The sequence below is a fragment of the Protopterus annectens genome, chromosome 12.part0 (assembly GCF_019279795.1).
Source record: "Protopterus annectens isolate FY-2018-M chromosome 12.part0, PAN1.0, whole genome shotgun sequence".
Classification (NCBI taxonomy): Eukaryota; Metazoa; Chordata; order Ceratodontiformes; family Protopteridae; genus Protopterus; species Protopterus annectens.
In genome coordinates, this window is record NC_056746.1 from 996518376 (window position 1) to 996590464 (window position 72089).

The window sequence follows — 72089 nt, forward strand, 5'->3', positions numbered from 1 at the left end:
TTGAGTAGATTTTGTTGAAGACGAGTGAAATGGGTTAAATAGTTAAGCGATCTCATGGCAAATGTCACAGAACTAAAGATGCGTTTCCCGTATCTGTCCATTGTCCTGGAGTCTCTATTAGGAGGATGGACAGTGGAAGAGATTTCTGACATATTCTTCTTGCTGGCCGCCACCAACACCATGGCATCAACGGGGACTCCCTTAGTGAAAAACATCTTGTCTTGGGGGAGGTGATAAATTTATTAGGCCTCCAAGGGACAAGTTCCATAGAATCAGGAGACTCCCACACCCTTCGACTGACCAAATCCATCAGCTCGTCAAAGGGCGGAGTAACCCAGGAGGTGGAAGGTTGAAACCCAAAGGCCTTCAGGAGCACCGACTCATCCTCAGTAGGGCTAATGGACTGCCAGTCACCCCTCTGCTTTAGGACTTCCAGGATATCCAGGATATCCGCAAAGGAAATATTCTCAGAGGGGGACTGTGGGGACCCTTCTGATTCCTCTAAGTCGGTGTCTGATGTCAACGATTCCTGAGGGGAATCTATATGCCTCCTCTTGCATAATCTCTTTCTGAGAACCTCATCAGTGGGGGCTTCTGATGAAGTCTCAGTAGAGAAGGGGTCACCCAATGGGGGTACCTGAGGCTCTGGGTCTCAATGCTTGACAGGAGCCTGCGATGTAGGGACAGAAATTGGCACTTTAGGGGAGGAAGAGGAGGGACCTGACGATTTGTGTGTCTTAGACAACATAACCATCCTCATGGCATCGAAGGCACTGCTGCTTCGACCCGAGGAAGCCGCCAGTTCTGAGGAAGATGGCAAACTCCCTGGCGCCGAGACAGCGGGCTCCAAACCAGAGGATGGAGCCAAGCTCATCTGCGCCGAAGCCCCAAGAGGAAGGGTTGGAACCGACACATCGGTTCAACTCTCCTCCCCCCAGAGCCGACAAGAGAGAGTGTCAGCTCCGATACTCTTCCAATGGAACTGAAGAAGTCAGGGTTGACAAAGCTGAAGGCTCCACAATCATCAGATCCTCCTCTGGCTCCGAAGGCCCTGCTTGGCTCGGAGGAGAAGTAGTCACAGCCAGTGGGACAGTCTCAGGCTTCGAAACCAGTTGGGACGAAGCTGATAGTAATTTAGCCAATGCTGGGTTCTCTAAAAGCCTCGGCACCACCCAGTCCACATCGACATCGGAAAGGGTCCTCGATGAACAGGTCGAATGAACCGAAGATGCCACAGATCGAAGGGTTGGAGACTTCACAGTTTCGGAGACCGGTATCAAGACCGGGGACCGGCTCCGAGACATCTGTTCAGTGCACAGCTCCGAGGACTACAGAAACAATTAGCAACAATTACTATCCTCGTGGTGGCCTGCAGAGTGTTCCAAGCAGCAGAGAGCTAAAGGAGCGACTTTCTACCTGATTATAAGTATTTTTGTGGCTTTACCTCTGTGAATAAGCGAGCGACAGCATTTCGCCTGTTTTTGGGAAGTTCTGCATTGCTACATTGTTTACTGCACTTAGAGATAGTAATTGTTGCTAATTGTTTCTGTAGGCTACACACTAAAGTGCGCTAGCCGAGTTTTAGCATTTAAAGCATTTACTGACTGTATTTTTCCCTGTCTGTGTTAAAGAAAAAAAAAACAAACAAAAAAAAAAAATATATATATCTCTCTTGTTTTTCCCGCCTTGCTTGTAGAGTAGTCCAGTTTCAGATTTGCTGATCCCTGGACTGTGTATTTTAGTTCCTGTTACTGATTCATTGCCTTGCTTGGGAGGAGGGAAGTTTCTTTGCTTACCAGTGGGAGTGGGAAGCACTGAGCAACCTTTCTGTCTGTTTTGGTAAGGTTTCAGCCAGAAACTAGTAGCCCATTGGTCGTTTTGGGCCAATTCCTAGCTCTTTTCAGCCCCCTGCTATAAAACGTATACGCTGCGTTAGCCGATTTAGCTGAATTGCCGTCGCACACTAGGGCAGCCGGTTAAGCAGGTTTAAACTATTCGGGCTACCTAAAGTCCACTCTTCTAATTTTCCCTTAAAACTACCTTCCTCAAACTATACTACTGATCTAATCAGCGTATCCTTTAACTAAAAAGATCATCTCTACTTGACTCCAAGTAGACTATTCTCTATCTGTTTAACCTAGCATTTGGTCCTACAGCACTTATTTCCTTGATACGGCACTCTTATAGATAGCACCCCAAAAAGCCAAACCCCCATTTCTCGGTCACCCACGTCCCCCGGAATCTCTTTCACAGTATTTTTGTCTAGTCCTTCTAGCATGTCGAGGGATCAGTTGCTAGTGTCCTCTCCTGCTCAACTGGTGAACCTGGGAATATTGAGGCAATGTTACAATTGCCTCATGTACACAGACAACCCTCTCCTCCTCTCACAAAACACAAATACATGTGAGAGATGCAACTATACGGCCAAACTGGAGGCTGAGCTCTCTCAACATAGGACTGGCAAGACCAGTCAGGAGGAGAAGGTTACCACACACACTATAGACCCAGTCTCACATAGTACCATCACAACCTCAAATCATACACATAAACACACAAAGACATAGTCGGAGGCTCTGATCAAAAATCTACCAAAACAGCAGAGGCCACCAAAGCAGACACCCAAACAACCCCCACCTCAGAACACAACACCTGCAACACATAGACCTCACAGTCAGAGTGTCAAACAGTCACAGCCCTTAAGGCCAAACACAATGCCAGACACACTAGTCATTGGTGACTCCATAGTCAGACACACTGACGTCCCGCTCACCAGACTGAGTAAGGAGAAGGTCACAGTAAGCTGCCTGTCGGGCGCTAGAATCCGCCACATAACGCAAGCACTCAGGTCTCTCAACAGCAGGTACAAATATGACTCAGTCATTGTCCACGCTGGTGTAAACGACCTGAGACGCACCTCCTTGGACTACATGAAAAGAGACATTGAGGAGCTCTCTGATTATGTAGCCCAGGCAGGTATGACCCTGACCTTGAGCAGTATCCTACCTTCACCAAGAATGATGCCACAATACAGAGATAAGATGATCAGCTTTAACAATTGGCTTAACTTCTGGTGTCATTCAAAGGGGATCCAGTGTCTGTCTGCCTGGGATGACATGCTGGACAAGCCACGCTGCTTCAAGGGACGGCTTGCACCTGTCACCCTGGGATTCCGGATATTGGCAAAGGCTCTTGCCACCCCATAGTGCCTTTTTAGGCAAGGCTCAAATTCTAAACCTACCACCCTAGAACACAAAAAAGGAAAAAAACTAAGGGTAATGCTGCTCAATGCCAGAAGTCTAAATCTCAAAATGCACGCACTCGAGGCCCTTCTCAGTATGGAGAACATCGATGTCTGTGCTGTGACAGAAACCTGGTTCAAGGCTCCTGAGAGCACCCCAGCACTATCAGGTTTTACCTCATACCATGCGTTCCGGCCCCAAAATCCGGACAATACCAAGAAAGGAGGGGGGGTATCCATATTCATCAAGGACACCCACACCTCAAGACTGGTGGCAACGCACGATGCATCGGAGACCATCCAGGTGCAATTAACCATAGGCAAGACTGCTCTGCAAATTGTAGCATGTTACAGGCCACCCTCACAAACGCAGGAACCCCACTTGGCCTTCCTGAAAACACTAGAGGGGATAAATGTATCACCAAACACCATCATACTAGGTGACTTCAATTACCCTAATATAGACTGGGAACACTACTCAAGCCCAAACACCCTAGCCCAAAAGTTCCTGGAATTCATAAACTCAAATGCCATGGAACAACTAGTCACCATCCCCACAAGAGGAGATAACATACTTGATCTCATCATCACGAACATGGGAGCACAATGTTCAACACCGGAAGTATACCCCTCACTGGTGAGATCAGATCACAAACTAATCTCGCTGGAGGTCCTCATCCCACCCCACCTGAAATAAAAAGACCACAGTAAAGAACTTCTCAAAGCCGACTTCACACTTCTAAAGACTAGTGTGATCTCCTTTAAGGCCCCGAGCTGGCGGAAAACACTACTCAAGCCGCTGAATCACTTACAAATGCCTTCTACCAGCACCTGCAGGATTGCATGGATAAGGCAATCCCAAGCAAAACAAAGACTCTTTGTACCAAAGGCAAGCGTCCAGTCTGGTGGACCCCAGCCATAAACAAACTCTACAACAAAAGGAGGAAGCTACTACAAGATAGAGCAAAATCCTTAAAAGGTAAGACACCCTTGATCACTATAAGTAAAAAACTAAGAGCTCTCATAAAATCATCCAAAGCAAATTTTGAGAGAAAAATAGCTAAAGACTCAAAAGACAATCATAAGGCCTTCTTTAGCTATGTTAGAAACCTGGGGGGAAACTCCCAGATATGCTCAGAACTAGTTCAAAATGATGTGAAGATTACTGATCCTACAGACATTGCCAACATACTGGCTGACAGGTTCAGTGCAAACTTCTCCACCCCTGCCTCCCCAAAATGAAAGATATCTATACCAAATGATTGCAGCCCCCCCAAAATTTCCAACGCCCAAGTGAGAACTGCTCTCTCCAAAGCAAAAAACACAGCATCCATGGGACCAGATGGTGTCCCCGGCTGTGTGCTCCATGAAGTCAATGAGGAATTAAACCCACAGCTAGGACAGCTGTTTAATCAAAGTCTTACCTCTGGATACGTAGCCAGGGAGTGGCGCACTGCAACTGTGGTCCCACTTCACAAAGGCGGTGCCTCCACCGACCCTGGAAATTACCGGCCCATTAGCTTGACAAGCCTTATATGCAAAGCCATGGAGAGGATCATAATGGACCTCATAAATAAAGACATAGGGAATTTGCAGACTTTGGATCCAACCCAGTTTGGCTTTGTCAAAGGCAGATCATGCCTTTTAAACTTGGTTGACTTTTGAAACAGTCACCAAAGCCATTGACGAGGGAAAGGCAGTCCATACAGAATACCTCGATCTGGCGAAGGCCTTCGATACAATACCCCACTCGGGTATCATTGAAAAACTCATCAGCTTAAATGTTAACCCATACATCACAAGATGGGTTGCAAACTGGCTGAGTGACAGAACCCACAGGGTCAGAGTTGCTGGCGCCATGTCAGACTCAAAGCCTGTCACAAGTGGTGTCCCACAGGGCTCAGTCCTGGGCCCACTCTTGTTTGGCATCTACGTACAAGCAAACGCAGGAGGGTTATGGCTGACAAAGTTTGCAGATGACTGCAAACTGGGCCATAGTAGAAAACACATCTGACACAGATATCCTTCAGAAGGGTCTTACAGAAACGGATAACTGGTGCCAGAGCCATGGCCTAAAGTTAAATGCCAAAAATGCATAGTCATACCCTTAGGGAAAAACAAGGTTACCCCTAGCTACCAAATAGGTGGCAATCCACTGAGCACAGAAGAAGTCATCAGAGACCTGGGGACCCAGGTTGATAGTAGTCTGTCATTCGACACCCATGTAGCTAAAGTAGTTAGGAAGACCTTCTACATTGCCCACCTTATCATGAAGGGATTCTCATCTAGATCAAGGGAGGTTATGGTCTCCCTTTACTCATCACTCATCAGACCAATGATTGAGTACAATGCCCCATTCGGAATGTATCTGACCCGACACTTGCAGCAGCTGGAGAGGCCACAAAAGTTCCTCACCAAAAGGATAAAGGGTCTCAAAAATCTGTCCTATGCCGCCCGACTGAAAGAACTCCAGCTCTATTCAGTCGCTTACCGCTTGCTCAGAGGTGACCTTTGCCTAACATACAAGGCCATGTCAAACCCAGATTTGATGAATATGCTTCACCTCAAAAATCTAGATCCATCAGAGTCACAAGGGCGGAGACTTAAACCTCGACACGGCTATTAATAGGACGTGCTGGAGGGATAGATTCATCACCCAAAGACTCCCTATGCTGTGGAACAAAATTCTGGTATATGTGAGGCAGAGCACCTCGCTGGCCTTGTTCAAGAGAAATCTTGACCAATGGATGGGAGATCGCAGATATACCCCAGGGATTACCTCAGTGTCACTGCTCGACAGAGGCACAGCAAAATAATGGGTATAGTTCCCCATACTAAAGGGGTGGCGTAAGCCACAAAACGATGGGCTAGGCTTGTAAATGCCCTCGGGCAGATAGCCTAGTATGAACCTATGAACCTATGAACCTATGACTGCGGAGCCAGCAACCGCGCCCTAACAGAAAGGCTTGGAGCCGATGACCTGGGCTCTGAGGACTTCGACCCCTTCGAGGACTTGGAGGTCTGGTCAGCCTTACCCAGGGAGTCTTGAAAGTCAGGCTTCAACAAGCCTCTATCTATCAACTTCCTTCACCATTCTAATAAGACCCTACTGCTGAAGGAGTGGCAGATAGAGCAATCTTCTTGGAGGTGTACAGGCCCCAAACAATAAACACAATTAACGTATCCATCAGTAATGGACATTTTCTGTCCAGAATTATACTTCTTGAAACCAAACCTTTACTTTTCCTTCTGATCCACTATGTTATACAAACAACAGAAGTTATCAGAGCCCTGATCAACTTCGATTACAAGTGCACAGAAACAACAGTAATCAGCACAAACCATACAAAGATATAAAATCCCTGCACAACCAGGGATAAAAAAAGTTAGTATTTCACACACTATATATATATAGATATATAGATGTAGATATATATAGAACACAAACACACTAACTACTAAAACTATGTTGGATTTAAGAGGGATAGGGTAGCAAAAACAATCGCGAATCGACAGATCCCTGTACAGCTAGGTATAATAATAATTTAAATGTAACACTCTGCATTTTACGAAGAAAGAACAGTAATTTTAAATGCAACCTGTTTTCACAAAGAAAAAAGCGGCCAGAGGCCTAGAGCAAACCACTCTGTAAATAACGTAGAGTTATAAAATAACGAAAATAACGGCCAACTGCCTGAAAACCCTATAAAAGAATATACACTATCTAAATTTCAAAATTTTTAAAGAGAAACACTTCCAAAAAGGTCAAAAGATAAAGAAATAAAGTTCTACTGGCCAGAGCTCTTCGTAGACCTTGTGATCAGTTGCAGCGGCAAACTATATCTGGGATAGGGCAGAGAACATCATGGGATAGGGGCCTGGCCTCGACCTATTCTGAGATCTTTAGTTAGTAAAGAGGTCGACCTACACGTAAGAATAAACAGCAAGATTGAACAACTTCACATTAACCATTTTGTATAATGCAGAGTACCCAGGCATTTGTGGTTATCCGTTGCTAAACAGGAAAACAAACATCCAGTCTGTGAGACAGAGGAATCTGGCTGCATTGGACAGCAAGAAGGATGTCCGACAGATGCAGATTTGTCAGGAAAAGTTTTTTGGCCCCTAGAACTCTGGCACAGCTTGTCTGGAACAATTTGCTTACGAACCTTCTTGCTCCTGCAGGCTGTCTAGGCTGCCTATGGACAAAAGAAGATTTAGATGGATAATTCTTCTGGAACTTAGAGACAGCAGAAAGAAAGATTTACTTCAGGTCCTGCATAACCTTACACTTATGCTGAAGAGTTGTATCTCCTCATGACAGATCCAGATGCAGCAGCAGCCCTAGAAGAAACATCAGCAGCATAACTGCACTTAACAGAATGGTGAGCCACCTGAGAGACAGAACTCAAAATAGAAAAGGAAGAAGTCTTACTGCCCAAATCAGGCACATCAGTCAAAATCTTTCCAAGATGGGAGAGAAGAGCCGGGCTATATCTAGTCATGTGGGTCTGACAATTAATGGCCCTGAAGGTCACAGTGGCAGAAGCATACAAATTTTCCCATACCTCTCCATAGCATGCCTGTTCCTGTCAGAAGGTAACAGCAGGATCAGATGGAGGACTATTGTACAAAAACTTATCTTCAGGGACTGTGTAAAATCTGTCTGGCTTCTTGGGGGCCAAAGGTAGAGAGTCAGGAGCCTGAGAAGCTGCATGAAATGTATCCAAAACAGTAGCTATAATAGGAGAGACTGCCAAAGGTCTGACAGACTCCATTTTCAAGAGTTCATAACATCTATTTTGAACAACAGAAACCTGGGAATAGTCCCATCATGCAGACCACTGTATCCGCAAAAGATAAATCTTCCAAAGGAGACTTGGGACAGTGAATCTTCATCAGATCAAAAGGCAAGAGGAGAGTGGATCTGAGAGGAATACACCAAAGACTCTTGAACAGGATCCAACTCTTCTTCAGAAGAATCAGAACCCCTAGGGGGTTCATAGGCGAGTACTAGGCTAATGGCCCTAGAGCCAACACAAGCCTAGCCCAAGAATATTCCCAGTCATCCTGTTGCCGGATGTTAGTTCCTTGTGCCCCTATCGAGCAAGGCTGTCAAAGTGATCCCTGGGGTGAATTTCCTGTTACCCATCCACTCATCAAGATTTTTCTTGAAGAGGGTAGTGAAGTGCTCTGCTTCACATGAATGGGGAGTTTAGTCCAGAATATGGGAAGTCTCTGGGTTAGGAACCTATCCCCCCAGCAGGTCCTGTTTATTGTGGTGATGAGGTTGAGGTCTTTGGAGCATGTGGTGCGAAGGAACTCTGACTTTTTCAAATGAAGCATGTCTAGCAACACTGGGTCAGACATGGCTTTGTATGCCAAGCAGAGATTGCCTCTAAATAGATGATATGAGATAAAGTAAAGCTGGAGTTTTCTTGAGTCTGTCTGTATAGGGCATGTGTTTGAGTCCTAGGATCCTTTTTGTGAGGAATTTTTGTGGCCTCTGCAGTTGTTGCAGGTGTCTTGTGAGGTACAAGTCAAATGGGGGCATTGTACTCTATAATGGGTCTAATGAGGGACGAGTAGAGGGGGATTATGACTTCTTTCTTCCTGGATGTGAAACCTTTTATAATGAGGTGTGCCACATAGGACTTTCTAACTACGGTGGCAACATGGTTGTCGAAGGAGAGGTTGCTATCTACCTGTGTCCCTAGATCTCTTATCACACCTTGAGAGTTGAGAGGGCTACTGTCGATGTGGTAGTTTGTGGGCACTGTGTTTTTCCCGAAGGGGATGATGATGCACTTTTTAGCATTGAGCTTAAGACCATGGTTCAGGCGCCAGTCGTCGGTGTCTGTGAGGCCTTTTTGTACGATATCTACATCAGCTTGCGAGCCAATAATAGCTCCCAGTTTGCAGTCATCTGAGAATTTGGTTAACCAGAGTCATTTGTTGTTGGCCTGGACTTCAGAGAAGTAGATACCAAACAGGAGAGGGCCAGAGAGCAGAAACAGGAACAGATAACTATTATGGGAGCTCCAGGGCCATAAGGGCATTGAACATCCCCTGAATAAACTCCTGCCATTCTCCATGAGGATCCTAAGCCACAGTTTTTTTTTTCTGTTTTAAAGAAGCATCTTTAACAAATCTAAGAGGTTCAGACCCCTGCCTTGATTCAATGAGGGTACCAGGCACCTCTTCTCTAGCTAATAGGCCCCTCAAATATAATCAGCCATGATTCCTCAGCTACGTTTGCACCAGATGTATGTACAGCCTTGGAGGATAGGCAGGTAAACAGCTACATGTCCAACTTTACACTGTGAATTGTCATGTATAGTACAGTTCTCGTGGCTATCTTGATGGGGAAATCTGCCTCACGCACTCATTTTTAGTTCCTGGATGACAAAAAAACAAACTACAAGGAGGTAAAAAGGAAAGGAAGGAATCTTAAAGGGCACTTATCTTTAGAAGGCTTTGTAGACGAACCAACTCCATGAACAGCATACAGACCAAATTCAGAGGTGGCGTTTGGACTGGCAGCAAAGTTCTGAGGGTTAGGCATCCATACATGACACACACACCTTATGCTGTTCAAGTAGGATATATGTCTGATGTATGAAGCCTGGATAGTGTAAAGGCTTTGGTATGTTGGCTGGATGTTCGGTTGTCCTTGGCAGGATATCCCAAGTGTAAAGAATATTGCAACAGTGATAACGAATGACATACAGACAAATGCAAGTTCTGTAAAACAGAACAGGACACGGTCACACATCTTGCTGATAGGTGGGTTACACTAATGGCAGAGGGTCTGTACAACAAAACACAATAATGTTGCAAGACAGCTGCATTTGGGATTGTGCAAACATTGCAATATAGATGAAGCTGAGAAGCACTGGACACATGAATCACAAAGCATTATAGAGAATTATGTCACGACATGAAAAGACAAAAATAGCACCGATTACTGAAATTGATACACCTAGCAATTACAATGTCTTACATATACAGAGGAAGAAAACACACACACATATACAGAGGAAAAAAAACACAAATTCATAAAATGCCAGGGTATGCAAGTAGAAATGACAGCAGAGTGAAAAAGATACACAGTTAATTCCAAATATAGCAGAAGGAACAGGTCTATAAAAAATAATTTACAGTCATACATAGATATGCTACCAATACAAGTAACCCTGTGTGAATTACAGGAGGTGGCAATTCTGAGCACATTGAGGGTGCTAATAAGAGTATTCTTGGCCAACATCAAAGACTAAAACAACACTAATTTCATGAACTCTAATCACACTTTGATGTAGGAATGGGTTCATTCCAGTCAAGATATTAAACCCAAAAACATTTGGAGAAATTAGAATGAGAAGGTGGATTTTTATCTGGAAACTCTTCCAATCAGTTTCAGTTTGGCAAGAAAAGCCTTAGGATTTTAGGGTTCATGTCTTCTATGATTCTCATGATTTCTCTCACCAGGTTATACATGAGAAAGAACCCAACATCTTCAACCAAAGAAATTTCAAATGCCAATTTTGAGCATCATCAAAAACTAAATGTACTCAAGAGATAGTAAATGTCTCAAAATTCAGTTTTCCCCTTGTTTCCTCAGATCCCAAGTCAATCTGTAACTATATACTCCTCAGATTTCACTTGGGGAACAGCTTCTATCGGGGGTAAAAGTGCAAAGCCTATGGAACTCCCCAGACAGGCAGACTAAAGCACATAAATGCCAAAGAGATGCTGGCTGTGATTCATACCATAAAATCTCTTCATCATCTATGGTCCTTAGGACCTCTTCAGGTGATTGAAGACAACACAATAGTGATGTGGTACATAAACAGTGGGACAACTAGGTTGCACCCTCTATGCTGTAATGGCTTGGATGGTAGCTCTACAGTACTCAACCTTCCAAGCATCTTACACTTCAGAGCAAAATCTAGTGATAGACAAACTGAACAAGACCAGGAAAGACCCTCACAAATGGAAACTAAATAAAGGTCTTCCAGGAACTGATCCAACTGTTGGGAACACTTGCAATACATCAGTTTTCCTCTTTTAAAACCAGAGGACTGAATAAATTCTGCTCCTTGCAATCAAGTTTGGAAAACAGATGCAATTTCAATCTTGTGGCTGGGAATGTTCTTTTATACACTTCCACCCTTTCCTCTGACACCCAGGGTAATTCTGAGGATTCAGAAACACTTTGCAAAAATGACTGTGGTAAATCTCTTCTGGCCCAGGAAGCACTAGTTCCTCTCTCTTTTTATGGAATTGACCAAGGACAATTACCACACGTTTTCTGACATACTAGACCTACTCAACAAAGACAAGAGGGGTTTGATACATCTTGGTGTCAAACTACTACAACTAACTGCCTGGATGATCAATTTTAATATCTTTTAGGTACCTCTTTCATGAAGATATGCAGCAGGTACTACATTAGGTAAGAAAACCTGCTACTAAGAAATCTTACACTGGCACGTGGAAAAGAGTTTTCTAGTGGGTGCCTAGCCAATAACCAGGACCCCATCGGGAATTATGTACCACTGGTTCTGAAATATTTGTGCAAGTTACTTTCCTCCATGCTTTCTTATTCCTCTGTGAAGGTACATATAGAAGCCATTTCAGAATGCCTGCTCGTGGATCCACCTCTTTCTTCTCTGTTTTTGTTAAAACAGTTTCTCTGGGTTTGGGGGGGGGGGGTTGCATCTTAGTCCTCCTAGAATACAGGTGGCCTTTTCCTGAGATCTAAACATTGTGCTGGGAAAGTTAACTTTGTCTTCCTTTGAACCAGCTCATCAGGTGTAATTAAGGATCATTAGATAGAAGACTGTGCTTCTTATTACAATACCTGCAAGAAAAGTATACAAGTTGCAAACTGTCATTGTGGCTGAACCATATTTGGTCTTCCACAGAAATAGGGTCAAACTAAGAACAAATCCCTCAGTTATGCCAAAGTTGTTTCAATGTTTACTTTGTATCAAGTCATCAATCTCTCACTGTTCTAGGCAGATCTTCAAAACCAGGGAGAAAGGATTCTGGACATACACAGAGGCAGCTCTGGCACTATCCTGGCAGAATTAATTTTTCAGAAAAGCAGATCACATGTTTATTTCTTATGATAGGATGAAGAAGTAACAACTTGTGTCAAAACAGACTATTTCAAGATGGCTGTCCTCAGCTACTGCCTTTTGTTATACCCACCATGGATAATTTATTCCAGGCAGAATCAAGACACATTTTACTAGAGCCTTGGCATCTTCAATGGCATACTGGAAAGGGGTGAACTCTAGAAGCATTCTAAAAGCAACAACTTGGTCCTCTGTAAATACTTTTACAAAGCTTTACAAACTGGATTCCTTTTCCTGGTACAGGTCCGGCTTTGCTAATGCTATTCTTCAGGGATTTATGTAACTTTTCCCATCTTCCCCTCAAATTGGGTAGGTTTGATAATCTGACCATATAACCAAAAGGTTACTGCAGCAGTGAGAATGCTGAACATAGTACAGCTGTGTAAACATACACTTACCATAACAGTAGATGTTTGACTTCTTCACAGCTGCTCACTCCTCCATCCCCATATTTCTGCACCCAGTTAGTTGCTGGGATATAGTTTAGTTTACTGTTATATCTTTAGAGGTTCAGGGTTGAGTAAGCTCTTTCTATCTTTATGGGCAAGATAGTCCTGAAGATTTTTACATGCTGATGCTAATTTCCCCCCAAGGAGCTAGCCAATCAGTAGCCAGAGTGCATGTGTGGGAGTCAGCCACAGCTTTGTGAAGCTGGTTGGTTGTTGTATCATAGACAGTATACAACCCATACTGCCAAGAGTCTACTGTAGCAGTGAGAAATATGAACATCTATTGTTAGGGTGCATGCAATTTACACAACTGTACTTGCTTTTACTTGATGTACTCAGTTCTGAAGAAATCAGTTGTCACTAAACAGAGCAATTTACAATAAAATCAGATTTTAGAGAAGCTTTTTTGCCACTAAACCTTTTCTATGCTAATGGAGCCACTCGCTCTTTACTGTCATCCTCTCTGCCCCAGGTTTCAACCTCCAGGTCTCAAAAGCTGGAATCCAAACAATATGAAAGAAACTCAGGGGAAAAAAAACAAGGCTTCTAAAGCAAGCCTCTGGTGGACTTCAAGACTTAGGAAAGAAAGGAGGTTCAATGGAGCTGCAACTATTTATGCAGCTCTATTGTTAGGCAATTATGTCATTTTTGTACCTGCTGCAGGCAGATGTTCATCGTGTTACACTGCTGCAGTCATTACACTTGGGTTATCCTGCCATCAGGCGGTCCCACAGTCGGCCAGAGTTCCAAAGTCTTGGTCTGGCGTCGGTTGCTGTCGCTTCCTCCCTGACGTTAGTGTGCCAGGGGTATATAAGATGCATCCAACGCCATTTTCTTCAGTCTTTCTTGCCGCACGGTGCACGAAGCAAAAGCAGTTCGCAAGTGCCGGTCGGCCGACTCCTGAGATTTTCGAAGTCGAATTTCAGATCCGAAGTCTTCATTAAAGCTAAGTACCCCATTGGGGAAACTTTTTTCTTGCCTGAGACCGATGTCAGAAAAAGTTAATAATTGTATTTCTTGCGGGAAGCAAATACCTCATAAGGGCTTCCACTCTTACTGTATTCCATGCCTAGGCCCTGATCACGACGTCACTAGTTGTCGGTTTTGTGCTAGATTTAACAAACGCACTATAAAACGACGTTTTGATTTTGCTTTGCACTACTTTAGCCGAAGGTTCAATTATAGAATGCTGTCGGAACAACTGACAACCGCAATTCATAAAAAACGCAAAGACAAAGATAAAGACAAGCATCCGAGGTCCAAAACGGACGACGAAGCCTCTTCTAGGCCAGTCGCCGTTTTGCCGGTTCTCAGCGAGGCACTTTCACAGCCCCTGACACCCGCTTCCTCAGAGCCACAGGCCGCCTCCGACTCCCACGTGGAGACAACTAGGCCTCTGGAAACTCAAGGTATTGGGCCTACGGAAACTAATCCCTCAGATGGGTCCGGAGCCGCTGAGCAGGCATCGGCTTCTGAGGGTGTTTTCAGACCTTCACAACTTACCATTAAAGCAGCAGCTCAGACAAAAACACCATTAAAGACAAAGAAGCAAGTACAGCATTCTCCAGGACAGTCCTCCATGCCTAAGAAACAGATGCTCAAAATGGCCGAAGACCTCATTACTCTAATCAGGGGTTCCCATCCCCCTCCTGAGAAAAGGCCTAGGCAGGATACAGACTACGATTCCTCTGATCAGGTTTCCATTTCTTCTGATTCCTCTTCAGACCAGGGATACTCTCTACCCCCCTCCGAGGACTCTGATGCTGAAGAATCTATCCCTTCAGCCTCTCCTCCTGAGGATTACTCTTTTGGGGAAACTTTACATACCATGAGGGAGCATTTCCACTGGGAAAGCCAGGATTATTCAGAATCCAAGAAAAGGCTCAGGGACTTTCTTTTATTGCCTCAGCACAGGCCCCTTGCTATTCCGCCTGTGTTAGATATTGTGGATGATGTGTTCTCTGAATCCAACTTATCTCCTGATTCTTTGCCCCCTGCTCCAGCCAAGCCAGAGAGGTATTATAGAGTTCCTGACTCTCACAAGCTTCTTTATAAAAACCTTTCTGCTGTCCCAGAAACCATTTCCCAGGGTCCCAAAGGGGTTAAGGCTTCCATTGCAAAAAATCCAGTCCCCTCTGACAGAGATTCCGGAGCAGTGGATAGATAGGGGAAGAAGTTTTACACTTCTGCAACTTTAGCAGTAAGGGCTTTAAATTGCCAGTTTCACATGCTTAAGTACCAACAATATTTAATGGCTCAGTTAAAACAGAAAATGCTTACAAGCTCAGAAGTTCCTGACTATAAAGAAATGCAGGATTTATTGCATGCAGTTGAACAGGTGGGAAAACATACTCTGCAATGTGGTTTTGATTCTTTAGAGGCCTCTTGTAGAGCCGCAGTTACAGGTTCTGTGATTCGAAGACAAGCTTGGTTAAAAGAACAGAGTTTACCTGACCATGTTAAGGCAAAATTATTGGATGCTCCTTTACAGCATAATACCTTGTTTGGTGTTAAGGCAGAAGAGGTGTTAAAGAAAATGGAGGATAAAGCTAAATCTATGCAAACAGTCAAAGATTTCTTACAGGTACAGCCACCTCGATTTAGCAGAAATTGGCCTACAAAGAATTGGTCCTTTCCAGTGTCAGACAGGCCACAGAGAGGCAGATACAGACGCCCTAGAGGCAGATCTCAACCCCAAGGCTCTTACAGACAACGACAGTGGGGTACCTCAACCCCAAAAGGAGGTGAGGACAAGTCTCAACCTTACAGGAAACAGTCCCAATGACTTCCCCCCTCGTATGCCAAGCACTTCCCTTTTGGCAGCCCCCTTAGGGGGGAAACTAGCATTTTTTTCTCAAAATTGGCAATCACCCAAGACAATTGGGTTCTGAATATTGTGTCTCAAGGATACAGGTTCCACTTTCAAACTTTACCAAGGCTAAAGGGAATGCCAAACCTGCCACAAAATCAATGGGCAGAGGCTCAAAAACAAATTTCAGCCCTCATGGACATGAGAGCCATTCAAAAAGTACCACAGCAGGAACAAGGACAAGGATTTTACTCAAGACTCTTCCTGGTCCCCAGAAAGGACAAAGCCTGGAGACCCATACTAGACCTTTCAACTCTAAATACTTACCTGGATGTTCCGAAATTCAAAATGTTGACACTACAGCAGCTTCTTCCCATGCTGTGCAAGAAGGCTTGGCTTGTTACTCTGGACCTCAAAGAGGCATACCTGCATGTCCCTATCAGACAAGATTGCAGAAGCAAAGCTGGTACAATGCACTACCAATTCTCTGCACTGCCCTTTGGCTTATCTACGGCGCCCAGGGTCTTTACAAAGTGCCTGGCACCAGTAATTGCATTTTGCAGACAAAAAGGAATTCAAATAAATCCATACCTGGACGACTGTCTCATTCAAGCAGAGAAAAAAGACATTCTTCTAAAGCACCTGGCATTTGTAAAAAGGCTGCTAATTTCTCTAGGGTACACAGTAAACGAAAATAAGTCAAAACTAGTGCCCTCACAACAGATAATATTCCTGGGTGCCAGCTTGGATACAACGGCCCAGATGGCTGATCTAACGCCAGACAAACAAGGACAACTGATTCAATATTTTCAATTACTGGCAAAAAAGTCCCATCTCCCTGCAAGAAAAATTCTGCAGGCCCTGGGATTCATGGCATCCTGCATACTACTAATTCCATATGCCAGACTGCATATGAGGAAATTACAATGGTACCTAAAAAGTGTTTGGACTCAACACTCTCACAGTTTAGAAACAGTAATACAGTACAGTTTTGTACCTACCATAAATGTAGATGTTCGAGTGTATATACTGCTGCAGTCATCACACTTGGGTTATCCTGCCGTCAGGCGGTCCCGCAGTCGGCCGAATCCCAAAGTCTTGGTCTGGCGTCGGTTGTCGTCGCTTCTTCCCTGACGTCAGTGCGACAGGGTATAAAAGAGGCAGCCGATGCCATTTTCTTCAGTTTTTCTTGCCCCAGATGTCAGGTGCCCCCAACTAGGAAGGCAATACAAATAACTATGCAAAAATACCTTAGTAGATAAACAATAGTACTAGCTGTTAGCAAATACACCATATAGACATGCATCCAACTGATTGATGTACATGGAGTTATAACTAACACCCTGGTATGTAGAGGGGAAGGTGGGAGGGTAACCTGGACTGCAGCAGTATATACACTCGAACATTTACATTTATGGTAGGTACAAAACTGTACTATGTTCATCGTGTTATACTGCTGCAGTCATCACACTTGGGTTGAATCCCAAAGCTATGGATGGGTGGCTGGTATTAAACTGGGTTAGGTGAAGCTAGGATGCCCTGCAGAACTGCAGTGGCAAAACCAGCTCTGGTTTTTGAGTATAACGGAAGGTGGTAGTGCTTGGTAAAGGTGTGCACTGAACTCCAAGTAGCTGCCTCCAGAATGTCCTTGGTTGGAACCCCCCTGAGAAAGGCTGCTGAGGTTGCTGTAGCCCTGGTAGAATGGGACCTAATATTAAACAGGCACTGCTTTCCCATTACATTAAGAAGGTTCGTGGTCTGCACTCTTGTGGGAGAAAAGGCTGGACTCTGCCCTTCTGAGCTGGGAATTTCTGGTTAAAGGTTTATAGTGCCTGAATATTTGAACTGTATCTTACTGAAATTGGTTCACCTTGTTTGCTCTAGCATAGACTAGATCCAGGCCTGTTGAATCTAGCTTTGTTTATATGCTTGTTGTTTGTTTGCTTGTTATTTCCCTGGAAGCTAATTCCACCTAATACGCAACTTCTCAGCGCTTCTGTGGATCACTAGTGATATCTGCATTGCTTACTGTACTTATTTCCTTGTTTCACTTGAAAGAAAGTTACTGTTTGTCGTTTTGCATTTAGTTACTTGTAACACATTGCACTCAAGTTACCTGGCACTTGCTCACTAAAGCAATTATATAAGTCAGCACTAAAAATTAAAAGCACTACACCCTCACTCCCCACTGGCCCTTGTTTTCAATTAAGGATTTCCCAATATTATTCTAGCATGTCCAAAGGTCAGTTGTCAATCTCCTCTCCGGTCCAGCTGGTGAATCTGGGAATCTTGAGGCAATGTTATAACTGCCTCATGTACACAGACAACCCTCTCCTCCTCCCACATAACACAAATACTTGCAGAGATGCAGCTATTTAGCCAAACTGGAGGCTGAGCTCTCTCAACTCAGGACTGGCAAGACCAGACAGGAGGAGAAGGCAGCTACACACACCACAAAACCAGCCTCACATAATGCTACCACTCCACTGAATCAAACACATAAACACACAAAGACATACTCGGAGGCTCTGAGTATAAATTTACCAGAACAGCAGAGGCCTCCAAAGCAGACACCCAAACAACTGCTACCTCAAGACACCCCACAAGCAACACATAAACCACAAAAGCAGTGTGCAAAGCAGTCACAGCCCTTAAGGCCAAATACAACATCAAACATACTTGTCATAGGTGACTACATAGTCAGACACACTGACGTCCCACTCACCAGGCTGAACAAGGAGAGGGTCACAGTAAGCTGCCTATCGGGCTAGAATCCGCCACATAACACAAGCACTCGGGTCACTCCACGGCAAGTACAAATATGACACAGTCATTGTCCATGCTGGTGTGAACGACCTGAGACGTACCTCCCTGGACTACATGAAAAGAGACATAGAGGAGCTCTCTGATTATGTAGCCCAGGCAGGTATGACCCTAACCCTGAGCAGTATCCTTCCTTCACCAAGAATGATGCCACAATATAGAGACAAGATGATCAGCTTTAACAATTGGCTTAATGTCTGGTGTCATTCAAAGGGGATCCAGTGTCTGTCTGCCTGGGATGACATGCTTGACAAGCCACGCTGCTTTGCAAGGGACGGCTTGCACCTGTCACCCTGGGATTCCGGATATTGGCTAAGGCTCTTGCCACCCCCATAGTGATTTTTTAGGCAAGGCTCAAATTCTAAACCTACCACCCTAGAAAACAAAAATGGGAAGAAACTGAGGGTAATGCTGCTCAATGCCAGAAGTCTAAATCTCAAAATGCACGCACTCGAGGCCCTTCTCAGTATGGAGAACATCGATGTCTGTGCTGTAACTGAAACCTGGTTCAAGGCTCCTGAGAGCACCCGGCACTATTAGGTTTTACCTCATATCATGCGTTCCGCCCCAAAACCCGGACCACACCACAAAAGGAGGGTGTATCCATATTCATAAAGGATACCCACACCTCCAGGTTGGTGGCAACGCATAAGCTTCGGAAACCATCCAGGTGCAACTAACCATAGGCAAAACTGCTCTACAAATTGTAGCATGCTACAGGCCACCCTCTCAAACTCAGGAACCCCACACAGCCTTCCTGAAGACACTGGAGGGTATAAATGTATCTCCAAACACCATCATATTGGGTGACTTCAACTACCGAATATAGACTGGGAACATTACTCAAGCCCTAACTTTCTAGCCCAACGGTTCCTGGAGTTCATAAATTCAAATGCCATGGAACAGCTAGTCACTGTTCCCACGAGAGGAGAAAATATACTAGATCTCATTGTCACAAACATGGGGACAAAATGTTCCACACCAGAAGTATATCCCTCATTGGTGAGATCTGATCATAAACTAATCTCACTGGAAATCCACATCCCGCCCCCACCCCAAACAAAAAAGACCATAGTGAAGAACTTCTCTAAAGCAAACTTCACACTACTCAAGACTGGTGTGGTATCCTTCAAGGCCCCTGAGCCAGAGGAAACCACAACCCAAGTTGCGGAAGCCCTTACAAATGCCTTCTATGAACACCTCCAGGACTGCATGGATCAGGCAATCCCAAATAAAACCAAGACTCTTTCCACAAAGGGCAAACGTCCAGTCTGGCGGACCCCAGCCATTAACAAACTTTACAATAAGAGGAGAAAGCTATTACATGATAGAACAAAATCCATAAAAGGGAAGTCACCCTGATCATTATTAGTAAAAATTACGAGCACTCATAAAATCAACTAAGGCCAATTTTGAGAGAAAAATTGCCATGGATTCAAGGACAATCATAAGGCCTTTTTCAGCTATGTTAGGAACCTGGGTGGAAACTCGCAGATATGCTCAGAATTAGTCCAAAATGATACAAAAATCACTGAACCCACAGACATTGCCAACATACTGGCAGACAGGTTCAGTGCAAACTTCACCCCCCTCTCCCCCCTAAAGGAGAGATAACTATCCCAGCCGAGTGTAGCCTCCCGGACATCTCAAATGTGCAGGTGAAAGCTGCTCTCTCTAAAGCTAAAAACACAGCATCAATGGGACCGGATGGTGTCCCCGGCTGTGTGCTACACGAGCTAAATGAGGAATTAACCCGCACATAAGGCAGCTGTTTAATCTCAGCCTTACCACAGGATACGTGCCCAAGGAGTGGCGTACGGCAACTGTGGTCCCACTCCACAAAGGCGGCGCCTCTACGGACCCTGGTAATTACCGCCCCATAAGCTTAACAAGTCTAGTCTGCAAAGCTATGGAGAGGATCATAATGGAGCTCATAAACAAAGATATAGGGGACTTGCAGACATTGGACCCGACCCAGTTTGGCTTTGTCAAGGGAAGACCATGCCTTTTGAACTTGGTCGACTTCTTGAAACAGTCACCAAGGCCATTGATGAGGAAAGGCAGTCCATACAGCCTACCTTGACCTTGCAAGGCTTTCGACACAATACCCCACTCGGGTATTGTAGAAAAACTTACCAGCTTAAATGTAAACCCATATGTCACAAGATGGGTTGCAAACTGGCTTAAGGACAGAACCCACAGGGTTAGAGTTGCTGGCGCTGTGTCAGACTCCAAGCCAGTCACAAGTGGTGTCCCACAGGGCTCGGTCCTTGGCCCCTATTGTTTGCCATCTACTTCTCAGAAGTACAGGCCAGCATGGGAGGACTTTGCCTGACAAAGTTTCCAGCCGACTGCAAACTGGGCGCCATAGTGGAAAGTGCATCGGACATGGATATCCTTCAGAAGGGACTCACGGAAACAGATAGCTGGTGCCAGAGCCATGGCCTGAAGTTAAACGCCAAAAATGTATAGTCATACCCTTCGGGAAAAACAAGGTAACCCCAAGCTACCATATAGGTGGCAATCCACTATGCACAGAAGAGGTTATCAGGGACCTGGGGACCCAGGTTGACAGTGGCCTTTCTTTTGACACTCACATTGCTAAAGTGGTTAGAAAGACCTTCTACATTGCCCACCTGATCATGAAGGGATTCACATCCAGATCTAGTGAGGTAATTGTTCCCCTGTACTCTTCACTTATCAGACCAATGATCGAGTACAATGCCCCATTCGGGATGTATCTCACCCGACATCTGCAGCAATTGGAGAGACCCCAAAAGTTCCTCACCAAAAGGATAAAGGGACTCCAAAATCTGTCATATGCTGCCAGATTGAAGAAACTCCAGCTCTACTCAGTCGCATACCGTCTGCTCAGAGGTGACATGTGCCTGACATACAAGGCCATGTCCAACCCGGAATTAATGGACATGCTCCACCTCAAAAAATCCAAATCCACCAAAACCACTAGAGCAAGCGACTTAAACCTTAGCACGGATATAAATAGGGCGTGCTGGAGGGATAGATTTATCACTCAGAGACTCCCTATGCTGTGGAATAAAATCCCGGTCCATGTGAGGCAGAGCACCTCGCTGACTCTGTTCAAGAGAAATCTAGACCTGTGGATGGGAGATCGTAGGTTTACCCCGGGAATCATCTCTGTGTCACTGCTGGACAGAGGCACAACAAACTAATGGGCACAGTATTTTTTCATATAAGGGGTGGCGTAAGCCACAAAAATTTGGGCTAGGCTTATAAATGCCTTAGGGCAGATAGCCTAGTATAAACCTATGAACCTATGAACCTATAAAAGCAGATTCAATGTGCTATCCATTTGGAGATGGTCTGTTTTGAAATAGCCTTTCCTTGTGAACCTGCAGCATAGGATACAAAGAGTTGGTCAATTTTTCTGAAGGTCTTTGTCTTATCCAAATAGTAACGTAGCTGTCTGTGAATGTCCAAAGAGTGAAGGAGTTTTTCTCCTTTATTCTGGGGGTTTGGGTAAAAGGTGGGTAAATGAATGGTCTGATTCAAAGCCACACTGGATAATACCTCTGGCATAAAGGTAGAGTTAGTTCGTAGAGAGACTCTGCCCTGATGGAAAATGATGAAAGGTTCCACTGCCATGACTGCCTGTAGTTCTGAGACCCTGCGTGCTGAGGTGATAGCCAGCAACAGAGCTGTTTTCCATGACAAGTATTGTAGTTCTGCTGAGAAGGCTGGTTCGAAAGGAGGCAGTGTTAATTTTTCTAAAACGAAGTTGAGGTCCCAAGCTGGCGTTGGGGGTTTTCTCAGCCCCTCTGAGAAACTGCCTTAGTAAAGGGTGTGAGAAGATGGGAGGATCCGTATTACATTGAGCTGAAATGGCTGAAGCATGGATCTTAATGGATGAGAAAGAAAGGCCTTTGTGTAGCATCTCAGTTAAGTATTGCAGTATTTGAGGAATGTTTGGCATCCCAGGCTTTTGGCCTTTAGCCTGATTCCATGCACAAAATCTTTTCCATTTGTCCGAGTAAGTTTTTCTGGTGCTGGGCCTCCTGGCCTCCAAAATGACATTCAGGATGTCCTTTGAGAGAAGTGTTGATTGATAATTCAAGGTATTCTCCATGCAGCTAAATTTAAAGTCCTGAGCTGACTGTGAAGGATCTGAGAGTTTTGCTGAGTCAACAGAAGTGGGAATTGAGGTAAGATCCATGGAGGGCTGTGAGTTAAGTTCCTTAGTAATGGGTACCAGTGCTGACGTGGCGAGTCCGGAGCAATGAGGATCATTTGTGGTCTCTCTGATCTGACTTTCAGTAATACCTTGGTCAACAGAGGTAGTGGTGGGAAGGCATAGACGGTCAATGCTGTCCAACTGAAAGATAGAGCATCCACTTTCCAGGCTAGGGAATGATAAGTCCTTGTGCAAAATTTCTGTAGTTGGCAATTGTTGGGGGAGGCAAATAGATCTATGTCTGGGCGTCCCCACCTTTGAGTTATCATTGAAAATACTTGTGGGTGTAGTCTCCACTCGTGAGGATCTGCCATATGTCTGCTTAATTCATCTGCCAGTATGTTTTCCTTTCCTGGCAGGAATTGTGCTTGCAGTTGTACTTGGTAAGTCAATGCTGTGTTCCACAAGGTCATTGCCTGTCTGCATAAAGGGTAGGAGTGTGTTCCTCCGTTTGTTTATGTACCACATAACTGTGGTATTGTCTGTCCTTATTAGTAGTTGTCCTGGATGCAAGAGGTCCTTGAAGGCGGTCAGTGCATTTTGCACAGCTAGCATCTCCTTTTGGTTGCTGTGTAGATGCATTTGTTTTGCAGACCATTTGCCCTGTATGCACTGTCCTGCCATGTGTGCTCCCCAGGTGTAGTCTGAAGAATCTGTTGTCATAGTTTGGTTTGCTGGAGGTAAGACAAAAGGAAGACCCTTGTTTATTTGACATGCTTGAGCCCACCATAGGAACTCTTTTTGAAGGCAGGGAATGAGAGGTATACTTGTTTCGAGGCTGTGCCTGTGTTGAGTCCATACACTTTTCAGGTACCATTGTAATTTCCTCATATGCAGCTTTGCATGTGGAATTAGTTGAATGCAGGATGCCATGAACCCCAATGCCTGCAGGATTTTCCTTGCAGTGAGCTGGGTAAACGTTGCCATATTTTTGAAGTATTGAATCAGTTGTTTTTGTTTGTCTGGCGTGAGATAAGCCATCTGGGACGTTGTATTCAAGCTGGCACCCAGGAATATTATTGTGAGGGTATTAGCTTTGACTTCTTTTTGTTTACTGTGTACCCTAGGCAACTTAGCAGCTTTGTTACAAATGCCAGATGCTGTAATAGAATGGCCTTGCTGTCCGCTTGGATCAGGCAGTCATCCGGATATGGATAAATTTGTATTCCTCGTTGTCTGCAGTATGCAATTACTGATGCCAGGCATTTTGTAAATACTCTGGGCGCAGTAGATAAGCCAAAGGGCAATGCAGAGAATTAATAATGCGTTGTACATGCCAAAAATCTGAAGTATCTTCTGCAATCTTGTCTGATAGGGACATGCAGGTATGCCTCTTTGAGGTCCAACGTTACCAGCCAAGACTCCTTGCCCAGCATGGGAAGAAGCTGCTGTAGTGTGAGCATTTTGAATTTGGGTACCTCCAGGTATGTGTTTAGAATTGAGAGGTCTAAAATGGGTCTCCAGGCTTAGTCCTTTCTTGGTACTAGAAATAGTCTTGAGTAAAAACCTTGGCCTTGCTCCTTTGTAGGTACCTTTTGAATTGCTTTCATATCCATGACAGCTGAAATTTGCGTTTGTGCCTCTGCCCATTGGTTTGGAGGCAGATTTGGCATGCCTCTTATCTGTAGTAAAGTGTGAAAATGAAATCTGCAGCCTCGGGTAATAATATCCAGAACCCATTTGTCCTTCGTTATGATGCGCCAATTTTGTGGAAATAGAGCCAGTTTTCCTCCAAAGGTGCTGCCAGGGTAATTTTGCTTGGCAGGCGAAGAGGGAAGTCATTGTGTTTATTTCCTGAAGGGTTGAGATTTTTCATCTCCACCTCTGAGTTGTTGTATGCCATTGTCTAGGCCTGAAAGAACCTTGTGGCTGGCCTCTGCCCCTTGGGCGTCAGTACCTACCCCTTTAGGGTATGTCTGATGCAGGAAAGGACCAGTTTTTTGACGGCCAGTTTCTGCTGAAACGAGGAGGTTGTACCTGTAAAAAGTCTTTAACTGTCTGCATAAATTTTGCCTTTTCTTCTATTTTCTTTAAAACTTCCTCTGCTTTGACACCAAATAACACATCTTTCTGCAATGGAGCATCCAATAACTTTGCTTTGACATGTTCTGGTAAGGCTTGCTCTTTTAGCCAAGCATGTCTACGTATTACAGATCCTGTGACAGCTGCTCTACATGAGGCTTCCAATGTATCAAAACCACACTGTAAGGTATGCTTTTCCCACCTGTTCTGCTGCATGCAGCAAATCCTGCATCTCTTTGGAATCAGGTTGATCTGTCTGAGGGATCATTTTCTGCTTTAACTGTGTAATCAAGTACTGCTGGTATTTTAGCATGTGGAATTGGCAGTTTAAGGCCCTCATGGCCAAAGTGGCAGATGTATACACTTTCTATCCCCATCTTTCTAATGCTCTGGAATCTCTTTCAGAAGGTAGTGGATTCTTAGCAGTAGAGGCCTTAACCCCTTTGGGACCCTGGGAAATGGTTTCGGGGTCTGCAACAGGGTTTTTATATAGAAACTTATGAGAATCAGGAACTCGGTAGTATCTGTCTGGTTTAGCTGGTGCAGGAAGTAAGGAATCTGGGTTTAGACCAGATTCGGTGTAAACATCATCCAAAATGTCTAAAACTGGAGGAATTGCAAGGGGTCTATGCTGTGGGAGAAGAAGAAACTCACTGAGTCTTTTCTTAGAGTCAGAGTAATCTTGGCCTTCCCAGTGGAAGTGTTCCCTCATGGTGTGTAAAGTTTCCCCAAAAGAGTAGTCTTCGGGGGGGGGGGGGGGGGAGACAGAGGGAATGGACTCTTCAGCATCAGAGTCTTCATAAGGAGGGAAGGAATAATCCTGGTCCTCAGAGTTGGCTGAGGAAATGGATGCTTGGTCAGAGGAAGGATAATCTTCCTCCAGTCTAGGCCTTTTGTCAGGAGGGGGTTATGAACCCCTGATAAGGGTAATTAAATCCTCAGCCATCTTAAGCATCTGTTTTTTAGGCATAGGGTCCTGTGGGGGGAGTGTGGGGGGAGTCTGTGGACCCTGTTTCCTAACTTTTAAGGGGGCTTTAAGTTTAGCATAAGACTTAATAGAGATAGTTGTCGGTTTGAAGACACCTTCAGAAACCGAAGGCCTGTCCAAAATCTCCGGATCACCGTCAGGGTTGGCATCCGAGGGGTGAGATAGAACCGGCTCCTGAGGCCCAGCTGATTCGGTCTGGAAGGCTGTCAGAATTTCTAATTCAGCGGTAGTCAGGGGCTGCGTAGGAGCCTCGCTGCAAACCGGAGAACTGGCGGCAGGCCTTGCTGAGGCCTCTGTATCTGGTCTTGGCCTAGGTTGCCTGTCCTTATCCTTGCGTTTTTTAATCATTGCTGATGTCGGTTGCTCCGACGACATGCTATAGTTAAATTTTCTGCCAAAATAATGTCGGGCGAAATCTGCCCGACGCTTGACTGTACGTTTGTTGAACCTAGCACAAAAACGACAACCAGAGACGTCGTGGTCTGGGCCTAGGCAAGGAATACAATAAGAATGAAAATCCTTATGAGGTATTTGCTTCCCACAAGAAATGCAATTATTAACTTTGTCTGACATCGGTCTGAGGCAAGAAAAGTTTCCCCAACGGGGTACTTAGCTTTAGAGAAGACTTCGGGCTGAAATTCGATTTGAAAATCTCAGGAGCTAGCCAACTGGCACTTGCGAACTGCTTCTGCTTCGGGTACCGCGCGGCAAGAAAGACTGAAGAAAATGGCGTCAGCTGCCTCTTTTATACCCCTGTCACACTGACGTCAGGGAAGAAGCGATGACAACCGACGCCGGACCAAGACTTTGGGATTCGGCCGACTGCGGGATCGCCTGACGGCAGGATAACCCAAGTGTGATGACTGCAGTAGTATAACACCATGAACATCAATAATTCCCTGCCTACAACAGGAGTTTCGATGGTGGGCACAGGCATGTCACCTCAACAAGGGTCAGCCTTTCACTCAACCCACAGCCAGGCAGACTCTAACAACAGATGCTTTGGACTACGCCTGGGGAGCACACATGGCAGGAAAATGTATTCAGGGCAAGTGGACCTCAGACCAAATGCATCTTCACATCAATCAAAAAGAGATGTTGGCTGTTCAAAATGCCCTAACAGCTTTCAAGGACCTTATGCATCCAGGACAATTATTATTAAAGACAGACAACACCACAGTAATGTGGTACATAAACAAGCAAGGGGGCACTCATTCTTATCCCCTATGCAGGCAAGCCATGACCTTGTGGAACACAGCTCTAACTTATCAAGTTCATCTGCAAGCACAATTCCTGCCAGGAAAGAAAAATACTCTGGCAGATGATCTCGGCAGAAATATCATGGACCCTCACGAATGGAAACTGAATCAACAAATCTTCAGCATGGTAATGCAAATATGGGGGTGCCCAGACATAGATCTTTTTGCATCCCCACTGAATTGCCAGCTACAAAAATTCTGCACAAAGACTTACCACACACAAGCATGGAAAGTGGATGATCTTTCGTTCAGCTGGAAAAGCCTAAAAGTTTATGCCTTCCCACCACTGCCTCTCCTGTCAAAGGTACTCCTAAAAGCCAGACAAGAAAAACCACAAATGATCCTGATTGCTCCAGACTGGCCACGCCAGCACTGGTAGCCAATCTTAAAGAGCTTAGCTCAAGGCCCACCATGGATTTTGCTTCAAATTTCACACCTTCTGACTCAACAAAACAATCAGATCCTGCACGGTCAGCTCAAAACCCTAAACCTGGCTGCATGGCAGATTCATTAGTCAAACAGGCAACACCTCTCTCTAAAGCTGTTATGGATGTCATTTTGGAGGCCAGGAGGCCTAGCACCAGGAAATCTTACTCAGAAAAATGGAAGAGATTCTGTGCCTGGAACCAGGCTCAAAGACTTGACCCTCTTGTCCCAAACATTCCTCAGATTTTACAATACTTAACTGAGATGCTGGACAAATGCCTATCCTTCTCATCAATTAAGATCCACGCCTCTGCCATTTCAGCTCATTACAACACGGATCCTCCTTTATTTTCTCATCCCTTGCTAAAACAGTACCTCAGAGGGGCTAAAAACATAAGACCACCCCGGAGAGCACCAACACCAATGTGGGACCTCAATTTTGTTTTGGAAAAACTGACCTTACCACCTTTTGAGCCAGCCAATACAGCCGATCTAAATTTTTTTACATGGAAAACAGCTCTGCTCCTGGCAGTAACTTCAGCCCCAAGAGTCTCAGAGCTACAGGCATTAATGGCAGTGGAAACTTTTATAATATTTCATCAGGACAGGGTTTCTTTAAACCCTACCTTCATGCCAAAGGTGGTATCTAGTGTGGCTCTTAACCAAACCATCCATTTGCCAACTTTCTATCCAAACCCCCAGAATACAGAGAAGAAACTTCTGCACTCTTTGGACATACACAGGCAGCTACGCTTCTACTTGGACAAAACAAAAGCTTTCAGGAAAACTGAGTAACTGTTTGTAGCATATGCTGCAGGATCACAGGGCAAGGCTATCTCAAAGCAGACTATCTCCAAAGCGATAAGACACTGTATTTGTTACTGCTACAAACAGCATGGAAAATCAGTCCCTAATAACATTAGGCCACATTCTACCAAAGCAACAGCTACTTCAACAACCTTTGTCAGAGGAGTACCAACCAAGGAAATTTTCGAGGCTGCAACTTGGAGTTCAGTGCACACCTTTACCAAGCATTACCACTTGCCTCTTTACTCTAAATCCAGAGCAGGACTTGCCACTGCAGTTCTGCAGGGCCTCATAGCCAATCCTAACTCTTTATAGACCAGTCACCCAACCATAGCTTTGGGATTCTATCCAAGTGTAATGACTGCAGCAGTGTAACACGATGAACATAGTACAGTTTTGTACCTACCATAAATGTAGATGTTCGAGTGTTCACACTCCTGCAGTCCAGGTTACCCTCCCTCCATCCCCTCTGTCCTAGCTGGAATTATCTATACCCTTCTATCCTATACAACCTTTGTGGTGTATTTGCTTGTAACTGAAGGTATTGTTTTTATTTTTTTTATGTATGTTTTATTAGCAATATGTATTGCCTACCTACTTGGGTGCACCTGACATCTGGGGCAAGAAAAACTGAAGAAAATGGTGTCAGATGCATCTTATATACCCCTGGTGCACTGACGTCAGGGAAGAAGCGACAGCAACTGACGCCAGACCAAGACTTTGGAACTCTTGCCGACTGCAGGACCGCCTGACGGCAGGATAACCGAAGTGTAATGACAGCAGCAGTGTGAACACTCGAACATCTACATTTATGGTAGGTACAAAACTGTACTTTGCATTTCCTTCATTAAGTACATAGTCCCACGTTAATACAACTTGGGTGGACCTTCATGATAAGATACAATGGCAGCTCTACAAGGTTGCTAAACACCTGGAGGCGACAGCCAGCTTATAATGTCTTGCAAGGGTGTTCAGCAATACCAAAGTAACTCCTGCACAAATCTCATTTAATGAGGCATTATGAAAGACAGCATGTGATATATTGACATATCTAATTAGGGATATAATAAACTGAGGCAAGTGTTAGTCATACTTTTGGCATCAGAAAATAATAAACTGCAAAAGACAGGAAGGAAGAGTGACCTTAGAAACTTTTAGTCTCAACTTTATGACGAAAAACAATATAAACAACTTGGAGTCCTTCAAGACAGATTTTGTTCTGTCGAAATAATTTTGGCTGCCGGTGGACATCCATATAATGCACAAATTATTCCTCCTTATTCTCATAATTCAGAATGAAAATAGATGTTCTATAGATTGGTTTACATTACACTTCATGGCAACCTTATGCCTAAAGGAGGGGTTAGTTCATAAAGAAATCTCGACTGTGCGGAATACCTGATAAGTTAGTTAAGTAATGCCTGCATCACATTTCCTGAAGTTGAAGATATGAAGAATAAGACTTTCTTTATAACCTGTTTTAATTCAGCTGAAGAGGCTGGTTCACATAGCAAGGTAGGCTTTGCCGGCATATAAAAGATCCCAATGGGGAATAAAGGATTTGTAAGAAGGGCAGAGTAGACATCCCCCTCAAACACGAAAAAAAAAAAAAAAAAAAAAAAAGTTAAAAAAATAAAGAAACACAAATGTTAGCACCAACACCATACTTTATTCACCAACAACACTGATCTGGTACCTCAACAGTTCGCCTTCGAGGATCCACTGATTTGGTACTCGGCTAACTTTTGTGTTTCCTTGTTTTTAGAAATCGCCCTTTCCTGATGAATTTCTTGCATACCTTCAAGAAGGCAAGTGGAAAGGAATCAGATCCTTGATTGAAATTAAACATGGCAACTAGATGTACTTTAACAAAAGGAAAGAGAAATCCTAAGTCAAAAATGTGTGCAGGGTTCCAGAACAGAAGGTATTTCAGCAGTGAGAGGATCAATGTTTCTGTCGATGACCGAAGGTGAGAAGAAAGCCCATTTGGGAGAATAAGTCTTCATAGCGCCTAGTCTTTCAGCTGAGCTGAGGATGTGAACCAGCCTGGATAGGCACCAAGGACCCCTGGCTATCACTCAAAGTGGAGAACCCTCTCCACCATGTCGAATGCCGAGGGGGAGTGAGCCTCCACCAAAAGAGAGGACACTCTCCCCGGATCTGACATGGAGATCGGAGCCGAGCCCAAAGACACTGAGACCCCGAGGGGTAGGCCGTGATCCGACAAGGTCAGAGCTGACGGAGAAAAACCCAACTCTTCAGATCCAACTCCCAGGCTACGGCTCTGAGAGCTCAGTTCAGACAAGGTCAGACCCAACACGCTCAAGGTAACTGCCAGCTTCGAGGTAGCCGGTAGCATTGGCGCTGGCCCCTGACTCTGGAACCTCTCGGATCCAGGAACTCAGATACTGGAGGATGGATCGGAGAAGGAGAAATCGGGGAAACAATGGTAATGAGCTACCCCCTCCAGAGGGAGAGGGTGCCAGCAAGACCCCCATCTGCAATGAGCTACCCCCTCAAGAGGTAGAGGGTGCCAGCAAAACCCCCATCTGCAACTGGGTGCGAATAACCTTTCTCATCATTCTGTCCATATCTGCTTCTGATAAGCTTCTAGTAGACCTTGAAGAGGTCACTGACGCAGGCCGGAAGGATGGTGTACGGAGGCCCTAGAAGGAGGCGAAACCTCCTCCAGATCTGGGGAAAACCTTGGGGAATGGAGCCAAGGGGAAGTCGGCCTGGTAACAGCAGGTAGCTTGGAAGGAGGACCTGCCGGAGCATTCTGGGGATCTCTTCCTCCCCTTTTCTTTCTCTCTCTGTTTCCTAGACTCCCTTTCCCCAGGTCTGTGGTCAGGATGGTGAGTTCCAGCCTGGGAGGGAGGGGAGGACACAATGGCCGAGGTAGTTGCGGTCACAGCCATGACCGCAGAAATGGCGGATGAGGAAGCGGCCACCTCTGTAGAAGGGAGAAGCCACTTTAAAATCAGCTTTGCCCTGCAGTCTTCCAAGGCCCTGGGGTTAAACTCCGCACATATAGAGCAGTCAGAGGATGTGTGCTGCCCCCAAACATACAACACACAGAGTGTGGCTATCTGCCGGTTACAACTTATGGCCACATTCTGTGCATTTTCTAAAGATCAACTTCTGTTGATCAGACATCATCCAGCCCAAAAGGTACAAGGTACCAAAGGCAAAAACCCAACCCCAACATACACACAGACACATACACACAAAAACACGAGGCAGGAAAGGGGAAGAAGGCCTGCACTAACTACATTACCAAACAGAAACTCTACTCTAAAAATTTTTTATTTTTTTTAACAGAGAATGCGAAGGGAAGGTTAAGCAAAAAAAGGGTCAAAGATCTACCCCAAAAAACTCTACACACACACCAAAAAATACCCCGAAACTGTCCTACCAGCCTGGAGCTCAAGGGATCACATTGTAGGCGAAGCCACGGCAAACGAGATCTGAGGGAAGGAAGGAAGTGCAGTGGTATTATGGATAAGGGGAGGAGCTTGGAGCTTGGATCTGATGCTGGTGAAACTGCCAACTCAGATCTGGTCTAGATCCGAAATCCACAGGTTGATGACCAAATGACGTTAACTACTTCAGATCAAATGTTCAGGTGAGGCTGCTAAGGTGAATGAGTGTGTAGATTCTTGGTTGGCCTCAGCAGTTGTGGCCAGTCCAAAGTAAGGGTGGCCACACTTCTTTAGGGCAAAAAGGGGCTATCAGGATGAGGTTGGCTTTGCTCAACATTGCTTTTTTCATTTCTTTTGGAATAAGAGAATATGGAGGAAAGTGTAAACAAGTCCCAGGGCCACTTCTGGACCAGTGCACCCCTGGGGAACTCTCCTAAAGGAGGAATAAGGGAAAAGTATCTGACTCTTTGTACCAAAGGCAAGCGTCCACTCTGGTGGACCCCAGCCATAAACAAACTCTACAACAAAAGGAGGAAGCTACTACAAGATAGAGCAAAATCCTTAAAAGGTAAGACACCCTTGATCACTATAAGTAAAAAACTAAGAGCTCTCATAAAATCATCCAAAGCAAATTTTGAGAGAAAAATAGCTAAAGACTCAAAAGACAATCATAAGGCCTTCTTTAGCTATGTTAGAAACCTGGGAGGAAACTCCCAGATATGCTCAGAACTAGTTCAAAATGATGTGAAGATTACTGATCCTACAGACATTGCCAACATACTGGCTGACAGGTTCAGTGCAAACTTCTCCCCTCCCCAAAAGGAGAGATATCTATACCAAGCGATTGCAGCCCCCAAACATCTCCAACGCCCAAGTGAGAACTGCTCTCTCCAAAGCAAAAACACAGCATCCATGGGACCTGATGGTGTCCCGGCTGTGTGCTCCACGAACTCAACGAGGAATTAAACCCACAGCTAGGACAGCTGTTTAATCATAGTCTTACCTCTGGATACGCACCCAGGAGTGGTGCACTGCAACTGTGGTCCCACTTCACAAAGGCGGTGCCTCCACCGACCCTGGAAATTACCGCCCATTAGCTTGACAAGTCTTATCTGCAAAGCCATGGAGAGGATCATAATGGACCTCATAAATAAAGACATAGGAATTTGCAGACTTTGGATCCATCCCAGTTTGGCTTTGTCAAAGGCAGATCATGCCTTCTAAACTTGGTTGACTTTTTGAAACAGTCACCAAAGCCATTGATGAGGAAAGGCAGTCCATACAGCCTACCTCGATCTGGCGAAGGCCTTTGATACAATACCCCACTCGGGTATCATTGAAAAACTCATCAGCTTAAATGTTAACCCATACATCACAAGATGGGTTGCAAACTGGCTGAGTGACAGAACCCACAGGGTCAGAGTTGCTGGCCAAGTCAGACTCAAAGCCTGTCACAAGTGGTGTACCACAGGGCTCAGTCCTGGGCCCACTCTTGTTTGGCATCTACTTTTCCAAGTACAAGCAAACACAGGAGGGTTATGGCTGACAAAGTTTGCAGATGACTGCAAACTGGGCCATAGTAGAAAACACATCTGACACAGATATCCTTCAGAAGGGTCTCACAGAAGCGGATAACTGGTGCCAGAGCCATGGCCTAAAGTTAAATGCCAAAAAATGCATAGTCATACCCTTCGGGAAAAACAAGGTTACCCCTAGCTACCAAATAGGTGGCAATCCACTGAGTACAGAAGAAGTTATCAGGGACCTGGGGACCCAGGTTGATAGTAGTCTGTCATTCGACACCCATGTAGCTAAAGTAGTTAGGAAGACCTTCTACATTGCCCACCTTATCATGAAGGGATTCTCATCTAGATCAAGGGAGGTCATAGTCTCCCTATACTCATCACTCATCAGACCAATGATTGAGTACAATGCCCCATTCGGAATGTATCTGACCCGACACTTGCAGCAGCTGGAGAGGCCACAAAGTTCCTCACCAAAAGGATAAAGGGTCTCAAACATCTGTCCTATGCTGCCCGACTGAAAGAACTCCAGCTCTATTCAGTCGCTTACCGCTTGCTCAGAGGTGACCTTTGCCTAACATACAAGGCCATGTCAAACCCAGATTTGATGAATATGCTTCACCTCAAAAATCTAGATCCGTCAGAGCCACAAGGGCGAGAGACTTAAACCTCGACACGGCTATTAATAGGACGTGCTGGAGGGATAGATTCATCACCCAAAGACTCCCTATGCTGTGGAATAAAATCCCGGTATATGTGAGGCAGAGCACCTCGCTGGCCTTGTTCAAGAGAAATCTTGACCAATGGATGGGAGATCGCAGATATACCCCAGGGATTACCTCAGTGTCACTGCTCAACAGAGGCACAGCAAAATAATGGGTATAGTTCCCCATACTAAAGGGGTGGCGTAAGCCACAAAACTATGGGCTAGGCTTGTAAATGCCCTCGGGCAGACAGCCTAGTATGAACCTATGAACCTATATATTTGTCACTGGTAAGGAAACAAAAAGACTGCAGCAAGACTTTCTCTCACTAATGATATATTATTCAAGCAGTCCCTAGACTGAGGGACCATTAGTGAGGCATCAAGTGACTGATCTGTACCAGGACATAGTTAGCAACAAGAAAGCTAATGGAAGCAAAATCCCACTTTCATACTTTCATGGCCTCCTGACAAAAAGGGTAGGATGGACTTTAGCCTATCCTGTTCAGATATTTAACCACTGACATGCTGTTGGAGTTGACAGCAATTGCACCACTTGGAAGGAGGCCGTCCTGGAAGGCTTGAAGAGTGTAAAGGAATGTCTTCATCTCAAAAATGTTGATGCATAATGTGGCCTCAACAGGCATCTCAAGTACCTTAGACCATCGGCAACAGAAAATGTCCCCCATCTCGCAAAGCATTTACTGTCATGATTGCCTGTTGGGATGGGGTTTCTGCCCAGATGAGGGCTGGATAAATCCACCTCCCAAAGATGATGTTCCTTTCATCATCATCACCAGCCCCCTTTTCTCCATTTTTCTACCTGGGGTCGGGGTATCATGTTGACTGTCGCCAACTCTCTCGACTCAGTGCCACACTCCTTACTTCCTTCAACATTCATACTTGTCACAGATCTTCTTTCACACAATCCATCCACCTCTTTGCTGGACATCCTCACTTCCACTTACCTTCTTCCGGTCTATCCCAAATCTTACTCACCAGATTGTCTTTTGCTTTTCTACATGTGCTCAAACCACCGTAATCTGTTCCCTTTGATCTTTTCTGCAACTGGAGCTACTTTGGCTTCTGCTTTTATGTCCTCATTTCGTCTGTCCCACAGTGTGCATTCTACCTTTCTCAGGTACTTAATTTCCATCACCTCTAGCTTCTTCAACTGTTCTGCCTTTACTGCCCAGGTTTCTGTACCATACAGTAGTACTGGTCACATCACTGTCTTGTACACCTTACTTTTCAGCTTCTTTGGCATTCTTCTGTCATAGACTACACCTGATACTCTATGCCAGTTGGCTGCAGCCCCTCTGATTCTAGCTTTGACCTCTTCATTCAGACTACCCTTCTCCTCAACCACCCCTCCCAGATACTTGAAGCTGTTTGCCTGTTCCACTTCTTCCCTTCTATCTCTGTTCTCAGCTCCTTCTCATTTCCCCAATTTGCTGCCATTACCACCATCTTATCTGTGCTTAGTTTCATCTCATGCGCCTTCAGATTTGCATTCCATTCTTCTATCCTTTGCTGAAGTTCTAGCTCAGAGTCTGTCTGTACTGCCACATCGTCTGCATACAGCAGCTTTGTTGATCTGTCCCCTCCAACCTGTTTGCTAATGTAGTCCATCACCAGTATGAACAGCATTGGGCTCAGAGCTGAACCCTAGTGTACACCCATTCCCACTGGGAACCCCTCTTTGAGGCCGAACACTGTTCGTACTTGACTCACTGGGTCCTTGTAAATAGCCTGCACTAATTCTACCAATGTTTCTGGAAATTCAAAGCACCGCAGTACTGCCCAGATCAGCTTTCTTGGGACCATGTCATATGCTTTCTTCAAGTCTAGGAATGCTCAGTTGGGCTTTCTCCTCATCTCTACTTCTTCTCAAGTATCTGTCTCAGTGCAAACATCGGGCCAATTGTGCTGCATCCTGATCTGAATCCAAACTGCTAATTTGCCATCTTACATTCTACTAGTCTGCGTATCCATTTATTAATCACCCTCTCCAGAACTTTCATGCAATGTGATGGGCGTTTGATGCCTCTGTACTGTCCACAGTTGTGGATGTCTCCCCTTTGTTCTTGTACACCGGCACGAGCATGCTTATTCTCCAGTCATCTGGAATACACCTTTCTCTCCACACTGCTATTAGTACCGTCAGGAGCCATTTCTCCCCTAGCTCCCCCAGCATCTTTATCATATCTGCTGTGACTTCATCTTTCTTAGTGCTCTTCTTACTTCTTCTAGGGTGGGTTTCTTCCATTTCTTGGAAATTCAAATAAGAAATAAAATGTCTACAGAGTCTATTAACTGGTCAGCTGCAGGAACTTCATGAAAAATCTTGCAATGGATACCAAACAAATTATAAAAGCTATCAGGCCAAATACAACAAGGCAAAAAGATGTTGCAACCAAACTGTTACTGAATATGCTGAGAATGGTTTGTTTGATCAGAAGGGTTTTGTCTGTAGGTAGAAAGGCTTTGCACAAAAGGGTGTCTAGAGTGCATCATATGAAATTATGGACTGAAATGGTATCACTTGAGATTCTGCAAGGTTGACTGTGATGGCCAAGAAATGAAACAGTTTTAGCAGCAAATCCCTGGAAGCAACTAGCCTCTGTAATGATGGAGCTACCATGAGCCAGTCATTTAAATATGTAAGACTCATGAGGCTGGAAATTGTACAGCTGCCATCAATATTGATAAATACCTGGTGAACACCCTGGGGGCTTAAGGTGAGACCAAATAGTAATCGCCTGAAATGGTAATGACTGGTTCTGATTCAGAACTGATGGCATCTCCTGGACTTTTTGACCATTCTGCTGTGTAGGTAGGTGTCCTGGAGTCCACAGAGAAAACATTCAGCAGCTTTTGGAGAAATAAGGAGGGACTCTTACCTTAAACCTGCTAGAGGGGCTAACAGTCCAACCAAAAAAGAAGTTATGTACTCACCATAACGTTCCATGTGAGTTGTTCATCTCGCCTTCATTTTTACTGATGGGTGTGGAGCCAATCCTCGGTTCCTACTCGGCCAACTGCAAAAGCTCGAGGTCTTCAACCAGCTTAAGGCCAACTCCCTATCCCATGATGCACCTTGTGCTTCCCTCAGATCTTGTTTGCTTCCAACAGACTACGTATCACTAGTAATATGCTAAGATTAGAAACGGGATAAGAGATAATAAAACCATGACATAAATGAATTCTCGGTCCTCAAGAAGCCTGGATGGGGGTTGGAGCGTGGGACGCAAGAATGAAGGCGAGATGAACAACTCATATGGAACGTTATGGTGAGTACATAACTTCTTTATGTGAAGTTGTTCTATTTTGCTGTTCATTCTTACTGATGGGTAGCATCCCAAGCAGCATCTTTCTCGGGTGGCTCAAGGGGGAATGTTCAAGATAGTGGAACCAAAGGAAGCCCTGTCCCTGGAGGCCTTGTCTACTTTGTAATGAGTGATGAAGGTATGAGGCCTTGACCAAGTAGCTGCTGCACAAATAGTATCTAATGGTAATTTAGCTGTAAAGGCAGATGAAGTAGATACAGCTCTAGTAGAGTGGGCCTTTATCTTCTGTTGTATTCACTGAACTGTAAGTGAAGGAAACATTTTGATAAAGTGGTTTTCGCCACTGGAGTGCCTTTTTTAGACTCTGAAAAGGAGACAAAGAGCTGATCTGTTTTCCTGAAATGTTTAGGCGTGTCTAAATAGAATCGAACATCAAGCTTGTGCAGCATATGTTCCCTCTTATTAGTGTATTTAGGGAAAAATACAGCCAAGTCAATAGATTGGTAGAGATTTGTCTCTGAGCAAACTTTAGGTAAAAATGATGGATTCGTTCTGAGTGAGACTCTGTCATTATGGAAAATCAAATAAGGGGGCTTAATGGACAAAGCATGTAACTCTGAAACCCTCTGAGCAGAAGTAATATCTATTAAAAATATGGTTTTCCACAACAGATATTTCAAGTTACAAGATGAGGCTGGTTTGAAAGGGGGTAGGATTATTCGGGAAAGAACATTTAGATTACATGGCATAGCTGGAGCTTTGATGGGTGGTTTCAAATGAACAGTACCCTTGAGAAAGGCTTTGGAGAGTCTATGTGACATATTAGACCTCTGGTCACCAAGATGAAAGTTAGAAATTGCTGCCAATTGAACTCTAATGGTTGCTGCTGCTGCCCCTTCATTGAAAAGTTTAGTCAAAAACTTCAGAACGGATGAAATTTATGCCAGGTATGGGTCAATATTGTTCTGAAATGCCCATACAGAAAACTTTTTCCATTTACTAAGATACAACTTCCTGGTACACTATTTATGAGAGGATGTTAAAATATGCTGAGCCACAGCTGAGAGGTTGTGAATCCTGGTTATGTTGGGAATTGTAGCAGCCAAGCTGTCAGTTTGAGGGACTGAAGAGAAGGATGGAGAGCCCCTGATGAACGAGTCAGGAGATCTGGCACTGGGTCCAGAATCCAAGGTTCTTCCAATAGATGAGGCTGGAGGAAGGGGAACCAAATTTGATGAGGCCAGTAAGGGGCTATTAGAAAGATGGTCGTTCCCAGAGCCTTGGCTTTCTGTAAAACTTTGTGTATCACAGGGAAAGGAGGGAAGGCATAAAGGAGACCCAGGGGCCAATTGTGTAAAGTGCATCCCTTGGGGCATCCCCCGAAGGGGGAATTAGGGCAAAGTAGCTGCTGCATTTCATGTTTGTTGGAGTCGCAAAGAGATCGCAGCAAGGGTGGCTCCATCTGTGGAGTATCCTTTCCGCTACTTCTTCCTTTAGGGACCCACTTGTGAGGCAATAGAATTGCCCTGCTTAGTTTGTCTGCTATCACAGTGGATCTCTCCAGGATGTGCATTGCTATCAGAAAGCGCAAAGTGGAAGTTGCCCATTACCATACTCTCATGGCCTCTCAACATAGGGGATAAGATCTGGTTCCTCCTTGTTTGTTTATGTACCAGACCACTGACATATTGTCTGTCTGAATTGCAATAGTTCCCAGAGGGTGAGTCTTGAATGGACTGCAACGCTAGAAGTACCGCTCTCATCTCCATGACACTGATATGCAGATGAACCTTGTATTCCTTCCACGTGCCTTGGGCTGTTCTTCCCTAATAATGCCCCCCCCCCCATAAGGGAGGCATCCATGGTCACCGTGGCTATGGGAATGGGTAGAACAAAGGGGCGACCTAGAGTTACTTGGTGAGATGTCAGCCACCACTGAAGGTCCTTCTTGCATGAATTTGTTATCAGGATTTTGTGTGACACTGGAAGCTCTTGAAAAGGGTCTATATTAGAACATCAAAATTTCACAATTTCGAATGTTCTAATACTGACCCCTATTCAGCGAATGCTGAAAATAACGAAACGACAGAAAACCAATTTTTTTCCTAGGGAAAGAATTCAGTTGTCCATTTCTGTCATTTCGCTATTTTCAGCACTGTGGTGGAAAGTTACGGGTTGGGTTCAGGTAAGTGTGCGATTGGGCACGGGTTAGGTGAGTTAGAGTTAGGGTGCGGGTTAGGTATGTGTGCAATTGTGTGGACGTGAGGTTTAGGGCAGGTTAGGTGAGTTAGGGTTAGGGCGCGGGTGAGGTGAGCGTGCGATAGTGATGGACCTTAGGGTTAGGGTTTGGGTTAAAGTAAGTGGATAGTTAGTGGTGTTGTACAGTTTAGTCTAGGGCTAGCTGTAAGATTTTAGGTGTATGTGTGTGGATTGCTGTTTGTTTGGTGTGCTTGTGTTGTGTGTATGTGTTTAGGAACAGCAAGTTTTTCCCTAGGAAAAAAATTCGCTGTTCTGCATGTTCGATGTTGTCAGCGTTCGCTGAATAGGGGTCGATATTAGAACATTCGAGATTATGAAATTTCAATGTTCTAATATAGACCCCTTGAGAAGACCATTGCGTGAAATGGAGCCACTGCAGTACACACATATGCATCTGACCTAAAGGAATCGCAATGATCGCTGCCACCACTGTCCCTAACAATTTGAGTACCATTGAAACCGGGGCTTTTTCTCTTGGAGCAGGACCTGTTTTCATAGAACACAAACTCTTTCTGGTGGAAGGTTTAAGGTCATGGTAAGGGTATTTAGCTCTGCTCCTATAAAAATGGTATGTTGCGATGGCGACAAGGCAGATTTTTCTGAATTTATAGTAATCCCTAACTGACTGCAGAGTTTCAAAGTTGTGTCCCTTGCTTCTATGAGTTGATGCCTGGTGGCAATGAGGAGCCAATCGTCTAGATATGGAAACACCTGGAATCCCAACGTATCAGATGAGCTGTCACTACCGCCATGCATTTGGTGAACACTCTGGGGGCTGTAGTGAGACCAAAGGGCAGAGCGCGAAACTGATAATGACTGGCTCCCAGCCAGAAGTGCAGATGATTTCTGGATGGTCTGTCTATTTTTATGTGGCAGTATGCATCCTGGAGCTCTATCAAGTACATCCAATTGTCTTTCCCTAAAAAGGGAAGTATTGACTGTAGTGTGACCATCCGGAATTTTGTCTTTCTTACCGACTTGTTTAGTCTGCTGAGATCCAAAATGGGTCTCCAGTCCTCTGTTTTCTTTGGAACTAAAAAGAACCTTGACTAAGTTCCGGATCCTCTCTGGTCTGCTGGGACTGGTTGGATGACTTTTTTCCAGCAACCTTTGAATCTTTGTGGCTGCTTGTTCCCTGTGACTGGGTGGAATGTTCAGGATTTTTCTTATAAGGGGGGAGTGGCAAAGGGAATTGAGTATCCTCTGGATATGATGCTTTGTACCCAGTTGTCTTTTGTTATTTTTAGCCAGGCATCTGGGTTCAAAGAAAAGTGTCCCCTGACTGCCTTCAGAGATGGACAGGTGGGCCTCCTCTCAGGAGCGCTGATATGGCTTCCCAAAGAACTGGTCTCTGTCGCCCTGATTCTGCGGACCCCCTCTGCTGCGTGGGTGGCATCTTCCAGTATTATCCCTTTCTCTGCCTCTAGAGGGGGGGGTTCACCAAGAGTGTCCTGGAAAGCTCCTTGAGTTTTATAGAACCACATCTTCCCTCCCTTCTGACCTTTAGGGTAAGGTCTGGTAGGGGTGGAAAAATGGACTCCGATGACAGACAGAGTTTTTCCATTCTGCTCACTCCTGGTAAGTGTTTCTTTCACTTTGGGTCCAAAAAGGGATGAGCCATCGAAAGGGGTGTTAATAAAGGATGACTTAACGGGCTCCGCAAAGGAACATAAGCGCATCTGGGAATGTCTCCTAAGAGCAATTCCTATACCCGCTGCCGTACTCGTTCCATGAGCTGCATACGAGACCAGACGCTTGGAAGTGTTTACAAGAGAATTAAGGGTAGTGAGCTGGAAAGTTACTTTCTCTGAGACCCCCGCAACTACTGAACCCTGTAAAGTACCTCCTAATTCTTTCAGGAGATCCCTTTGCAACCTAGTAAAGTGCGTTAGTCAGTGATCAGAGAGCAAAAGTCACTGAACTAAACATGCGTTTACCACACCTGTCCATGATCCTAGAATCCTTATTAGGAGGATGAACAGACGTAGAAGCTTCTGGCAGTTCTTTCTTGGTGGCTGCCGCCACCACCTTAGCATTAATGGGCACTCCTTTGGTCAGGAAGGTCTTGATCAGGGGAGAAGTTATACATTTATTAGGCCTCCCAGGGACAGGGTCCATGGTATCCAGGGACTCCCACGCCCTTCGAGAGATTAGCTCAATCAGCTCATCAAAGGGTGGAGACACCCAAGTGGTGGAGGGCTGTGACTCAAAAGCCTTCAGGAGGACTGACTCATCATTAGTAGGGTTAATGGACCTTCCAGCCACCCCTCTGAATAAGAATTTCCAGGATATCTGCGAAGGAGATATCCTCCGAGGGAGACCGTGGGGACCCTTCTGACTCATCTAAGTCAGTGTCCGAAGTGACAGATTTTTGTGGGGAGTACAGACGTTTCCTCTTGCAAAGTCTCTTCCTAGGAACTTCTTCAGTGGGTGCTTCTGGAGAGGTCTCGGAAGAGCAGGGCTCGCCCAATGGGGATTCCTGAGGCTCAGGATCTGTACGCTTTAGAGGGATGTGTGATATAGAGGTAGACACTGGCGTTTTGGGGGAAGGAGCTGCTGGTTCTGATGGTGTGGTTGTCGGCGTGGACAACACCTCCTCATAGCACTAAAGGCATCTTGGTCCCGACATGAAGAACCCTCTGGATCCGAAGATATGGAAGATTCCCTCGGCACCAGAACAAAGGGCTCTGAGCCTGAGGTTGGAGCCGAGCTCACCCAAGCCAAGGCGCAGACAGGCAGAGTCGGAACAGAAAAATTGGCCCGACTATCCTCCCTGGACCAGCCCCTAGACCCTTCGATTGGCACCAAAGATGTCAGGGTAGTCGGGACTGACAAACTTGAAGTAGGTGCCAGACCCGAAGGCTCCACGGTCATCAGCTCTGAGCACTCCGGCTCCAAAACTTCGAGACAGATCGGAGGAGGAGGAACAGAAGATGGTGTGGGTGATTTTGTTGGTTCTGAAGTCCCAGGGATCAGCCCTGATAAAAGTTTGGCAAGCGCCGGTGTCTGCAGAAGCCTCTGCACCACACAATCCACGTCCATCTCTGAAAGTTTGCTTGAGGACCAAGAAGAATGAACAGATGAAGCCGACTGTAATACTGGGGACCTCAAGGTAAAAGACACTGGCTCCAATACCGGGGACCAGCTCCTAATGATAGCAACAGTCTGCTCCAAAGACAGTGGAGCTGATGTTGAAGACTTCTCCGGTCTTGATTTACTGGTCGATGGGCTTTTCCTCGGTTCTGATGACCCCAAATAAGTTTTTGAATGTCTGTCACAGTTGTCCTTATCCAGTGATTCCTGAAATGAGGATTTCAAAAGACCTCTATCCACTAGTTTTATCTTTCCTTCATGCAACACCCTGGAACTAAAAGAGTGGCATATAGAACAGTCTTCCTGTAGGTGTACCTCACCTAGACAGTATACGCACTCAGTGTGTCCATCAGTGATGGACATTTTTTGTCCACACTTGGAGCATTTTTCTAAATCCAGATTTCGATTTTTCCTTCTCCTGCTAAGACATATCAAACAAATAACAGCAACAGCTAATGAAAGAAAAGGAAGCCTATCGAAAAATGTGCAGGCTTGTCAGGCAATAGGCATTCCTACTAGCCCTCTAATATAAATGGGCTGTTTCCAATACACAAACAGCAAAATAAGATCTATTTAGATTAACGAGCTTAAAGCTAACACTAGCAATGAAACTACTTATTAGAAAGGCAATACAACAAGGCCTAAACAACAAAAAATGGCCACAGTATTATTAAAGCACAAACAAGTACTAGCCCTCTTAATTAAACAGGCTCTAAAATCACACACACACATATGCTTTATATCAACTACTACCTTACAAGAAGGCTAGTCTATGGGTTAGGGAGATAACTAAGGCCTAAAAATACAGCCACGATGATAAACTATGCAAAAAGTGTCAACAGCTCACTAAAATAAAATTCCTTAACTACTATTGAAAGGAAACTTATAAGATACACTTTTCTACTGATGAAACTTTCCAATAAAATGAATAACAATTATTTTTCACTGGCCAGAGCTGGTGAACATCCGATCTAGTTGCAGCAGCAAACGAGATCTGCGGGAAGCACAAGGTGCATCATGGGATACGGAGTTGGCCTCGAGGTTTTGCAGTTGGCCGAGTCGGACCCGAGGGTCAGCTCTGAACCAATCAGTAAGAATGAACGGCAAGATAGAACAACTTCACATCACCCTGTTCATGAGTGACTTTGCCCCTCTATAGACTGGGAAACATATACCGCCCTCAACGTCATAGGCACAACGTTTCTTGGGCTTAATTAGCACAAACACCCTACAGAAGGTAGTGCATGCTCCAACCACAGGGTCAAACATACTGGCTCTGGTTATTCACCAGTATGGGAAAGAAGTGTACCCTACTCATCATGTCCTCACTGGTGAAGTCGGATCACAAAGCTGTTTCATTTGAAGTAAAAATCAACCCAGAAAATCTAGCTAAACCAGTAACAGTTAACTAATCAAAGGCAAACTACACCTTAGTAAATGACAGTTTGTCAAAATTCAAGGCTTCCCCCAATGCCGATACCACAACTACCTATGCAGAATTATTCACAGAGCGACTATACAAACGTGAATGGCTGCACAGAGGCTGCTGAAACTACCAGAAATAAACCAAAAACAAATACTAAACAAACAACAAAGGTAGAATCCTCACTTAAACAGAGTATATAATAAAATAAAACTTATAGCCAGAATCAGGAAAAAGACAAGATAAGACATCTAATAAAAGTCCAACAAGGCCACCTATGAGATCAGGATAACCTCACAGGCTATGGATGATCAGAAGGCCTTATGCAGCTACATCTGCAACCTTAGAGGTAACACACAACAGTGTGCTGAACTTGGGGTGAATTGTGCCACCTACACAGCAAATCTACTGGCTGATAAATTCAGACATCACCCCCCCCCCCCCGCAGCTCCACCAGGTGGAATCCATTCCAACATACTTCTCCCAGTTATCAGCAGGAACCAAACTAAAGCCAAGAACATTGCCTGCATCCCCAAATTCCTCCTGAATAGTCTAAATCATGACCTATCACAATCTCTTGAGGCACTCTTCAACTACAGCCTTGAAACAGGCTATGTTCCAAGTGAATGGAGGACTGCAACAGTCATGCCTCTTCACAAGGGCGGACCATCAACCAATCCAGGGAACTACAGATCCAACAGTCTAACAAGCCTAATATGCAAAACCAAGTATCACGGAAATGATAAACAAGGACATTGGCAACCTACAGACACTGGACCTATCCCAATTTGGCTTTGTTAAGGGAAGGTTAAGCCTACTTAACCTGCTAGACTTCTTTGAGAGGGTCTCCAAAGCAATGGAAGACAGTAAAACAGTGCAAACTGTGTATGTTGACCTGGCTAAAGCCTCTGATACAATACCCCACCAGACATTGTTGACAAGCTCTCTGAGCTAAATGTAAACCCTTACATAACATCGCTGGATTGCTATCGGCTCACAGGCAGAACCCAAAAAGTAAGGATCGGTGTGACCACCTCCATGAAGAGACCAGTCACCAGTGGAGTAGCCCAGGGCTCCATGCTGGCCTGCTCCTGTTTGGCATCTAGTTCTCAGAAGTCAAGGCTAACATTAAAAGCCTCTGGCTCACCAAGTTTGCAGATGACTGTAAACTGGGAGCTATTATAGAATCTCCCCAAGACAACATCTTGCAAATGGGTTTAACATAGACAAATGACTGGTGACAAAGCAATGGCTTAAAACTCAGGACTAAAAAATACATAATGCCTTTTCAGAAACTGTCAATCCAAGTTAATTACTCCAGTGATAAAACATCCCTAAGAGTCGATTCAGTAGCAAGGGATCTGGGAACATATGAAGACAGCAGAATGGCCTTTGACCAACATGTAGCTAACATAAGAAAATCATTCTGTTGCCCAACTTAAAGGTAAGGGTATGGCATCCAGTTCCAAGGAAAAAGAAGTTACGTCTTACCACAACGTTCCATCTGTGTTGTTCATCTTCTTTCATTCATCACTGATGGGGTTCGGTTCAGAGCCCTCAGAACAGAGTCAACCTTTTTACCAAGCTCGTGCCAGCCAAAAAAAACTCTCGAGCTAAGTTTCTACCCAGAATGCCCTTCTCCCTGTTACCTCAGATCGAGTTTGCTAGAGAAAGAGAAGTAAAGCCGGGGCCACTTCTGCGCAAATACTCTAGGACACCACTTGGACCCAAAGCATCGCCCAGGAACGTTTGGAGGGGGAAGAAGGGTGGGAAGTGATGAATGAAAAAAGATGAACAACACAGATGGAATGTTATGGCAAGACGTAGCTTCTTTATCTGATGTTGTTAATCTTCTTTCCATTCATCACTGATGGGACTGAATCCCAAGCTACCTTGAGGTCCATGGACAAACATTCCTGGGCACCACTGAGCCGAAGGAAGCTCTTCCTCTGGAGACTAAGTCCAATTTGTAATGATTGCTAAAGGTATGAGGCTTAGCCCAAGTAGCTGCTGTGCAGATGTCATTCATGGAAGCCCTGGAATGGAAAGCTATCGATGTTGCCATAGATCTAGTGGAGTAAGCTTTAAACTTTTGGCATAGGTTCGTTACTGAGGTAAAAGGTGAAACGTATGCAATCCCTTAGCCATTTTGATAATGTTACCTTGGAAACAGCAGCTCCTATTCTGGGCCCAGAAAAGGAGACGAAAAGCTGTTCAGATTTACGGATAGGTTTGGTCCTGTCTAGGTAAAATCTCAGTTGCCTATGTAGGTCCAACGAGTGAAGGCAGTACTCTCCTCTATTGGCAAAATTCGGAAAGAGCACTGGTAGGTCAATGGTCTGGTTTATGGAGAATTCAAAAACAACTTTGGGAAAGAAGGATGGATTCCTCCGAAGTGGTACTCTGTCTTTATGAAAGACCAGATAGGGCCTCTTGATACACAAGGCCTGCAGCTCAGTGACCCTTCTGGCAGACGTGATAGCTACCAAGAACAAAGATTTCCAAGACAAAAAAGTACAGTTGTGTACACTTACCATAAATGTAGATGTTAGTGTATTTCACTGTTGTAGTCATCATCTGCCTGCAGGTAGCTCTCAGTCGGCCCAAATACCAGAGTCTTAGTATTTCTGCATCAGATGCTGTCTCGTCTTCCATGATGTCAGGTTGCCAGGGGTATAAAACAGGCAGCCGACACCATTATATCAGTTTTTCTTGCCCCAAATGTCAGGAGCCCCCAAATAGGGAGCTAGTATATGGTGGGGGACACCACCAGTAAAAAGTAAATACAAATGCCATTAGGAATGGCCATAGAGAGGAGAGATAGAAAGATAGAGAAAGCCAGGGGGCTGGAGGGAGGGAAACCAGGACTGCAATAATGAATACACTCTAACATCTACATTTATGGTAAGTGTACACAACTGTACTATGTTCTTCGTGTTTCACTGTTGCAGTCATCACACTTGGGTTGATTCCCAAATCTGAGGATGGGTGGAGGCAGTCAAGAAGTGTTGGGGCTGGCTAGTAGGCCTTGCAAGACTGCTGTAGCAAATCCAGCCATGGATTTGGAAAAGATAGGCAAGTGGTAATGCTTGGTGAAGGTGTGTACAGAACTCCAAGTTGCAGCTTCCAGAATATCCCTGGTAGGGACTCCCCTGAGAAATGCTGTAGAGGTGGAAGTAGCCCTAGTGGAATGTGTTCTGATCCCCTGTGGGGTAGGTTTTCCATGGTGTTTGTAGCAGAAATGGATGCAGTGTGCTATCCGTTCGGAAATGGTTTGTTTTGAAATGGCCTTACCCTCTTGCCCCTGTAGCAAAGCTGACTAGCAGCTGGTCAGATTTTCTGAAAGGCTTAGTCCTGTCAAGGTAGAACCTGAGCTGTCTGTGCACATCCAAGGGGTGCAGGATCCTTTCCCCTTTATTCTGAGGGTTACGGAAGAAGGTTCGTAAATAGATGGATTGGTTTAGGGCCACACTGGACACCACCTTGGGCATAAAGGATGGGTTAGTCCCGAGGGAAACCCTGTCAGCATGGAAAATAATGAAGCGTTCCACAGCCATTAGTGCCTGTAACTCCGACACTGTTCTAACTGAAGTTATGGCTAAAAGTAATGCTGTTTTCCAAGAGATGAATTTTAACTCTGCTGAAGCTGCAGGTTCAAGAGGGGGAAGTGTGAGCTTTTCCAGTACAAAGTTAAGGTCCCAGGCAGGGTTGGGTGCTCTCCTAGGGGGCCTTAAGTTGTTAGCCCCTTTCAGGAACTGTTTGATGAGAGGGTGAGAAAACAGATGTGGTTCAGTATTATAATGAGCTGAGATGGCAGAGGCATGAATCTTAATGGAGGAGAAGGATAGGCCTCTGTGTAGTAACTCTGCTAGTTAATCCAGGATTAGAGGTAAGGTTGGCACTGCTGTGTCCTTTCCTTTAGACTGATTCCAAGAACAATATCTTTTCCACTTTTCAGCATAGGATTTCCTAGTACTAGGCCTTCTGGCTTCAAGAATGACATCCAGCACCTGTTTGCTGAGGGTTGCTGGTGGGGTATTCAAGGGATAAACCAGGCTGCAAGATTTAGGGTTTGCAATTGTGGATGCAAAATCTGTCCCTCCTGCTGAGACAGCAGGGTAGGAGTCTGGTGTAGGTGCCAGGGTGGCACCATTGTCAGGCTGCGTAGGAGTGGGTACCAGTGCTGGCATGGCCAGCCTGGGGCAATGAGAATTGCCCTTGGCCTGTCCTGTTTTATCTTGAGTAGTACTTTTTAGAGAAGGGGCAGAGGAGGAAGGCATAGATTGAGAGGTTTTCCCATTGAAAGGATAGGGCATCCACCTTCCAGGCCCTGCTGTGAGGGTTCCTGGTGCAGTATTTGCTTAACTGCTGGTTCTCGGGGGAGGCAGAGAGGTCCATTTCCAGTGTCCCCCACCTCTGGATCAGAAGGTTGAAGGTGTTGGGCTCCAATTTCCACTCGTGTGGGTCTAGGAGATTTCTGCTTAAGGCGTCTGCCAGTGAGTCTTGTTTGCCTGGCAGGAATTGAGCTTGTAGATGTACTTGGTTGCTCAAGGCTGTGTTCCACAGGGTCATGGCTAACCTGCAGAGTAGGTAAGCATGGGTTCCCCCCTGCTTGTTTATGTACCACATAACCGTGGTGTTGTCTGTTTTTATCAGCAGTTGTCCTGGAAGGATTAGTTATCTGAAAGCTGTCAGAGCATTCTGTACAGCTAGCATCTCTTTTTGATTGATGTGCAGGAGAATCTGTCCTGGGTTCCAGTGGCCATGAATGCATTTGCCTGCCATGTGAGCCCCCCATGCATAGTCTGATGCGTCTGTTGTCAGGGTTGGGGCGTCAAGGGGTTGAGTGAAATGCGGGCCCTTGTTGTGGTTGCATGCTTCTGCCCACCAAAGGAACTCCGCCCTTAGACAAGGTATGATAGGAATGACTGTTTCCATGTCCTGTGAATGCTGGCAGCAAAGACTTTTTAAGTACCACTGAAGTTTCCTCATATGCAGTCTTGCATATGGAATTAGCAGAATGCATGAAGCCATGAACCCTGGGGCTTGCAGTATTTTTCTTGCAGATAGCTGGGTTCTGGTGGCCATTTGTTTGAAGTAGTTTGTCAGATAGACCTGCTTTTCTGAAGTGAGGAATGCCATCTGGGAAGTTGTGTCCACGCTTGCTCTCAGGAATACAATCTTTTGACAGGGTACCAATTGTGAATTCTTTTCGTTGATGGTGTATCCTAATGAAGTGAGAAGGCTTTTTACAAATGCCAGGTGCAGAAGTAGCAATTCCTGACTGTCCGCCTGAATCAGGCAGTTGTCCAAGTATGGGAACATTTGGATATTTCTCTGCCTGCAGTATGCAATGGCTGGAGCCAGGCACTTGTGAATACTCTGGGCGCAGTAGATAAGCCAAAGGGAAGTGCACAGCACTGATAGTGCATACAGCCTGCCCTGAAATGTTGATATTTCCTGCATGACTCCCTTATGGGGATGTGCAAATAAGCTTCTTTTCAGTCTTGAGTGACTACCCACACATCCTTGGCTAGCACAGGGAGAAGCTGTTGCAGGGTAAGCATCTTGAATTTTGGGACCACCAGAAAGGTGTTGAGAATTGAAAGACCCAGGATTGGGTGCCAAGAGCCCTCTTTTCTGGGCACCAGGCAAATTCTTGAGTAGAAACCCTGATTTCTTTGTTCTACTGGAACAGGTTGAATAGCTCTGATACTGAGCAGGGAAAGTACTTGCTTTTGAGCCTCTGCCCACTGGTTTGGAGGAAGGTCTGGAAACCCACTTGGGGTTGGTAGTGAATGGAAGTAGAATTTGTACCCCTGGGATACAATGTTGAGGACCCATCGGTCCTGAGTAATGGACATTCAATTTTCTGCATGAAGGGCACGTTTTCCTCCTAGGGGCACAAGCAGTTGGGCAGGGCTGGGAAGTTGAATTGAGAAGTCATTGTGAACTTTTTCCATAGGGGGGTGGCTTACCACTCCCTGTGTTTGGGGTGGGGGCACTCCATTGTTTAGATCTCTGTATACCCTGAGAATATAGTCTGGGTGGCATGTTTCCCCTGGGTCTTGTCTGGGAAGGCCTGGAAGGGGCTGGAAAGGACCTGATTTTTTGAAGGCCAATGACTACTGAATCTAGGTGGTTGCACTTGTAAGAATTCTTTAACAGTTTGCAGTTTGCATAGATTTAGCTTTTTCTTCCATCTTTTTAAGAACTTCTTCTGCTTTGGTGCCAAATAAACAGTCCTCATTTAAAAGAATGTCTAGTAATTTGGATTTGACATGATCTGGCAAGGTTTGTTCCTTCAGCCAAGCATGCCTTCTCAGTACAGAACCAGTGAGTGCAGCCCTGCAGGATGCTTCCAGGGCATCAAAGCCACACTGCAAAGTATGCCTACTAACTTGGTTTGCAGAATGCATTAGCTCTTGTAAATCTTTATTTTCTGCACAATCTGGAAATAATACCATTTTTTTGTTTAATTAGTTCCATAATATGTTGCTGGTACTTCAACATGTGAAACTGGCAATTCAATGCCCTGATGGTAAGAGTTGCAGAGGTATATACCTTCTTACCCCATCTCTCTAAAGCTCTGGAATTCCTGTCCAAAAGGGTAGGATTTTTGGCTGTAGTAGCCTTAATACCTTTAGGTCCCTCTGGATCAGCAGTAGGATTCTTGAAAAGAAACTTGTGGGAATCAGGTACTCTGTAGTACCTGTCAGGTCTCTAGGGGCCGGGGGTAATGTATCTGGAGCAAGACTGGATTCCATAAAAACATCATCTACAACATCCAGGACAGGGGGTATAGCTAGAGGCCTGTGCTGAGGTAACTCAAAATTCCCTGAGTCTCTTTTTGGACTGAGGGCAGTCTTGGCATTCCCAATGAAAATGCTCTCACAGTATGCAAGGTTTCACCAAAAGAAAAATCCTCTGGAGGGGAGGCAGAGTGAATGGACTCCTCTGCATCTGAATCCTCATAGGCTGGGCTGATAAGGACAAGTCCTGAAAATCAGAATGGTCAGAGTCATCAGACTCCTGGTCTGTAGAATCAGAGGGAAACTCAATTCTTTGTCTCTTAGCAGGGGAAGGCTGGCTTCCCCTAATTAGGGTAATAAGGTCCTCAGCCATCCTAAGCATTTGTTTTTGTGGCATGGGAGCTTGAACATGCGTTTTAGTCGTCAGTTTTCTAGGCGTAGTGCATACTTTGGGCATAAGAAAGTTGGTAGTAGTTTTGGCTAAAAAGAAGTCATCGATTTGATTCGAACATCAGTAGGACAGAATACACCCTCAGAAGTCGGTGCCTGCACAGCGTCTCTGGACCCATCCGAGGTAGAGACATCCACAGGTTCCATAGTCGAAGAAGCATCTTGCGGCATACCGGACTCTGAATGGGTCTCAGTAGAGGCCTGCGAATCCATAGAAGCGGCAATCAGGGGCTGCAAAGGTGCCTCACTGCGTACCGGCAGACTGGCGACTAGCTTAACGGAAGCGTCGTCGGCAGTTTTGGACCTATGCGGTCTGTCTCTGTCTTTATCTTTATGTTTTTTTCGGAAGATCGATAGTCAGATGGCTTATCAAAGCCATTTCGGAATATGGAGAACGAAAGCGAAAGAATTTAGCAACAAAGATAGCCCAATGACGAATGGTTCAGGCATTAAGCCACAAAACTGACAGCAAGGGACGACGTGGTCTGGGCCTAAACACGTGATGCAGTAAGAATGAAAATCTGTGCAGTATTTGCTTTCCACAGGCAAGACAACTGTTAACTTTTTCTGACATCGGTTAGAGCAAGAAAAAAGGATACCCAACAGGGTACTTAACTTTAGAAGACTTGAGGATTATAAACTCGAAAATGAAAATTTCAGGTAGCGGCCGACCGGCACTTGCGAACTGCTTCTGCTTTGGGCTCCTACTTGGCAAGAAAGACTGATGTAATGGCGTCGGCTGCCTGTTTTACATCCCTGACGACCTGACATCATGGAAGGCACAACAGCATCCGATGAAGAAATACTAAGACTCTGGTATTCAGGCCGACTGGCTACCTGCAGGCAGATAACCCATGTGTGATGACTGCAACAATGAAACAAGAAGAACATCTTTAGGTTACACTTTGCAGCAGGTTCAAAAGGTTTTTGAGTCAAAGACTGAAGGACTAAAGTGAGGTTCCATGGGCTGTTTGACAGGAGGTCTGAAATGAAAGGTCCTCTTGAGGAAGGCCTTGCATAGACGCAAAGAAATAAGAGGGGTGCCATCTCTACCATTGTGGAAATTAGAAATTGCCAATAGGTGTACTTGTATGGTAGAGGCAGAGGCTCCATTACCAAAAAACTTAGCCAAGTATTGAAGTACCGCAGTTACTGGAGCCAAATATGGGTCTAGCATGTTATCCTTAGACCAGATGGAGAACCTTTTCCATTTACCCTGATATAGTCTTCTGGTGGATGGTTTATGAGAGGCCAAAATGACGTCTCAAACAGGCAAGGGGAGTTTAGCTTGCTTGGCAACTAATGGAAGTGGAGAAACCAAGCTAGAGACTGGACAGATTTGGGTGGCTCAACTCTTGAATCCATGGTGGGTATACTAGGTGAGGCCAAAGGAAAGGGAACCAAATTTGTCAAGGCCAGAATGGAGCTATGAGGATCACCTTGCATTTCAACTGAACAGCTTTCTTTAGAAATTGTGGAATCAGGGGAATGGGAGGATAAGTGTAAAGAATTCCCATGGGCCAATTGTGGATTAGAGAGACCCTCAGGGACTCTCCCTCCGGGGGAAGTAGGGTGAAATAGCTGCTGCACTTGTTGTTCGATGAGGAGGCGAAAAGATCACAGCAAGGCTAGCCCCAGTGGCTGAAGATTTCTGTTTCCACCTCGGGATTGAGGGACCACTCATGAGGCAGGAGGATGCATTTGCTCAGTTTGTCCACAATTATGTTGGAGCTCCCCGGGATATGCGTTGCTGTCAGAAAGCAGTTGGAAGCTATCGCCCATTGCAAAATTCTCATGGCTTCTCGACACAGGGGGTAGGACTTGTTTCCTCCTTGCTTGTTGATATACCAGACCACTGACATACTGTCTAACTGAACTGCAATTGTCCCAGAAGAGAGAGATGAATGAAAGGCCTGCAACACTAACAGCACTGCTCTCAGTTCCAGAACATTGATATGCAGGTGGACCATGTGCCTTGGACTGTCTTTCCCTGGAAATGCCCCCCCCCCACACCTGATCAGGGAGTCACAATGGCTCTGGGCTGAGGGGATTGAAATGGGCAACTCCAAAGTTCTACGTCTGGCCTCATCCACCAAAGGAGGTCCTGTTTTCAGGAATTGGTTATTCAAATCTGGTAACAGAGGGGGGTGACAGTTTGGGAACCATTGACAAAGAAGGAGCCATTGCAGGATCCACATACGTAGCTTTGCTAGAGGCACTATTGGAAATGAAGCTGCCATAGAGCCTAGGGCCTGAAGAACTTTCCTTGCTGAAACTTTTGTTTGACAGAGTATCACTCGGAGCTGGAGCCTCAATTGGTGGAGTCCAAGATTTGGGAGTGATACTAGACAGGACTGGGTATTGAACACTGCTCTTAATGAATTCTATTTGTTGTGTAGGAGTAAGGTTTGATTTCTCCCAATGTATCAGTATTCCAAACAATTTTGCCAGAGAGAGAGAGAGAGAGATTATAATGCAATGCTGTTACCAGAAGATGCTCAGTGGGGGCGGTGAGGAGCCCGTCGTCCAAATATGGAAACACCCGGAATCCTTGTAGTCTTAAGTGAGCTGTGACCACTGCCATGCATTTTGTGAACACTCTGGGGGCTGTAGAGAGACCGAACGGCAGGGCATGAAATTGATAATGACTGGCCCCTAGCCGGAAGCGAAGCAGACTCCTGAAGCATTTCACCATCTTGATATGGTAATATGCATCCTGGAGATCTATCGAGCACATCCAATCGCCTTCTCTTAAAAAGGGGAGAATGGACTGAACCGTGACCATCCGGAATTCGGTTTGGGTGACAGAATTGTTTAAGCTGCTGAGATCCAAAATGGGTCTCCAGTCCCCTGTCTTTTTTGGCACCAAAAAGAATCTTGAGTAAAATCCGGATCCACATTGGTCAGGTGGGACTGATTAGATGACTCTTTTTTGAGACAGCTTCATTATCTCTGAAGCTGGTTCTTCCCTTTGACAGGGTGGAACATTGGAAAGCTTTCTTGGAAGATTTGGTTGACAAGAAAGGGGAATGGTGTAATCTCTGGTGATGATACTCTGCACATAATGATCAGTGGTAATAGATTGCCAGGCAGCTTGGTGCAGAGAGAAAAGACCCCCAACTGCTTCCAGAGGTAAGCAATCGGGCTGGTCCTCAGGACCACTGGTAATGCTGCCCAGAGAAGGAATCCCTGGAGCCTTGGTTATGAGGACCCCCTCTGCCTCTATAGGGGTGTCTTCCGGAATTGTTGCCCCCTCTGCCCCTGGGGTTATCACCATGTGCGGCACGGAAAGGACCCTGAGATATTTTGTGCCACATTTTCCCACTCCTCTGATTCCTGGAGAAGGTACGTTGAGGACTGGAAAACTATAGGCCAATGGCAGACAGGGTCTTTCCATCTTGCTCGCACCTGGCTAGCGTGTCCTTCACTTTGGAGTCAAAAAGGGATGATACTTTGATGGGAGCATTCACAAAGGAAGACTTGAAGGGGTCCATGAGGTCAAAAATGCATATCCAGCCATGACGCCTCAAGACAATGCTTGAACCTGCTGCTTTAGCAGCCCCTTCGGTCGCAGGTGAAAGCAACCTCATGGACGAGTTGGATATCGATTCCAGGGTTGCGAGCTGCGAGGCCACTTTGTCCATGATCTCATCAGAAATCTGTCCTGTGATCGTCCCGAAGAGTTCGGAGATCAAGTCCCTCTGGAGGCACGTAAAATGTGCCAAGTAGTTCAGGGACTGTATAGCAGAGGTCCCTGATGCAAAAACTCACTTCCCAAGTCTGTCCACCGCCCGGGACTCCCTGTTTGGTGGGTGGACAGCGGGACTTTCCTCAGCCAAGTCCTTTTTTATGGCCACCGCAACAGCATCGACTGATAACCCTTTGGACCAATGCGGGTTCTCCTCGGGAGGGGAAAGAATTCTGTCTGGTCTCCTAGGGATTGCCTCAATGGAATCAGGGTTCTTCCAAGTGCGCTGCATGACGAGCCCGTCGGTAGGCGGGGTCACTCAAGAGGTAGAAGGCCGGGCGTGGAAAGCCTGCAGGAACACGGACTCCTCAGATGAAGAGTTGGAGGGGTTCCAGTCACCTCTCTGCTTTGGCATTTCCAGGATGTCTCTGAAGGAAATATCATCAGGAGGTGACCGAGGGGACCCTTCACCATCATCGTAATCTGTCTTTCATTAAGGACTCCTTGGGGTGAGTCCATGTGCTTCCTCTTGCACATCCGCTTAAGAGGGGGCTCCTTATTGGGGGTCTCTAAGGATGACTTGAAAGAGTGGGTACCCTGAACAGGGGTGTCCTGTGGCATCTCTGTCCGGTGTCCCGGGGAGGGGTGGTCTGTGGCAACTGTAGCTCAGGGGGGTGAAAACTAGGGTTCCGACATGAAAGTAGTGCTTCCAGAAGCGAGAGCTCCCTCCATCGTGCGGAAGGCAGGTCTGCCCGAAGAGGGATTGGGAGCCTGGAACCGAGAAAGACAACCTCGGGACCGAGGTCACACCCCACTCCGACGAACCCACCCCCACAGATGGAGCCTCAAGCAGGATCAGTGTGGATTTGGCTATTGGCACCGAGGATGGAATCGAGGAGAAAGACGGCTCTGTGCTCCAGGCCGAAGCGCCCGTTTCCCCAATCCCCAGACTGAGAAAGGACTGGTTCCGCCAGAACCAAAGACCAAAGGGACAGACTCACAGCTGGAGTGAAAGGCACTGTAGGTGCCGAGGTGATGGTTTCTGAGAAGGATGTCAGAGCAGAAGGCTTCAGAACTGAAATGGTCGAAGGAGAAGTGCAAGATGGAGTCTGTGGAGAAACCAACCCAAGTCCTGCAGGTGGATGGGTCTTACAATGTGTGGGTATCCCCCTGGCTAACAGTTGGTTCACAAGACGCACCACGTCATGTTCCGACAGACTCCTGGCGGATCTAGAGGATACTTAGGATGGACAGTCAGGATGTTTAATGAATGGGCTATACACCTGGCTCAGAAATGGATCTACAGAAGGGGAGTATCGGGTCTGCGGTGCAAGGTCTGCCGGCACCAAAGTCTCTAGTTTTGAGACCGGGAGTAAAGGGGTCCAATCCAGTGTAGTCGGTACAACGCTCGGTGCTGAAGTGGCACTCTGAGCCAAAACGGTCAGTTCCAAAATCGTAACTGATGAAGGAATTGAAGGTGTGCCCTGAGCCGAAGTGGCCACAGGTGCCAAACTCGAAATAGGCATAGTGTGGTCTATAATCGGTGCCAAAGGCAGGACCAGTGCTGAAACTGGAGCCAGTATCGAAGGTTTCAAGATGCTTGGAGCCGAGGAAGACGGAGCCGTAGAGGCAGATTTATGCTCCTAAGACAACTTTGGGACCTTTGATTTCACAGGCTTACCCTGATCATTTGATGATGAGGATGGAACCGAGTGGGACCTCTTTTTGTTTTTTGTAGGTGGGGTTGAGACCTCCATCGCAGAAATGGCCTCTGAAAAGTGAGACTTAAGTAACCCTTTCAGTATCAGTTTATTTTTGCACTCATTAAGAATGCATTGACTGAAACTCTGACAAATGTCACAAGGAGGCTGCACCGAAAGGTGGGGCACTCCCAAACAGTATACACAGTCATCGTGAAAATCACTATTTGGTAAAGTACAGTTGTGTACCTACCATAAATGTAGATGTTCGAGTGTATTCACTGTTGCAGTCATTACACTTGGGTTATCCTGCTGGCAGGCTACCCGCAGTCGGCCTGAATTCCAAAGTCCTAGTCCGGCATCAGTTGCTGTCGCCTCTTCCCTGACGTCAGTGTGCCAGGGGTATAAAAGATGCAGCCAACGCCATTTTCTTCAGTTTTTCTTGCCCCAGATGTCATGTGCCCCCAAAAGGGTAGCCTGTAAAAATTATGCTCATAAAAAAGCATGCATACAACCTTCATCTACAAGCAAATACACCACATAGGTTGTATAGAACAGAGAGGTACAGATAAGTCCCAGCAAAGAAAAAGGGGGAATGGTGGGAGGGTAACCTGGACTGCAACAGTGAATACACTCGAACATCTACATTTATGGTAGGTACACAACTGTACCATGTTCATCGTGTTTCACTGTTGCAGTCATTACACTTGGGTTGATTCCCAAAGCTGAGGTTGGGTGGCTAGGCCTAAATAGAGTTTGGAGTGGCTATGAGGCCCTGCAGAACTGCAGTGGCAAAGCCTGCTCTGGATTTAGAGTTGAGAGGTAAATGGTAGTGCTTTGTAAAAGTCTGCATTGAAGACCATGCTGCAGCCTCCAAAATATCCTTGGTTGGTACTCCTCTGAGGAAGGCTGCTGAAGTGGCTGCTGCTCTGGTAGAATGTGGCCTAATGCCCTTGGGCACTGATTTGCCATGTTGTGAATAGCAGAAACGAATGCAGTGGCCTATCCATTTTGAAATAGTCTGCTTTGAAATGGCTTTTCCTTGTGAACCTGCAGCATATGCCACCAAGAGTTGCTCAGTCTTTCTGAAGGCTTTAGTCCAGTCCAAGTAAAAGCGTAGCTGTCTGTGTATGTCCAAAGTATGCAGAAGTCTCTCCCCCTTATTCTGTGGTTTTGGATAAAAGGTAGACAAATGTATGGTTTGGTTAAGAGCCACGCTGGACACTACCTTAGGCATAAATGTCGGGTTTGTCCTTACAGAAACCCTGTCCTGATGGAAAATAATAAAAGGTTCCACAGCCATTCGTGCCTGTAACTCTGAGACTTTTCTTGCTGAAGTTATTGCTAGGAGAAGAGCGGTTTTCCATGACAAGTATTTTATCTCTGCTGTTTTGGCTGGCTCAAAAGGAGGCAGTGTGAGTTTTTCCAAGACAAAATTGAGGTCCCATGCAAGTATTGGATCTCTCCTTGGAGGTCTTATGTTTTTGGCCCCTCTAAGAAACCGTCTTAGCAGTGGATGAGAAAAAATAGGTGGGTCCATATTGTAATGAGCTGAAATGGCAGAGACATGGATCTTAATTGATGAGAAGGATAGGTCTTTGTCCAGCATCTCAGATAGGTATTGCAAAATCTGAGGAATATTTGGTACAAGCGAGTCAATTACCTGCGCTTGGTTCCAAGCACAGAATCTCTTCCATTTTTCTGCATAAGATTTTCTGGTGCTGGGCCTCCTGGCCTCCAAAATAACATCCCTTACTGCTTTAGAGAGAGGTGTGTTCTGAATGATTACATTATCCGCCATGCAGCCTGATTTAGGGTTCTGAGTTCGCTGTGCAGGATCTGATTGTTCTGTTGGGTCAGCAAATGAGGTATTAGAGGCAATGTCAAGGCTGGGCCTTGAGACAAGCTCTTTAGGATTGTGTACCAGTTCTGGCGTGGCCAGTCTGGGGCAATCAGTATCATTTTTGGCTTTTCTTGTCTGACCTTTAGGAGTACCTTGGAGAGGAGAGGCAGAGGAGGGAAGGCATATACTGTAAGGGCTTTCCAGCTGAATGAAAGGGCGTCCACTTTCCATGCTTGCTTGTGATAAGTCCAGGTGCAGAATCTCTGTAGCTGGCAGTTGTGAGGGGAGGTTAATAGATCTATGTCTGGCATCCCCATTTCCCTGTTATCATGTGGAAGATTTGTGGATCTAGTTTCCACTCGTGAGGATCCATGAGGTTTCTGCTTAGTTCGTCTGCCAAAGTATTTGTCTTTCCTGGCAGGAATTGTGCTTGCAGATGTACTTGATAAGTCAATGCTGTGTTCATGGCTTGCCTGCAGAGGGGGTAGAAATGTGTGCCCCCTTGCTTATGTACCACATGACTGTAGTATTGTCCGTCTTTATCAGTAGTTGTCCTGGATGAAGTAGGTCCTTGAAGGCTGTCAGGGCATTTTGTACAGCTAGGATCTCTTTTTGATTGATATGAAGATGCATTTGGTTTGTGGGCCATGTGCCCTGAACACATTTTCCTGCCATGTGCACCCCCAGGCATAATCTGATGCATCTGTTGTTAGTGTCTGCCTGTCAGTGGGTAAGGTGAATGGCTGTCCCTTGTTGTGGTGACAGGCCTGTGCCCACCATTGAAATTCCTGTTGCAGGCAGGGAATGAGAGTAATTACTGTTTCCAGGCTGTGGCAATGTTGAGTCCAAACACTTTTTAGATATCATTGTAGTTTCCTCATATGCAGTCTTGCATATGGAATTAGTAGAATGCAGGATGCCATGTAGCCCAGAGCCTGCAGAATTTTTCTTGCAGATAACCGGGTCTTTGTTGCCATGTCTTTGAAGTAAGAAGTCAGATGCCTTTGTATGTCTGGCGTGAGATAAGCCATCTGGGCAGTTGTATTTAAGCTTGCACCCAGGAATATTATCTCTTGAGAGGGTACTAGTTATGATTTCTTTTCGTTTATTGTGTACCCTAGGCAAATTCGTAATCTTTTTACAAATGCCAGATGCTGTAGTAGAACATCTCTGGTCTCTGCTTGAATAAGGCAGTCGTCCAAGTAGGGATATATTTTAATTCCTCTTTGTCTGCAAAGTGCAATTACTGGTGCCAAGCATTTTGTGAAGACCCTAGGCGCAGTAGATGAGCAAAAGGGCAGTGCAGAGACCTGGTAGTGCATTGAGCCAGCTATGAATCTGAGGTATCTTCTGCAAGACTGTCTGATTGGGACATGCAGGTATGCCTCTTTGAGGTCCAAAGTTACAAGCCAAGCCTTCTTGTCCAGCATGGGCAGAAGCTGTTGTAGAGTCAACATTTTGAATTTTGGGAAGTCCAGAAAAGTATTTAGAATAGACAGCTCCATAATCTGTCTCCAGGGTTTGTCCTTTCCTTGGTACTACCAAAAGTCTTGAGTAAAATCCTTGTCCCTGCTCTTGTTGTGGCACTGGCTGAATAGCCTCCATGTCAATGAGAGATGAAACTTGTTTTTGTGTCTCTTGCCATTGATTGCGTGGCAGGTCTGGCATACCTTTTGCCTTTGGAAGGGTGTGAAAGTGGAACCTGTAGCCCTGAGAGACTATATTTAAGACCCATTTGTCCTGGGTTATCCTGTGCCAGTTTTGTGAAAAAAAGTGCTAGCTTTCCCCCTAAGGGTGCTGCCAAAAAATAAGTGCTTGGCATTGGCAGAGGGAAGTCACTGGGACTGTTTTCTATAAGGCTGTGATTTGTCTTCTCCGCTTTTGGAGGTAGAAGCACCCCATTGTTTAGGCCTGTATGAGCCCTGGGGCTGTTGCCTGCCTCTAGGGCATCTGAATCTGCCTCTTTGTGGTCTGTCTGACACTGGAAAGGACCAATTCTTAGTGGCCCAGTTCCTGCTAAATCTGGGTGGCTGTACCTGTAAGAAATCCTTTACTGTCTGCATAGATTTTGCCTTATCCTTCATTTTCCTTAACACCAAACAAAGTATCATGCTGTAATGGAGCATCCAATAATTTTGCTTTAATATGATCAGGCAGATTCTGTTCCTTTAACCAAGCATGCCTTCTAATAACAGAACCTGTAACAGCGACCCTGCACGAGGCCTCCAGTGAATCATAGCCACATTGCAAAGGATGTTTTCCCACTTGTTCAGCTGCATGCAATAAATCCTGCAAATCTTTGTTCTCAGAACATTCAGAATTTGACAAAATTTTTATTTTAACAAAGACATTAAGTATTGCTGATATCTGAGCATATGACATTGACAATTTAAAGCCCTTACAGCCAAGGTAGCAGAAGTGTAAACTTTTTTCCCCCATCTGTCCAAAGCCCTAGAATCTCTATCTGAGGGGACAGGGTTTTTGGCAGAAGCAGCATTGACCCCTTTGGGACCCTGTGAGATAGTTTCTGGGTCAGCTGCAGGGTTCTTGTAAAGAAATTTATGGGAGTCTGGGACCCTGTAGTATCTATCCGGCTTAACAGGGGCAGGAGGTAAAGAGTCTGGAGACAGTCCGGACTCTGAAAATACATCATCTACTATGTCTAGAACAGGGGGAATTGCAAGAGGTCTGTGCTGAGGAAGTAAAAGAAAGTCTAAGTCTTTTCTTAGAATCGGAATAATCCTGGCTCTCCCAATGGAAATGCTCCCTCATGGTATGCAGGGTTTCCCCAAATGAATAGTCCTCAGGAGGAGAAGCTGAAGGAATAGAATCTTCAGCATCAGAATCCTCATAGGGAGGAACAGAGTATCCCTGATCAGAAGAGGAATCAGAGGAAATGGAAACCTGATCAGAGGAATTATATTCAGTGTCTTGCCTAGGCCTCTTATCAGGAGGGGGATGGGAACCCCTGATCAAAGTAATTAGGTCTTCGGCCATTTTGAGCATGTTTTTAGGCATAGAAGTCTGTCCTGGAGGATGCTGCACTGGTTTCCTTGTCTTTAAAACTGTTTTAGACTTTGTCTTGGATGCTGAAGTAGGCTTTATATAAAGTTGTGTAGGTCTGAAGACACCCTCAGAAGCCGATGCTTGCTCAGCGGCTCCGACCCATCTGAGGGATTAATTTCTGAAGGGCCAAAACCTTGAGTATCCAGAGGCCTAGCTGTCTCCACGTGGGAGTCAAGAGGCGGCCTGTGGCTCTGAGGTAACGCAAGTCAGGGGCTGCGAAAGCACCTCACTGAGCACCGGCGAACTGGTGACTGGCCTAGAAGAGGTTTCTTCGTTGGTTTTGGACCTCGGATGCTTGTCCTTGTCTTTATCCTTGTGTTTTTTATGAATTCCGGTCGTCGGTTGTTCCGACTGCAATTATGTCATTAAACCTTCTACCAAAATAATGAAAAGCAAAATCGTACCGACGCTTAGTGCGTTGGTTAAATCTAGCACAAAACCGACAACCAGCAACGTCGTGGTCAGGGCCTAAGCAAGGAATACAGTAAGAGTGGAAATCCTTATGAGGTATTTGCTTCCCACAAGAAATACAATTGTTAACTTTTTCTGACATCGGTCTGAAGCAAGAAAAAAGTTTCCCCAATGGGGTACTTAGCTTTATTGAAGACTTCGGATCTGAAATTCGATTTTGAAAATCTCAGGAGTCTGCTGACCAGCACTTGCGAACTGCTTTTGCTTCGGGCACCGCGCGGCAATAAAGACTGGAGAAAATAGCATTGGCTGCATCTTTTATACCCCTGGCGCACTGATGTCAGGGAAGAGGCGACAGCAACCGACGCCGGACCAGGACTTTGGGATTCAGGCTGACTGCGGGTAGCCTGCCAGCAGGATAACCCAAGTGTAATGACTGCAACAGTGAAACACGATGAACATCTTGCCATTACATGAAGCGCAATACTTAAAACTTGAAGTACCTTTCTTATCCGACATCTTGACAGAGAGACACCACAGGCCAACAGTATAACCAGTTTGAACAAATATGTCAAACACCATTCAAAGAAGTCACAATTGTACCAGTACAGTGATATGTAGGAAAGGAAACAGAAACACCTTACTAACAACCAAAGTTAACAAGCCAGACAGGAAAGAAAAATACCAGCTATGGTATTGAAGGAATACCACAAGGGTAAGGGGGGGAAAGGCCATACCAACAATGGTACTTGAAAGTTTACCAATGGTAACAATGGGCAGAGTAGAGAGGAAAAAAACAAGGTCTGACAGAAGAAAACACACTAGAAATACTATTCGCTCAATAAAAAAATGAAGATATCAAAAGTTTTTCACACAAATATCAAATAAAGTTCCACTTAGCTGAGAGGTCGGCTGAAATGCAGCTTTACGACTACAGGGCAAACAAGATCTGAGGTAACAGAGAGAAGGGCATTCTGGGTAGAAACTTAGCTCTAGAGTTTTTTTGGGTGGCGCGAGCTTGGTAAAAAGGCCGACTTGGTTCCAAGGGCTCAGAACCGAACCCCATCAGTGATGAATGGAAAGAAGATTAACAACATAAGATGTTATAGTACAACTCTACTCAGCCCTTATCAGACCTGTCCCCTTTGGCATGTATCTAACCAGACATATGCGACAGCTGGAACATCCAAAAAGGTTTCTCAACAGGACAATTCATATCCTTTTCTACACTGATGACCTAAGGGCTCTGTCTCTGTATTCAGTCTCCTACAGGCTTCTGAGAGGGGATCTTTGCCTGACTTTTTCTGGTTTTCTCAGACCTTGCCCTGATGGATCTACTGCACATATATAAAACAAACAGCACCAGAAACAATAGATCCAGGGATCTGAAATTCACTTGTGACATAAACAGACTGTGCTGGAGATAAATGAAGTCCACACTATGGAATAGGCTCCACATCCAGACAAAACAGAGTTCATCCCCGACCCTACAGAAGTGAAACCTTAATAACTGTCTGGGAATTTGTAAATTTACCCCAGTCTGCCCCCCATGTCTGTTATGGAAAGTGGCCACCAATGAAAAAAGTATTATCTAACACCCCCCCCCAACAAATCCTTACCTACTGGCCTACTAACATACCCCCCCCCCCGTAAGATGCTTGGGACCAATATGGTTTGTGGTACACTTGTAAGTACCCTACTGCCCATTATTTAAGTAACAACTTATGACCCTATAAGGTCTGGATCATAATTATCCAAAAGGGCATTTGGCAACAAGGAAATTTCAATTGCTCAAGATAAGAATATACCTGAAATCATGATTATTTCTGGCTAGTAAAAAATGAGAATATGCCTGAAATCATAATTATTTCTGGCTTGTTAAAACCTCAAGTAAAATTTGTGCCCTTTCTACCTGGTTGAACCCCATGGATGCCTCTATTTGACAAAAGATCCAGAATAACAACTTGCTGAGTCTTTTGACAGGGTGGGACATCTAGAAGGGAGGACTGCAGACCTGGAAGAAAGGAAAAGGTTATGAAATACCCTTTGGCTATCATGTCTATCACCCATTTGTTGTTTGTGCAGATGGAAAGAGAAACAGACCCTGACTGCCAGTACAATAGTTGGGGAAGCCTTCACAGGCTGGAGAACTGGCTAAAATTATGTATTTTGCTGCTATGAACCATCCACTTTGGAAACTGCTGCATCCTCTGTGGCATTTCCAACAGCCTATGATGCTGTATGCTGTCTGCACTGGTATCAAGGGTGGCATGGACAGCAGACGATTCTTGAATATGGATACTGAAGTGCCTAGAACTTAATGCTAACCTTGAAGGTCATACTGCCCTCACTTTCATGTTTCTCAAACTCTACCTTTACTGACTCATCATACAGCAAAGAGCCATGAAAAAGGGCATTCATAAATTCGGCCTTGGTTGTCTCAGGAAATTCAGAAAGGCAAAAAACAGGCATGTTGCCAAATAGTAAGGCTAGCACCTGCTACCCAAGTAGCTCTATAAACTGTGCTATCTGTACGGCAGATGAATTGGTTGATCACTGAAGCCAAGGTTACCAGCTAGGAATGAAGCTTCTTCTTGGCCTCAGCCTGGCACTTCCACCATAGTCTTAAGCATCTCTTCTAAGACTACCTCTGGAACCACTGCACATCAATCTGGTGGTTCAGATCCCTAATGAGAAATGTGGAAGACAGAAACATCCACTTTCCAAATCTGTCCGAAGATTATGACTTGCTGTTCTTAAGACTGAGATGTAGCTGCCTCCTTCACAGTGGCAAACACCATCATAACATCTACTCACAGGCCGTACAACTAACTGGGACTGTCCTTGAGTGGGCACAATATTTTACTGGGCCTTTTGGGATTCTTAAACAATGTTGGGGTTCTTAAATACATTATCCATTACCAACTTTATAATTTTGTTTACAGGTGGAAAGTACAGTTTTGTACCTACCATAAATGTAGATGTCCGAACTGGATAGCATCTGCAGTCATAACAACTGGGTTGTCCTGTCGTCAGGCAGCCCTTCAGTCGGCCGGATTCCAAAGTCCGGGTCCGGCTTCGGCTGATGTCGCACTTCACCCGACGTCATCTCTGTTGGTCTTCGGGTATAAAAGCATCAGCCGACGCCATTTTCCTCAGTGTTTCTTGCCCCAGATGCCAGCAGCCCTCTTGAAGGCTAAAATTTGGATAGATGCCAATGTTTCCAAAAAGATAGAGGTAAACACAAAAATAAGCATGTATGTACATATATACAAACAAATACACCATAAAAGACTCCCCCCCCACCAGCTAGCTATTAGGAGGGTAAACACCCTAGGAGTACCACAGAGGGAAGGAGGGTGGGTAATCCTGACTGCAGATGCTATCCAGTTCGGACATCTACATTTATGGTAGGTACAAAACTGTACTATGTCCTTCATGGATGCATCTGCAGTCATAACAACTGGGTAGAATACCATAGCCAACTAGGGAGGAGGATAAAAGTAGATTATGGTGTGTTTAGGATCCCTTGCAGTACAGCAGTGGCAAACCCTGCTCGGGATCTGGAATATAGAGGCAAATTATAATGCTTGGCAAATGTATGCACGGAGGTCCAAGTAGCCGCCTCAATAATGTCTTTGGTTGCCACTCCTCGTAAGAAGGCTGTGGTAGTGGCTGTTGCCCTTGTAGAATGAGGTCTTATGTTCTGTGGAATTGGTTTTCCATGGAAGGAGTAACAGAATTGTATGCAATTTCCTATCCATTTGGAGATTGTCTGTTTGGAAATAGCTTTTCCTTCCCTTCCTGTTGCATAGGCTACAAAAAGTTGGTCAGTCTTTCTGCTATTTTTTGTTCTGTCCAAGTAGTAGCGTAGCTGTCTATGTACATCCAAGGTATGCAGTATTCTTTCCCCTCTGTTTTGTGGGTTGGGAAGGAAGGTAGGTAGGGATTGCCTGGTTTAAAGACACTCTGGATACCACCTTAGGCATAAATGTAGGATTAGTCCTCATGGACACTCTATCTTGGTGGAAGATTAGGAGGGGTTGCACTGCCATTAAGGCCTGTAGTTCTGAAACCCTCCTTGCTGAAGTAATTGCCAGTAGGAAAGCAGTTTTCCATGACAGGTGTTGTAGGTCTGCTGTTGCTGCTGGTTCAAAGGGTGATAGTGTCAACTTTTCTAGCACAAAGTTTATGTCCCAAGCTGGTAATGGTGGTTTCCTTGGAGGTTTTACATTCTTGATTCCTCTGAGGAACTGCCTGAGCAAAGGGTGCGAAAAAACAGGTGGATCAAAGCTGTATTCTGCTGAAATAGCTGATGCATGTATCTTGATGGAGGAGTAGGACAGGCCTGAATGAAGAAGTTCGGCCAGATACTCCAGAATGTTAGGCATATCTATGTTTGACACATCTTTTCCTCTTTCCGTACTCCAAATGACAAACCTTTTCCATTTTCCAGCATAGTTCCTTCTTGTTGAAGGTCTGCGTGCTTCAAGAATAATGTCTTTAACTCTTTGGGAAAGTTCTGGATTAGCTGCTGCTATGTGATGTTCCATGCAGTCAGTTGCAACGTTTTAGGTTTGGATGTATGATGCTGTAGTTGTTCTGAGTTAACATCAAAGGCACCAGGGTATTGGCCACATATTGTTCGAGACATGCTCCTCAGCAGTGGGTACCAGTGTTGTCTTGGCCAGTTTGGAGCTATCAGGATTATCCTTGGACGTTCTTCCTTGATTTTTAGTAGTACTTTGTGTATCAAGGGAAGAGGTGGGAATGCATATGCTGTTAGGCCTTTCCAGCTGAAGGAGAGCGAATCCACTTTCCATGCTAGTGGGTGGAATGTCCTTGTGCAGAACTTTTGAGCTGGTGATTGAGAGGTGATGCGAATAGATCTATCTGAGGCATTCCCCATTTCTTTGAGATGGTCTTGAAGATGTCCGGTGCAGCTTCCATTCGTGGGCATCCGATGTGGTTCTGCTTAATATGTCTGCTAGAGTATTTTCTTTTCCGTACAAATATTGCCTGTAACTGGATGTTGTAGCTGAGTGCCAGGGTCCACAGCTCCAAAGTCATTCTGCATAGGGGGTATGAATGAGTGCCTCCCTGTTTGTTGATGTACCACATGACTGTGGTGTTGTCTGTCCTTATCAACTGGCCCTCTTGGAGAAATGGTTTGAACTTTTGGATTGCCAGTTTTACTGCCAGCATTTCTTTTAGGTTGATGTGCAGGTGAAGTTGATCCTGTGTCCACAATCCTTGCACGCATTTGTCCAGCATGTGGGCCCCCCATCCTAGGTCTGAAGCGTCTGTTGTGATGGTCTGGCTTGCTTGACATCTGCGAAAGGGTAGGCCTGGGTTTGACTGACATGCCTGAGCCCACCATAGGAACTCCTGCTTTAAGCATGGAATTAGTGGGATTTCTGTTTCTAGGCTGTGTCTGTGTTGGGACCATAAATTCTTTAGGTACCACTGTAGTTTTCTCATATGTAGTCTGGCAAATGGGACCAAGATTATGCATGATGCCATGAAGCCCAAGGCCTGCAGTACTTTTCTTGCTGTTAACTTGTTCAGCTTTGTTAGTGCCAAGAAGTAAAGAGGGAGTTCTTTTGTTTTTCTGTAGTCAGGAATGCCATTTGTTTTACTGTGTCCAATTCCGCCAAGAATGTCCTTGTTTGGGATGGTATCAGCCTTGACTTTTGTAAATTGACTGTGTATCCCAGTGCTTGTAGCAAGTAAATGACCCTTTGTAAATCTGTTGTCAGCTTGCTTTTGTTGTCCCTTGTAGTAGGCAGTCGTCCAGGTATGGGTAAATTTGAATTCCTGTAGTCTGCAATGGGCGATTACTGATGCCAGGCATTTTGTGAATACTCTGGGCAGTAGATAAGCCAAAGGGCAATGCTGAGAATTGATAGTGCTCTGATCCTGCAAGAAATCTGAGGTATCTTCTGCAGATTGGTCGAATGGGGACGTGCAGGTATGCCTCCTTGAGATCTAGAGTTACCAGCCAAGACTCCTTGCCCAGCATGGGAAGAAGTTGCTGTAGGGTCAGCATTTTGAATTTTGGGACAATGATGTATGTATTTAAGGTGGACAGGTCGAGAATTGGTCTCCAACTTTTTCCTTTCTTGGAACTAGGAATAGTCTGGAGTAGAACCCCTTTCCTTGCTCTGCTGTTGGCACTCTTTCCACAGCTCTCATGTTTGCTAACTCCATTATCTGTTGTAGTGCCTCTGTTTTTTGATTTGGAGGTAGATTTGGCATTCCTCTTGACTGGTAAAGTGTGGAAGTGAAACCGGTAACCTTGATCTATGGTTTGTAAAATCCACTTGTCTTTTGTTATGTAGTGCCAGTTCTTTGAAAATAAGGTTAACTTTCCGCCTAGAGGAGCTGCTATTTGTTCCCTGGTAGGCAGATTTAGGGTTAAGTCACTGTGGTTGTGCTGATGTAGTGGCAGTGGTTGTGTCTGTGCCTCTGTTGTTACCTTGCCACTGTCATCCTCTGTAGGCACCTCCTCTGGATTGGTTTCTGCCTCTGGAACGTCTATTCCTGCCCCTTTGAAATTTTGTGGAGTCAGGAAAGGACCAATTTTGGCAGGCCAGTTCCTGCTAAACCTTGGGGGTTGAACCTGCAAGAAATCTTTAACCGTTTGAACAGATTTTGCCTTTTCTTCCATTTTCTTCATAACCTGCTGGGCAGGTGTACCAAACAAACTTGTCTTATCCATAGGAGCATCTAGCAACTTAGCTTTAACATGATCCGGTAAAGCTTGCTCCTTTAGCCATGCATGCCTTCTTATCACTGTGCCAGTCATGGCTGATCTAAATGAAGCCTCCAGTGCATCATAGCCACATTTTAAGGAATGGTTGCTAACCTGTTGTATGTTATTTACCATTTCTAATACATATTTCTTATCAAGAGATTCATCAGTGGTTAGTTTTTTTAGTTAACTGATCAAGCATAAACTCTTGGTATTGTATCATGTGAAACTGACAGTTTAAAGCTCTAGCTGAGAGAGTAGCTGAAGTGTAGACCTTTTTACCCCATCTGTCTAATGACCTTGCTTCCCTTTCAGAAGGAATAGGGTTTTTAGCTATGGTCGCGGCTACTGCCTTGGGACCCTGGGATATAGTTTCGGGGTCTGCAAGTGGGGCCTTGTAAAGGTGGTGATGAGTATCTGGCACCCTGTAAAATCTGTCTGGTTTGGCAGGGGCTGGGGGTAAAGAATCTGGAGCGGAGCAGACATCATTGAAAGCATCATCCACCACAGAGAGAACAGGAGGTATAGCTAAGGGCCTGTGCTATGGGAGGTGCAGAAAGGTCCTAAGTCTTTTTCTGGAGTCTGAAAAATCCTGTTGCTGCCATTGGAACTGCTCTCGCATGGCATGTAAGGTTTCCCCAAAAGAGAATTCTTCTGGTGGGGAAGCAGCTGGGATGGATTCTTCAGCATCAGAATCTTCAAAATTGGAGAAAGGAGCCTCTGGCTGGTCAGTTATGTCTGATTCGTCAGCAGAATCATCAGAGGACACTGGCTCAGGGGGCTCTGCCCTAGGTCTCTTCTCTGGGGGCTGAGAGGCCCTGTCTGGGTGAGATTGAGATCCTCTAATTAATGAAATTAAATCTTCTGCCAAAGTAAGCATTTGAGAACTAGAAGAGGGCCTGGTTGTGGGGGGTTTAACAGGCACTGTCTTAGTAGTCTTGGCTGCTTTAGCCCTGGCGAAGGCCTTAATGGACATGGCTGCTGGAGGCCTAGCAGCACCACGTGCTGGGGTAGAGACATCCAAGGGAATGGTGTCTGATAAGTCAGTGGCAACCACCGTAGTGGATAAAATTTCTGAGGCCGATTCAAGAGTGGTAGCAGGGGCCTCAGTTGTAGAGATAGGTTCAGCTGTACTTTGATCAGTTTTCTCGGTTTCTTTCGAAACCGAGACACTCTTCGTTTGCTTAACCATGGTTTCGGCCGAAACCGCAGACCGCGAGTGTCGGTCTTTATCTTTGCGTTTTTGGCAGATTGGGTAGTCGGAGGATCCGACGGCATAATGTACGCAAAATCAGAACCGAAAAACTGTTCTGCAAACTCCGACCGACGCCTAAGCGTTCGTCGGTTGAAAGAAGCACAGGCCGAACAGGCTGCTACGTCGTGGGCTGGGCCTAAACAAGGCAGACAATAAGAGTGGAAATCTTTATGAGGTATTTGTTTCCCACAGGTTAAACAATTATTAACTTTTTCTGACATCGGCTGAGGCAAGAAAGAGTCCCCAACGGGTACTTAGCTTTAGAAGTCTTCGAAGTAGTATTCGGTAGAAGTAATCTCTGGATCCGACCGACCGGCACTTGCGAACAGCTTCTGCTTCGGGCGCCACGCGGCAAGAAAGACTGAGGAAAATGGCGTCGGCTGATGCTTTTATACCCGAAGACCAACAGAGATGACGTCGGGTGAAGTGCGACATCAGCCGAAGCCGGACCCGGACTTTGGAATCCGGCCGACTGAAGGGCTGCCTGACGACAGGACAACCCAGTTGTTTTGACTGCAGATGCATCCATGAAGGACATCCACCTAAGAGGTAGAACTGGGTGAGCAGATCTCTGCCAAGGTGCATTTGGAATCTGATGGGTGCCCTGTGGACAATTTGTCTTAACCCTGATGTACTGTAGTACTTGCTCAACGTTTGTGCCATTTGGGGGCCAGGAATGGGAACTGGCTTCTGGACCCTTACTACTGTCAGGTGAGGAACTCAACATAGGATTTCACATGCTTCCTCTTGCACAAAGCCTTCCTGCCATCACCTGGATAGGGAGAGTCCAGGGTTGAGGAAGACCACAAACCTGACAAAAGGGAGTTAACCTGTAAAGGCCTCCCAGTCCCTCTATCCAGGGTGGGTGGTGATGGCAAGGTGGTCTAGGTGCAATTGAACCCAGGACAGGCAATGAGTTAACTGCCTCGGGCATAGTCTGATGTGGGGATGTTTGCCTACAAGGGATTAGCACCTGCAATGATCACAGAGCCGTGACAGGAACAGACACTGAATCCAAGGTTGGGGCTGTCAGGTGCAACCCTGGCAATAAGGTTGAAAAAGGGGATCATCTATGAGGAATCCAATTGCAGGGCTCCAATGAAGGGACAAGGAAGTTAAGGGCATCAAATCTGAGATGGCCATCAACATCAATGGTGAGATCAAAGGATGGCTTACTTGGGACTGGGAAGACCTAGCGGGAAAGGTCATGATCCAAGTCCAAAAAGTCTGGCAACAACTGTGCTCACAAACCCCTGATACTAGTTTGGGTGGGGGGGCAGATACAAGACCCTGAACCACATGTGCTGAACATGAAATAAAGAAAGTCTGGCATATCTAGTAATCCATCAAGGAAGAGTGGGCCTATGAAGTCCACTACAGGATGACCAGCATTATCTGGGGGTTCTGACCTCTTGTTCGATAAAAGCGGAACCCATACTCTCCAAAAGAACAAGCTGTGAAGGAAAAAGCTTAGTTATTAGACACTTCTGAGAAGAACCAGTAGCTGTTTTATTAGCTACTCCAGAAGAATCTTACATAATGACATCATCCTTATTGTCCACTTGTTTAGCAGCTTAGGCATTTTAATTTTTTTTTAACAGCCTTTTTACATGGAAGTGATTTCCTTTTAGTAATGATATGGAGGTAGATGGAGATGCTTTCAGATCTGCCCTGGGACAGCTCAGTTTCTTCAGCTCGAAACTATTTCTTCTGTCTCTTAGTGTAAATGGCTTGAATATACCACAAAATCTTACACTGTTCATGAAAATATGTCTCACAGAGGCATTTCAGACACTTGTCTGACGTTTACCTTGAGGGTGGATTCTGACCAGTGAAGAACACTTGTTAAAGAAAGGTCATTTTATTTTTTCCATTACTACAATAAAGGTGACAACAATTTACATATAAAGATATATATGTATGAGTATGTGTGTGTGTGTGTGTGTGTGTATGTACAGATATATCTGTATAATACTTTCGGTCATGAAGTCTGTCAGATGAAAGGGAATTCACTGGAGTTTTATGTTAAACCACTTTCATCCTGCAGTTCATTACTGCTGGCAGAAACTTTTATTACAAGCTTGTGGAACAGTGGGGTATTTACATTTCTTTTTCCCCCCACTGCTGTATAATCTTGTAGTCGTATAATTATTCTAGTGAGGGTGTGGGAGATGTATTCCTTCACATAGTTGTTTTGCTTTTATTTTCTACTGCAAGAATGCTGCATGTAATTTGTCCCCTCAGATATATATATTTTTTGTGTTCAGACAACTGCTGGTTTCT